Source organism: Capsicum annuum, chromosome 11, assembly GCF_002878395.1.
Source record: "Capsicum annuum cultivar UCD-10X-F1 chromosome 11, UCD10Xv1.1, whole genome shotgun sequence".
In the NCBI taxonomy this organism is placed as follows: domain Eukaryota; kingdom Viridiplantae; phylum Streptophyta; class Magnoliopsida; order Solanales; family Solanaceae; genus Capsicum; species Capsicum annuum.
In genome coordinates, this window is record NC_061121.1 from 90058801 (window position 1) to 90130889 (window position 72089).

General features: G+C 34.6%; 1 long non-coding RNA gene across 1 annotated transcript; it reads left to right on the top strand.

Annotated features, from left to right (window-relative positions):
- Positions 1-35817: 35817 nt before the first annotated feature.
- On the top strand, positions 35818-49672 carry LOC107847998. The gene is made up of 3 exons (XR_001667732.2): positions 35818-35959; positions 36051-36306; positions 49134-49672. It is a non-coding gene; the product is annotated as an uncharacterized LOC107847998 (long non-coding RNA).
- Positions 49673-72089: the final 22417 nt, after the last annotated feature.

Sequence of the window (72089 nt, forward strand, 5' to 3'; positions counted from 1 at the left end):
ATGCCACGCTATCAAAATATTGATTTGCACATTGATATAACAATAATGGTACATATATTGTATTTTTATTCTTCAGGTCCAAAAATCAAATAAAAATCCAATGTGGGGCCTACTTGTGCATTCGCACTTTTCAAACTATCAATAAGTCTCTCTATGTTCAAGGATCATTTACCTTCAAGAATGGGTAAATTCCAAGCTCAAACAATACCAAACTTAACCCATTAAGAAACTAGGGATTTATGACTAAATTGGAGAATAATCTTAAGAATTAGATGGACATTTACAAGGATTGTGATGAAGAAATGATTATTTCAATCTCGCCAACACCCCACGATCACCTAGAGATTAATTTCCTAATTTTCCATACTTTCTAAGGCTTAATGGCTCTTGAGACTTGTGAGAAATAGGAGAAAATTAGGTAAGGGCTGACCTAAATGCTCTCTCAGGTACCGTTTAAGTGGTCTCTTGTTCACTGAAGAAACATAATACCACTAAAACGATCCTTGTCCATGGGTCACCCTCCACTAAAACGGTCAACGTATCACTTAAACGACATCGACTTTAGCAGTAAAGGTTCTGCTAAAGAGACTAAGGTAGGACCAGCCTTGGCTACTAGAACAACCATTTAGACACTAAAGCAACCTATGCTAAAGTGACCAAAGGTATGCTTCAGCCGATGCACCATCTAAACTTTTTTTTTTTCAATTTTTTCCACCGGCCCCTCAAGATTCATTTGGAATCCCTTGAACACAACCAAACTATGCTACCCTATCAAAATTAACATTTCTGACTCAATGGTGCTATCAAAATATTTAGCTAGAGTTGCTTTAACAAAATATGGGCCCGACACTCAATGGGCACTTTTACCAAATTCTTCCCAATAGCCCAAATTGAGTGCAGAAGCATTGGGACTCAAACCAAAGATCCCAATAGCACTTTTATTCCATGGATATGAGTCTTGACCTTACATTGCATTACCAATGGTATATGCAGTGGTGTGTCATTTGGTGTCTAATCCTAAGGACTTCTCCTTTGGTATTTGTGTCAGGATGGGTCTCATTTATGATCTAGGTTTCATGACTATGGTGTCGTGTCTCTTTTGGGGGTCTTTACTTGAGGGGCATAAGTAGTTCCTGTGCTTTAGTTCCTCCATGACCCTTTTTATGTTGGGGTGATAGTGGCTCAGGGAATATGGGGATGTTTTTAAATATGAAAATTTAGAAGTTCTTAAGTGGGGGAGATTCTAGAGTGACTTCTAGAACTAAGGTTCTGGAAAGGAGTGGATGGTGAAAACCTTCATGAAAATGATAGAGGGTGCTAGATCTTGGGAAGGATAGATCATACCATGGTTATAAAAGTGGTATACTTGAATGATGCAGTTAGTAGATATACTAATAGTCATGTTGGCTGCTTAAGAGGTTTGGAAGACATGTTGTATGGATTGTTTTATGGCATAGTTGTATTGTGCTCTGAATTTTCAATTATATGTTGGTGATTTTGGCTATAATAGTTGGTTATAGTTTTCCTATGTCACGTACTTGTGATTTTCATATGATAATGGCAATGGAGTAAAGTAATCTTCGAGATAGATATAAGAAATATAGCCCAGTGGCTTAAGTTAACTCCATTTATCTTTAAATAGGCTTGAACATGGAAGTGGTGGTGCATAGCTAGACTCAAGTACTTATAGTTGCGTGTCTCGAAGCTATAAGTTCAATTGGAATTGCTCTCTAGCATTGGCATGGCACTTTTTAAGGCGTTGTATGGTAGGAGGTGTCGATCTCATATTAGGCAATATAAAGTTGGTGAGGGTAAGTTGCTTCGCCCTGATCTAGTTCGCCAATCCTTAAAGAAGGTGAAAGTGATTTATGAGAGATTGAAAACCACTCAACGTTACCAAAAGTTCTATGCGAATATGAGACAAAGAGATTTAGAGTTTAGTATTGGCGATAAGGTATTCTTAACGGTGTCTCCCATGAAGAGAGTGATAAGATTTGGTAAAAAGGAGAAGCTTAGTCCTTGTTATGTTGGTCCCTATTTGATTTTGAAAGGATTGGCAATGTTTCCTATGAGATAGAGTTTCCTTCCATATTAAACTCCATTTCCCCAGTTTTCCATGTCTCTATGTTACGAAGATGTGTGGGTGACTTTTTCTTGGTTGTTCCTTTGGAGGATGTTTGCATTGCAGACTCTTTATCCTATGAGCATATCCTTATGAGGATCTTAGATCGGTAAGTTTTCTGGTTTCAAATGAAAGAAGTGTCTTCAGAGAAGGTTCTATGAAGGAACCAATAGTCTGAGGAAGCTACTTGGGATGCAGAGGAGGACATGAAGTCCAAGTATCTGCATTTTTTTCTCATACCAAAAACTCATGATCGAGGTATCTGTTAATCTTCTTGATTTAATGTATGTCTTTGATAGACAATGGTTTCAATTCCCTAAGCTTCAAATTGATCAAGTGTTTTTGATAAATAATGGATTTGATTCCCAAAGACAATGAAATGAAAAGTTGATTGATGATTATCATGATAAATGTTATATCCTTGTGGTATGCCTTGTCCTAACTTTTTTAGAGATTGTATTGATGTGTGATAATGTGTTAAATTGTGTTTATGCTTTCTTTACCCATCATTTGCGGACAAATGATCCTAGTAGGGGATAATTGAAACACCTAGGCTTGGAACCATGAGAAAAATTTCCTTAATTGATATCACTGGTCTAGGTACAACTAAGGGCATGATTCATATCCCTTGGATATGAGTTGTATCCTCCTTCCCCACCCCTCTCATACCCTAGGAAGTGTGGTAAGGTTTAGTCACTAACCTAGGTACAAGTAAGCCACCCTTCAATCGTACCTAAGTGTAGAAATTGTACATAACCCAACTGTATAGAGTGTGTCTTGATCAAAAAGTGAACTATTTTTGGTATGAGTGAAGTGTATGAGTTAGGGCATAAGTCGTACCCTTTGGATAGGACTTAATAGTGGGTAGTCATACCCTAACCAGTATGAATTACCTAGGAGAATCCTAGGGTACAAGTTAGGGTATGGTTCCCTTAAGTAAGTCGTACCCAAGGACGAGCTCATTTTCCAGCTTTTAGTTGAGGACCTTATGGTCATTTACCATACTAAAATCCCTAAGTCCCCTTACTATATAAATGTTTGTAGCCTCCTAAACTTCTATTTTGATGGATCAAACATCCAAAATACTCTCGCTAACTCATTTGTGAAGAATTGGAGGCTAGGGTTTCAAGGGGGTGCATCTAGGAGCAAGGTTAAGTCAAGATTCTTGGTGAACAAGTTGTATAAGGCATGTATCTGTCCCCCTTATTAAATAACTCAAAAACCATGTATTTCATACTTTGATTAGTAAGTGTACATGGTGGTTTTGAAATCAAATGAAAGAGGTTCTTGTTATCAATGTTGAATAATGTTTGTTCTTGCTTGAGCTTGGGATTATACATTTTATTACTGATGGCTTGCATGTGTGGGTAATTTTTGTATGTGGTATAACATATGGGTCTTCAATAACCTTAATAATGATGAATTCCACCAAGAATTTGGTCTTGATAAAGGTATGCACATAAGGTGTGTGAAAATGTCTAAATAAATTATCTAGTCACATGTTAATGGTGTGTTGAACTAGGGTATTGGTCTAATGAATATGAATGAGATAAGAAATTATTCCAATGCATGTGAGTACTTAGTAAATGATTGGTAAATAACTTATTGACCATGTATTGGGTCATAATGAATGTGAATGCTTGTTAAATAGTTGGTAAGAACCTTATTAATCATGTAATGGATTAACTTATGACTTTAGATAGTGTGATATCCCAATAAGTATGAATGGTTGATCAATTTTATTGTAATGATATTGTTAACCCTATAATTAGTTAAATTATGACCATGTTGGTTGATGGCTTAGAAAGGGGTTCATTTCCTAAAATATGAACTTGAATTGTGTGTGGAACTAAAGTGTGGTATAGAAAGGCTAATAAAGATTGAATGGCTTGTGGTTTGAGTACCTCTCCTAATGAATGGCTTGTGGCTTGAGTACCTCTCCCAATGAATGGCAAGTGTTTCGAGTACCTCTCCCAATGAAATGATTAGTGGTTTGACTCCCTAACCCAATGAAATGACTAGTTGTTCGAGTCCCTAGTCCAATGAATGGCATGTAGTTTGATTCGCTCGCCCAATAAATGTATTATGGTTTGAGTCCTTTCCCAATGAAATGACTAGTGGTTCGAGTCCCTAGTCCAATAAATGGTTTGCGGTTTAAGTCCCTTGCCTAATGAATTTGATTGAATTGGTTGAGTTGGTTTGAGGTACGGATCCCCTTGAATAATGTAACAGAGATGTTTAAAGTTCAAGAATTGGTAAGGTAAAAGGTTGAAAGTTCTTCACTCCATGTCTCACGAATAAATGCTTTAAGAATGATTGTTATGACTCTTTCCATGACTTGATATGCTATATATAGACATGTGTATGTATCTCTTCATATATGCCTATGCTAATGTAAATATGATTTCTTATGATGGTTTGATTTGGGTTGAACTAATGCGTTATTTTATCCTTATCCTCCAGATACTTTCTAGTGCTCCAACTGCTAACCCTCTCCATACATTATGTCCCCACGCCACATAGGTTTCAGAGCTTTTTTTTATTTTTCTACGCAGGGACCAAGTGTTTTGGTGGATCATGTATTGACATCGAAGTGGTGAGATTCCATTATCCAAAAGGTATACATTTCATAATCTTTTACTTTAAGCCATAGACTTTATTTATTTTGACTTAGTGTTGTCTATTGTCAGGGGTATGTCCTGACATGTTTTAGACATCGGATTTGTAGAGGTTTTGTCGATGACTTTGTCTTGGATATATTGGCTAGATTGTTGTCATTAATAAAATGTTTGATATTGTCTAAGAATTGACTATTAGCAGTATTAGTGGTGAGTTCAGATGACATTAAAGTGGTATTCGAGTTTCAGTATTTTGAGTTACAATGATTTCAGTGATGATTTGTGCATTCATGCTTGTGTTCTCATTCAGTATTCTCATGATTATTCAGTTAAGTAATTGTTCGTGCATAATCCCTTGTATTTAGCCTTACCTCATCTTCATACTCGATACATTCTTGTACTAATGTATTTGCGCTAACGAGATCCAGAGTACCCTTAGCAGCTCAATCCCAGTCAACAGCAGTAGACGTAACAGTGAGTCCTCTTCAGTCGAAGATGATCCTTATTTTACTATTGCATCAAATTTAGTTATTTTCAGTAGACGGATTTATTTGGGGACATGTCCCATCAACTACACTGTTCAGATAGTTTAGAGGCTTTTCGGACATATGTATAAGTGTTCAGTTTTTTGTTTTGAGTATTTTTTTGATGTTTTTGAACCTTATGGATAGTTTTTGCATTTATTATTTATAATATGCAGTACTCAGTACAAATATCTGTAGAGGATTAGCTTGTGGTCCTTCGGGATCATGAGCACCGTGTGACATTTTGGTTCCAGAAAATCGGGTCGTTACAATAGTTGAGGTAAAGAAAACTTGCATTACTATCTTCATTTGGTGATGACATTCTCAATCCAAAAGATGAAGCACTACTTTCAAGCTTATATCATTCATCTTATATATAGGGTAAATCCCATTAAGTGTGTAATGTCAAAACCAACCTTTTTTGACCTACTTTCCATGTGCTATCTTTAATTTCAATAGTTTAAGATCTTGCAAATTCCTAAAAATGTCTTAAAGGGACAAGCATTAGCAGACTTCTTGGCATACCACCTGATACCTAATGATTTGAAACTGATCGATATACTTGTTGATGAAAATAAAATGGTTATTAAAGTTAGACCTTCATGGAGAATGTTCTTTGATGGTGTCACACATCAAGGTGGAGTTGGTTTTAGTGTGATGTTTGTCACTCCACAAAAAGAGGTCATCCCATACTCTTTTACCCTAACAAACTATTGTTCCAACAATGTTACTGAATATCAAGTATTAATACTCAAACTTAAAATGACCATCGACATGAAGCAACTGCAATTGCAAGTCTTTGGTGACTCTCAATTGGTGATCAAGTATCTGTTGAGAGATTATGAAGTCAAAAAGCCAAAGCAACACATATATCATGATTATACTCGAAAGTTAATAGTATGGCTTAGAGAAGAGGCCCTCCAACATGTGCCAAGAAAGAAAAATAGGAGCTGATGTATTGGCTACTTTAGCTTTGAACCTAACTTTTCCAGATCAAACACGAGTTACCATCCACCAAGAGTGGGTAATACCTCCATTAGATGAGAATTAATTTACAAAAAACAAGTTTGACCATTGCATTACTGTGCCTAATTGCATGAAAGAATATTGGAGATAACCAGTTATTGACTACTTATGTTTTGGAATACTTCTACAAGATCCAAGGAGAAAGACTAATATCCGTCGTGTGCATCTCACTTTCTTTGCTACAAGGACACGCTACACAGAATCTCATTTAAGGGGTTACTCTTATGATGTTTAGGAGAGAAAGAACAATTTAGGCTTTGAAAGAAGCACACTCGAGAGTTTGTGGATATCATTAGTCTGGTCCAAAGCTATATTTTCACATACAAAGAATGAGGTATTATTGGCCAACGATGGTGAAAGATTACTTGGACTATGCTAGAAGATGCAAGGCTTGTCAATTTCATGCAAATATCATACATCAGCCTCCTAAAGTATCACAACATCTTGGCCATTCAACATTTGGGGATTGGATGTTGTCAGACCACTGCCAAAATCTTCTGGTGGACACTTGTATATCTTGGCCGCGATATATTACTTCTCAAAAGGGGCTGAAGTTGTTGATCTTAAAGAAGAAAAGAGAAAGAATATGAAAAACTTTATGTGAGTGAATATAATCTACCACTTTGTAATCCTCGGTACATAATAATTGACAGTAGCAGACCATTTGATGATAACAAGCTAATGAATAAAATTTGTGATCTCTTTGGTTTCAAGCAGTATAAATCATCTACGTATCCAATGGTCTATCCAAAGCATTCAATAAGACTTTATGCAATATATTGAAAAATATTGTATCAAGATCCAATCGAGACTGTAATAAATGAATAGAAGAAGATTTATGGGCATAGAGGATGACTTATCGCTCACTGATGCAAGAAATGTCATACTTACTTAATTTTGGAGTTGAAGCAGTCCTACCACTTAAGTGTCAAATACGTTCTTTAAGACTAACTATTCAAGAAGGGCTCACCAAAGAAGAAAATGCTAAGTTGCATTTTGTTGAGTTAGAAGCTCTTGATGGAAAGAGGATAGGGGCTCAGGAAAATCTTAAATTTTATCAAGACCGTCAATCTCATTCTTTCAAATAAAGGATTCATTTGAGGTGCTTTTAAGTTGGAGATCAAGTCCTTGTAGTAAGAATTCCCATTATCACTACCCATAAGTTTGGGGGAAAATTTACCTTAAAGTGGGATGGGCCATATTCGTACAACAGGCATATTCAAATGATCCTTTTAAGCTTGTGATGCAGATGGCACAAAAATTATTCCTATTAATGCCGAGTTCTTAAAGAAGTACTATACTTAAAAAAAGATGATGCTTCTTAAGGAATGATCATAAACTACATTCCTGCTCTTGGCCTGCAATAGTATAAATTGTGTATGGCTAAAAAAATCTGCTAGGTTAAAAACCTTGAAAGATGCGGCCTAGGAAAAAGTTAAAATGCAAAAATATATATGAAAAAAATGCTCACCCAAAACTATGTTGTGACTGGATCCTCTTCACTAAGGTACGTAGGCACTTAGAATTTCATTCTAAGGTCAGTTGTATGATTGTTAAAAAAATACATGTTCCCCCTTTATCTATCACATGAAGGTAAAAAGTCTAAAAGCACGCATTTCATCAAACTTCATATTTTCACCAAGTATTTATGACTAAATAGGGACAAACCCCTATGGAAAATGAGTTTCTTCAGCAAGATTTGAAGCCCCCAAATTCACCGAACCTGCAGGTTAAATCTTAAAACCTGTTAAAACTATGAGGTTGAAGTAAAAAATCTACCAAGTATGCGAGATGGTCTCAAATATATCAAGTCTGCAGGTTAAAGTCTTCGAGTCCTCCTAAGTTTGTAAGTGAAAGCCTTCAAATCTGCTTTATTGAAGCCTACAAGTTCACAGAGTTTGAAAGTTAAAATCTTCAGATGGCTTATGTCTATAAGTTGAAGTCTTCAAATCCCCCAAACCATCTTGAGTTTACCTTTATTAGGGAAAGTATAAGTATATATCCCTTTGAGCCATAAAATTACATTTACCTTTCTTAGATAGGGGATGAGATCCATCCCTTTGTGCCATAAGATTGCCATTAGAATTACCTTTTATTAGGGTGAAAATGAGTATCCATCCCTTTGATCCATAAGACACCTTTACCTTTATTGGGGTAGGGATGAGCATCCATCTCTTTGTGCCATAAGATTACTTTTAAAATTACCTTTTCTTAGGGAGGGAAATAATGTGCCATTGTTTTGTGGCACTTTTAATGCTTACAATTGGAAAATATGCATGTACTAGGGTCCTTTTTATTATATGTGATATGCTTTGAGTTTGTTTTATAGAAAAATAAGGTTGGAAGTGAGTAGAACAAATAAAGAAAGAAAAAAATCTCCAAAAAGTAAAGTCTCTACTTAAACAATGAGTCATTAAGTGATGCAATAACTTGTAGTCCAAGTCGTTGGTGACCAATGAAGAAATATTAGAAGAAGAACAAAGTTGATGCTGGCTATGACTCATAGGATCTGACTATGAGTAGTAGGTAAGATTGTTCTGAGGAAAATTGTTACAAAGTCCTGAAAATATACAAGTTTGATCCTAGTGGAGGCGATGTTGGTGATGAGTCGTAGGATCTGACTCTGACTTATAGTGAAGGTCGTTCTGAGCATTTAGAGAAAAGACCTGAAAGCTAAAATATTACTAAAGAGATAGAGAGCCTGGCTGATTACTGTAGGGATATATGACGAGTCGTAACCAAAGAACAAAGAAGATAGAATATAGAGATGACAATAAGTAATTGTTAGTCTAGACGACTCGTTGTTTGAGGCGTTACCACTGTCGACCTTATTTTCCTATTTAGTTTTGGTTAGGATTGTTAGGGTTTTAATGTATTGTATAAATACTCTTTGGATGTTTTGGTATTAGTTTACGCACTCTTTATACTCACAACACTATATTGATTCTTAGAAACACTTTTAATCTTGGAATCCATTGTTATTGATTTTTATGATTGTATGTTAATTTGATTCTCTGGTTTTCATTCGTAATATATTGTAAGATTATTTGTATGCTTTTTTCTATGAATTTAATGGATGCTCTTGCAAAAATGAGCAACCAAACCACATAACTAACGTTGTGGGAACCCTGATGGGATAATGAAGTAAAAGAAGTGCAAAGTCACTTTTGATTGATGGTCTTGCATGTATTGTGATTTTCTTCCATTTGATTGCTTTCTTAACAACTACAAATGTTAATAGCTTGCCTGTATTCGCTACTAACTCCAAAAGAGAGGTTGAGATTAGGAAAAAAGATCACAACAGTAATTTGAAATTATCAACCTTGACCTTATTGAGACCCAAAAGGTAATAGTTAATCTGGAATCCAAGACAAGGGTTGGTAAGGCGACACTCTAAGAGTCAAAAAGTGATAGGTTAAATTCACCAAAGTCATTAACAAGATGGTTGGTGATAAATATATTGTTAAATTTTGTATGCAAGGCATCGAGAGAGTTCAGCGAGCACGTTAATTCTGCAGAATTAGGAAGTAAGGGGAAACACAGTCCTAGAATTTATCTCATATTGATTTCAACCTAAAGAAATAAAGATTTTTTACTACTGTTACTATTTCTCAAAATCCCCTCATTTACTTTTCTACACTTTTCAACTACTTGAGATAGAGCTCAAACACCCCCAGTTTTTCCATACTTGTCAGTGTTTGATGATCTGAAGGATGATTTGGGGTATGTTGAGCCTATTGAGATAGGAGATATCACTCCTTATAAGTTTCCCCAAGGGAAGACGTTTGATATTATGAGTGTTATGATTAGTTGCTTAATCTGGAGGGTTTATTTATTTGTTTGTTGACTGATGACACAAGCATTTACATCATGAATTTCATTGGGATTTTCACTTCAAAATTTACCTGGGGTGAGTCAAAAAGATTTGAAACTCAGGTTATTCCCATTCTCTCTTACAGGAGAAGCAACATCATGATAGGGGAACTACCTCGAGAGTACATCACTACTTAGAATAAGTTGAATAAATAGTTCTTAGACAAATTCTTCTCGCCTTCTAGAATTCTATAGTTGAAGGCCGAGATTTAAAATTTTAGGCAACTACAATCTGAGGCATTGTACGACACATGGTTGAGGCTCAAGAAGAAGTTGATGACTGTGCCCAATCACAGAGTTTTGGGGAGGAATTTGATTGGGATATTCAATAAACCCCTGAATGTGAACACCAAAGTTGTTGTTGATATTATTACTAGTTGGGCTTTCATGAGCCATCATTGAGAGCTAGGCACAAAAATTTTAGACCGAGTCTCTAATACTAATTAAGGGTGGCATACTTGGGAGGCAAAAAAAGAAGATGATACTTATGCAATTAGTGCTTCCGGTGAGAAAGAGACATAGATGATACAGTGGCTCAAGAGGTTGCACAGCTAAGGACAGAGATTGGGTTACTTACCAAATAGTTTGTAACTATGAATGTTGAGAAAGTGAATCCAATGGGTGCGCAAAATAAGTTGGCTAGACATGATTAGTCTGACACTGAGGAGGACGTTAAGTATTTGGATAGATAGATGATGGGTTTTTTAGATAAGGAATAGGTTACAATCAGAACTCTTGGAACTTAAGGTAAGGGAATCAAGGTTCTAACTATTATGAAGATAGGTATAAGGATCAGAGTAGAGAGAGAGATGGTGATCGAAGGAAAAAGAATGACTATAAGGAAAAGAGTGGTGCGTATTTTTAGCCAGGAAACCGTGATAAAGATTTGCGGATGGAAGCGTTACTTGCAAATTTGGTTAAGCATTCATAGAATCAATAGAGTTACCTTAAGAAGATTAAGGCAGATATTTCAAGACTTAGCAAAAAATATAAAATCTAATGCTACTGCAATTAAGCAGCTAGAGCACCAACTTAGTAAGATGTCAGCTACATTGAATCAATGTTAACTCGGCACTCTTCTAAGTAACACCGTTCAAAATCTTAAGAATGACAGTTATTGTTTTGCCATCACCACTCAGAGTGGTAAGGATACTATTGATCCTCATATGCCGGTAGTTGATGAGGTAAGGAATGATATTATTGATCTTGATGATACACCCGATGCGGAAATTGTAAAGTTAGTGACTGATGCTAAGACATCAAAGAAATTAATGGGTGCTAAGAAAAGAGCTGAAACTAATAACACACCCTCACATACTATTCTCACTTAAAAGTTATAAAATAAAACACCAAGAAACACTAGTCCGCTAGAACCTCATAAAAATAATAATCGATCATAATCATATGGTATATCATATTGTAATCCAATAGAACATCCTCCTTCTACGCATTACTACCATTTACCCATATATACACCTAAATTGCTTCCACAGCTCTATAAGTTTCAACTAAACTCTTCTTTTTTAACAACCACGGGGGAAGACTAAATTAACAATCTCAACCACCAATTACTTTCATTAATAACTTATACTTTTCTAACTCTATGTAATAAAATCAAGAACCTTTTTCCTACTCCAAACATATTCTAAGTCACCTTAATAAATAAATCTTTCTCTATCGTCCACCATGAAATCTAAACCATATTCACTACCCCTTTAGGTAACACCTAAAGATGCATCCCCTCAATCCTTTCTTAATAGCATGTATAGATCCCTCATTATACTCTTAACCAGTCACTATCTCTAACTTTCTTGTCACTACACTTCTAAATTCATACTTCAAACTCTAAGTTGTTCTACTACTTATGAATTATAACATACGAAATAACAATATCTCTTAAGGAAAACCATATTCAACAATCTAGGTACATAACCTCTCCTCTCATAAGTGTTATCTGTAATGATGGGCTAAAGAAAAAACTTGATTATGTATCATATCCTATCTTAACCACATAACTCATATGGAAGAGGACATAAGATTTCAAATTAAAGTACTTTAAACACACTAGTGGGCTCCACGAAAGCCCTTTGTGCAACTTCTGAAGTTACTGATAGTAAATCTAAGAGCATCATCTTGGGAGGAATTAGAACTTACTAATCATGTTATCTCAAGAGTAAGTCATAGATGGAGAATTATGGAGTAACACAAAAATTGGTAGAAGTTTATGAGAGAACAACTTTATGGCACGATCAAGATCATGAAGAAAGGAAACATTTCTTAAATGTCTTGTAGCCTCTCAAAGAAATGTAAAGATGTCTCCATACTATTCTGCAAGACTCTACATGACAGGACTTCATAGACACCCTAGGAAACTTGAAATTTATGCTCTAATACCAAGTTTTTAATGACCCAAGACTACCCCCTAGATGTCACACGGTGCTTAGAATCACAAGTGATCCCAAGCTAACCCATGATACTGGCATAACTTATAAGCACTGAAATAAATGGATAAAATTATAAGTAATAAGTGGAAGAGATGTCTTTGTTGAGTATGTTCAATACAAAACTATTTAGAATATTTACACTTTGGTTATACAAAATGAAACTAAAAGTAAATATATCAACCCTAAATGACCGTTTATGAAGCCTCTACTAATACTGACTATAGGTATCTGGTACATGGCCCTCATCAATACCTAATCAATACAACTGAATAAATAAATGATACTAGAATTCTAGTTCACTCAAATCCTCGAATCAAAAAAAACTCATCACCTGTTGGCTGAAGCTGCGAACTGTCTGATTATGATGTGTAGGTTATAACTGGTACCTATATTATGAGACAATGTAGAACACAGACATATATGTGGGTCTGTACTTTTGGAATGTACTAAGTATGTAGGGTTGAATGCATAAGTAAAACAATAATTGAATATGTAAGTAAACTTTCAAATGATGCATGCTAAGTATAAATGACTCACTTTGAGATTGAATATAATAAAGGACTGAAATATCATAAAACATGAATAATAATTCATGTGAGTGAACTTAGTGAGCCATTACACTTAGTATCTAAAGTCTTTACTTTTATTCTTTCTTATGGGGGATTCTTCTAACCGACATAAATCATGTGAGCTACCATGGAGTCCAACTTCTTACCCATGTTGGGGAGAGCTATTCTATACTTGCCATCAAAATAGAACCTTATCTTAAGTGATCACTGAACTTCATCCATATTGGAAAAAAGCCTAACCTATGGTGGCTCATAGTTCTAGGAATTTAGGATACTCTCATCTGCATTCCCTTCTCGGTGCTAAATACTACCCCCAGAACACTTATATGTTCATAATTTAAGAAATGCACCTTAAAATAGCATAAGGGTTTATAGAATAAAAACCAGTTATGTTTCTCTTTTCGTTAAATCATAATTAAGATGAATAGTTGTGGATTTCATATCTTATCTTTAGATCAAAGGATCAATCTTTCTTGAATTATTCTATAATGTATGTGAATAAAGTTTCAAAGGCTTAAACTTTCTTGTAAACTTAATGCTTGTACTTGGGACTTGGAGTTCAGGCTTTAATTCATAGGATTTCATAAGAAAACACCATGCTCAATAATCACCTCGAAATCTTTCAACAATATCCAGTCAAGATAGTGAAATTCAAATCATAATACAATTCTTGCAAGTCAAAACATGAATATATGTAAACCTTGATGAACTTAAAGTTTTCAATCACGTGGTAGTATCATACTTCAAGAATATGGCTATTTGGGTATGAACCCTAATTCAAAATAAGTAAATTTAATATCGAAACCATGCACTTTGGGCACAAGGATGAAAGATAACCTTGTTCATAAACACTACAAACCTGGACTTTTTGACTTCCTTGAAGGGAACTTAGATTTGGAAACATAAGAGATGATTCTGAAAAAGAAACCCTAGCCTTATTGTTCTTGAGAGAGAAGAGAAGAAATAATATGTTAAGTGATTAAAGATGGGGAAAATAATTCCTTATTATGTTTCTAAGTCGTGGGTTGGGAGTTTAAAGAGGAAAAAGGACCAAATAATCCCTTAGGAACCTTTTGGAAATCGTTTGGAAGCCATCCCCTTGTCGTAGGTCACAACTTGTAAGTTCTGGGTACGGGTCGTGTCTTGAGTTGTCTCCAGAAACCCAAATTTTGACCCCTACTACCATGATGTGAATTCTTCTGACAACTCATAGGGTCTGCTTACGAGTCATCATCAGTGAGTCATAACCACTAGCAACTTTAACAGTCCTTCAGTATTTTGACCATAACTTTTCACCCCGATATTGGATTAAGGTGAAATTAGTATCACTGGAAATCTAATTCAATTATATATATATATATATATATATATATATTGTGGGTCTTTAGATCAAAATTTATTAGTATAACAAAATTTATTCTCGTTTGAAGATGACTATAGTTATATGCATCCCAAGAATTTAATCGCTAAGGAATGTTTTGACTTGTCTATAAGCTAAGAGCTATTTAAGGACTTAATATATGTCTACGTAACTTATAAAGCTATGAAAACATGAGGCTTAATTCTTTGATCCTTTACTAGTCAGGATATGAGTTATATCTCACGACTCATACCAAGTCATATGACTTGTAGCCACCACTCATAAGCTGGACAGAAACTTAGAGAACCTACTCGGATTATCTTACGACTCCCATTTGTAGGACTCATAACATCAAGTAATAACTCCTAGGGTTGAGTTGTCAAGTGACCAGAAATATTTAGCTTTTCCACTGGGCTGTTTACAATATAATTATAAAAGTCATAAGGAGTCTTTGCAACTTGAGGGTGTGAGTCATAAGTTCCATAGTAGCTTGAGAGTATGGGGTATAACAATATCTCCCCTTGGGATCATTCGTCCCCGGATGATACTGACTTAGCTGAAATACTCGAGAAAGGCTAAGATGATGCACCAAACACTTACAAATTGAATCATGGATTAATATTTGAATCTAAAACTGATGCATGATGCATGGACTGGGCTGAATTCGTAATTTTCATGGATGCGAATATTTTACCTCATGGAATAGCCATACTTATAAAACACTGGATAGTAAGACTAGATGGAAATATGAAAAACCATAGGAGCTTATATGTTTGATTGTTAAACTGAATTTCTAGCTATATAGACTAAATCAGACTTAAAGTATATACTCAAATAGAGTATTTCTTCAACACTCTTTGCAAGAATTTCTAATAACATTAGGGAACAAGTAATTTTTTGGGGGAGGCATGATTTGAATAAGATATCTAAATAAAGAATCACGACATGGATACAACTCTATAACATGGAATATAGGATTATAAAACATAAGCTAGAGTGGAATTTCTAAGCCTTCGGCAATGCAACTACTAATTTCAAGCTTAACCACACTTCTAAACATTCTCTCAACTATACTTTTCCCTTTAAATACTATGCTCATTTGATACAACTTATAATTCTCATATGGGTACACATAACCATTCCCACCAAAGTCTAAGTTAAACTACATACCTTCACCATTTTCAAACCTAACTCAAAATCACAATGTACTATACATAACACCACAACACTAGTCTAAACCATGAATTCAATACCCCATGCGCATTTCACTTATCTAATCTCAAGAATAATTCTTCTTACCACTTCCATAACTAAATTCAACCTCTTACTAGGAATTCATTAGCGTGTAATGCACCCATCCACTTATATACCAACATGACACTCAATCATATCATTATAACCATATATGAACTTCTAGGAAAACAACCTACCTAGGAATTTTTTTTTTACCTTCTCTAATATCTTCTGTCAATAATAACTCCCATGCACTATCCCCAATAAAACACGCATAGAATTCTCAACTAACCATGACATATATTAAAAGATCTGCCTCAATCAGTCTTTAAACTTAGAGCCTTAGATAAAACAAGCATACAACAATCTTTCCCCAACAAGAAACATTTACTCTATCCTATCTAAACAATTGTTCATCACCACTATCATCTCCCCCTTAAGTTAAAGCTAACCTTCTAAGCTTATGGATCTATTTCATATCCCTAGGACTGAGCCATAATTTATTGACTCTAATGTTCTATAGATAAATTCTCAACTCACACGAATGAACTATATTTAAAACATACTAACTTCATTGTTGGTCAATCCCTTCGTATATACCATCCTTAACTTTCTCTATCTTCAATGATCATCGTCATAGACTTACACTCTCCCCCTCAAACATACATGCCTCATTAAACACATAATTTGTATCATATTTCTAAACTTATATTTTTTCCTAAACCACGAGAATCAAAATGATACCAAAAGACTAAATATCATCTATACTTAACTTTGCTATTAAAACACCATATACTATATAACTAGCATTTTTCTCATTTAGCAACTCAAGGGTACTACAAACCACACACAACACTTAATAATCTTAGAAAATAATACAACCTCCATATCATATTTGGTAACCTCTAATCATACCCACAACATCATACTTAATAGCGAATAAATGAACTTAAACTTTTGCATACACTATTCTAGCCCACTAGATCACTTCTATATAACTAGCATCACTAATCAAGCAATCATTATTTCCACTTTGATGATCATCTACTGTTCAAACTTAGTGTCTAGTGCTAGACATAATTAATAACACACCCTCACATACTATTCTCTCTTGAAAGCTATAAAATAAAACACCAAGAAATACTAGCCTGCTAGAACCTCATAATAACAATAATCGATCATAATCATATGATATATCTTATTATAATCCATTATCATGTCCTCATTCTTCACATTACTACCATTTACCCATCTATACACCTAAATTACATTCATAGCTTTATAACTTTCAACTAAACTTTTTTTTTCATAACCACAAGGAAAGACTAAATTAACAATACTCAATCACCAAATACATTCATTAATAACTTATACTTTTCTAACTCTACATAATACAATCAAGAACCTCTTTCTTACTTCAAGCATACTCTAAGTCACCTTAATAAATAACTCCTTATTTATGTTTCACCATGAAATCTACACTACATTCACTACCCCATTAGGTAACACCCAAAGATGAATCGCCTTAATCCTTACTTAATAGCATGCATAGATCCCTCACTATACTCTTAATATGTCGTTGTCTCTAACTTTCTTGTTATCACACTTCTAAATTCATACTTCCAACTCTAAGGTGTTCTACTACTTATGAATTATAACACACTAAATAACATGTCTTAAGTAAAACTATATTCAACAATCTGGGTACATAACCTCGCCTCTCATGAGTGTTATCTGTAACAAAAGGATAAAGAAAAAATTAGATTACATAGCATATCCTATATTAACCGCATAACTTATATGGAAGAGGACCTAAGCTTTTGAATTAAAGGACTTTAAACACACTAGCAGGCTCCTCTAAAGACCTTTGTGTGACTTCTGAAGTTATCAATAGTAAATCTGAGAGCATCATGAGGAGATGGAACTTACTAATCATGTTATCTTAAGAAAAAGTCATAGATAGAGAATTACGGAGTAACACATGAATATACAGAAGTTTCTGAGAGAATAACTTTATAGCATGATCTAGAGTATGAAGAAGGAAAATATTTCTTAAATACCTTGTAGTCTCTCAAGAAAAGTACAGACTTCTTCGTACTATTCCACAAGACTCTACTAGACACGGCTTCATAGACACCCTAGGAAACTTGAACTCTGTGCTCTAATACCAAATTTGTAACAACTCGAGACTAACCCCTAGATTCCACATGGTGCTTAGAACCACAACTGACCCAAGTTAACCCATGATACTGGCATAACTCATACACATTGAAATAAATACATAAAACTGGAAGTAATAAGAGGAAGAGATGTCTTTAATAAATATGTTCAATATAAAATTATTTAGAATACTTATGCTTTGGTTATACAAAACAAAAATCAAGGTAAATACATCAACTCTGAATGATCGTCTATGAAACCTCTACTAATACTGACTATAGATAGCAGGGACATGACCCTCGGCTATCCTAAATCAATATGACTGAACAAAACAAATGCTACTAGAACACTAGTTGACTCGATTTCTCCCATAAAAAGAACTCATACCTGCTGGCTGGAAGCTGTGAACTATCTGATTATGATGTGTAGGCTAAAACTGGTACTTATAATTAAGACTATGTAGCTTATAGAGATATATGTGGGTTAGTACTTCTGGAATATAATGAGTATGTGGGGGTGAAGGCATAAGTAAAGCAATAACTGAATATATAAGTAAACTTCCAAATGATGTATGCTAAGCATAAATGACTCACCTTGAGCTTGAATAAAATAAAGGACTACAAAATCATAAAACATGAATAATAATGCATGTGAGAGAACTTAGTAAGCCATAACACTTAGTTTCTAAAGTCTTTACTTTTATTTTTTCTTATGGGGGATTCTTCTAACCTACATAAACCATGTGAGCTACCATGGAGTCCAATGTCTTGCCTACATTCGGGGGAGATGTTCTACCCTTTCCATCAGAATAGAACTTTATCTTAAGTGATCATTGATCTTTATCCATATTGGAAAAAAACTTAACCTACAGTGGCTCATAGTTCTAGCAATTTAGGATACGCTAATCCGCATTTTCTTCTCGATGCTAAATACTACCCCAGAATACTTATATGCTCATACTTTAAGAAATCTACCTTAAAATAGCATAAGGGTTTATAGAATGAAAACCAATTATGCTTCATTTTTTCTTTAAATCATAATAAAGATGAATATTTACGGATTTCATATCTTATCTTTAGATCAAAATATCAACATTTCTTGAATCATGCTATAATGTACGTGAATGGAGTTTCAAAGGCTTAAACTTTCTTGTAAAATTAATGCTTCTACTTGGGACTTGAAATTCATGCTTTAATTCATAGAATTTCATAATAAAATATAATTCTCAATAATCACCTTGAAATCTTTCAATAATATCCAGTCAAGATAATGAAATTCAAATCATAATACAATTCTTGAAAGTCAAAACATGAATATGTAAACTTTGATGCACTTAAAACTTTCAATCACATGGTAGTATCATACTTCAAGAATATGGCATTTGGGTATGAACCCTAATTCAAAATAAGTAAATTTAATCTCAAAACCATTCACTTTGGGCTCAAGGATGAAATTATAACCTTGTTCATAAACCCCAGATACCAGGACTTTTTGACTTCCTTGAAGGGAACTTAGACGTTGGATCTTGAGAGATAATGTTGAAGAAGTAACCCTACCCTTGTTATTCTTGAGTCAAAGGAGAAGAAATAATGTGTTCGGTGATTGAGGATGGGGGGAAATAACGCCTTCTTATGTTTTTAATTCATGGGTTGGGAGTTTAAAGAGGAATAAAGACCAAAAAATCCCTTAGGAACCTTCTGGAAATCATTTAAAAACTGTCCCGACGTCTTAGGTCATGACTCGTAAGTTATGGGTATGAGTCATGTCTCAAGTTGTCACCATGATCTCAGATTCTAACCCCTACTACCGTGGTGACAAATTCTCCTGACAACTCGTAGGGTCTTCTTACGAGTTATTATCAGTGAGTCGTAACAACTGCAACTTTAATAGTACTTCAGTATTTTGACCATAACTTTTCACCCGGATATTAGATTAAGGTGAAATTGGTATCGTTGGAAAGTGAATTCAATTATATATTTATTGGTGGGTCTTGAGATCAAATGTTATTAGTATAACAAAATTTATTCTCATTTGAAGATGTCTATAGTTATATACATCCCAAGAATTTAATCGTTGGGGAATGTTTTGACTTGTCTATAAGCTAGAAGCTATTTGAAGAATTAATATATGTCCACGTAATTTATAAAGATATTAAAACATAAGTCTTGATTCTTGGATCTTTACTGGCCAGGATACGAGTCATATCTTATGACTTGTAGCCACCACTCGTAAGTTGGATAGAAACTTATATAACCAACCATGCTGATCTTATGACTCCCCTTTGTACGACTCGTAACATCAAGTAACGACTCCTAGGGTCGAGTCATCAAATGACCATAAATATTTAGCTTTCCCACTAGGCTATTTACGACTGGATTATATAACTCGTAAGGAGTCTTTACGACTTGAAGGTGTGATTCGTAAGTTTCATAATAGCTTAAGAGTATGGGGTATAACAATTATTCACTAAGGCGATTATACCACACACGTCCTGATTAAAATTGACATTGGATCTTAAGAGAATTCTCATGCAACAACGGTTTTCTTGTATTTTAAAGTTTTATTTCTCTTATTTTTTATATAAAGACCCATTTATAGACAAGTGGTTTTACACCATCAAGGGTTTAGACTACATGTCCAAAAACCTCACATTTAGTTAGTAAGTTCAACTCTGATTGAATTTTCTCTTGCCATTTTGTCCAGTCACTTCTTCAACAGAAAGAAATTCAAAATCCTCATAGTTTTTTATAATGTTAAGTGAGACATTATATGTAAAAATAGTATCCACCATGATTTTTGATTGATTTAAATTTATTCCATCACAATTAAAACTCATCAAAAGTTCATTATTCACATGAATCTCGGATTCACTGATTTCTTCAGCAATATCAAAATTAATCAGATATTAAGTCTCTCATGAGATTTATTTTTATCATTTTTCATGCTTTTTTTTAGAATTTACCCTTAAAACTCAGTGGCCTACCACACTTCAGGTGTGTTTGGGATTTAGAATATATGACACTAGTAGATGGTCCTTTTAGGACATCAATTCATACATGCACATTCACTGTCATGCTATGTGACTTAGTTATCCTTTTTCAAATCAGTAAATGTATCTAGCATTTGATTTATTATTTTCTGCAAGTGAATGATCTTCTGAATCTCATTTAAGAAAATAATTTTATTTCTTTTGAAAACTCTTTAAGAATTGCAATAATATTCATTAATGTGTTTCTAGTACATCAACCTTGATAGATCTAATTCGTATAATGATTATAAACAAGTTTTTCAAAAACTTTTATGTACTTCAGGCATTTTGAATCATTCAGCAATATTCATATAAGTTTTTCAAGTGACAAAATCAAGTATTAAATGTGTGACATCTTCTGGTGTCTGGACTGCAAATCAAATAAACTTTATCCTTATCAAGATGCATCCTTCCATGTCACTTGAAAAATATTTCTACATTAACATGCTTTAATAAACATAGAATTCATATCCTCATAATCTTTTAAAATCTTATGCCATATTTTATTATAGATATTATCGACGATATATTATTTTGAATCGGTTCACAATGCAACATAAATTATTGAGATCTATTCACTTTATTATTTTTAGGTATCCGAACCTCATATGATATTTCATGAAGTTGTATGTCATTTTTCTTCAAGAGCACATTGCCTCTTTATTGTAATCATTTTCTTTTTAAGAATTATTTTATTTAGAGTCGATTGATCAATTTCCAAGCATGTTGTAGACTCTGCCCTTCAGGATCACACTGTAGGAGCATCTGCAGCTAAATATGAAATCAATTTTGGACTAGAAAATGCTTCTAGCATTTGACTTGAATTATCTATTAAATGAGGATCATAGTAACGATAATTCACAACATATTTTTTCGTTGTTTATTATCTCCCCTTTAAGCTAGAAAATTAATGTATACTCCAACAATCTAACCTACTTTGAAGAATCTATCTTTGTGCATCATGGTACATTCATTAATTATATATGGAACATCAAAAAGTTATTAGATGGAAAATATATTATTCCTGGACCTAAATCTTTTGAGGGGAAATAATTTATCATAATTGATTGGTTGAATGCATAAAAGTGTATTGTATGTAGTATATCAGATTTCAAACCAACACGTGATGTTTTGTTATGATAAACAATGATTTAACTATTTATCAGAGGTAGTCAATGCCAAATCACCTTGAATATAACTAGCATTATCAATATTAATTGTCTTGATTACACAATCAGAAGAATTTGCTCTTAACTCAATTTAATTGAGCATACAACTTATGAATGTCAAACTGCAGGTTGACAATAAACATACATGTGACCATCTTATGGATTCATCATATCACATAACAGGTGAACGAGCCCCTATCCACCTTTTATACTTTTCATAATTTTGGAAATTCAGTCCTAACATTAACTGATTCAATCAACTTATTATGAGAACAAGCAATAATTCTTGAAGAATCTTCTAATTCTTCAGTATATGTCTAATACTCAAAATGCACATCTTCGGGACAATAAAATTATTCATACCAACAGATAAAATTATTTAAACTAGTAACTTCAAGTTTACCATGGCATGTACTATTTACTTGAGTAAACTTCAAAGTTTTATCGACTCGAGAGTAATTTACAAGATTTTACTATTGAAGAATCTTACTACTTTGGGAGAGAATCTCATAGCATCTATTACTTCAGACTAAATTTCTGATTTACCACTTCAAGAGTAAATTTTAGAGTTCTACTATATCAAGAGTAGAACACAAATATTTAGGACATTTTTCCTCAATGATTTTACCACTTCACGAGGTGGTCATGATATCATCACAATCAAAAAAATATTCATATTTACAATCTATACTAAATACTGTCACATTCACCCCATGAAATGAATCTGTCGTTCTAACATTTATTTAAAGTTTCCATTCTTCGGGAATGAAACATAATTATTTGAATGTATCTTTAATCATTTGTCATCATTTGGACTTATCTCAAATTTTTAAACTTTAATATTCTTGAATTATTTGAAAGTTTCCATCGTAGAATGAAACCTAAAAACATAATTATTTGAATTATTTGAAAGTTTCTATCATGGAATGAATATTTGAACGGACCTTAAGCCTATCAAACTATGATAACTCAGAACCTCTTTCAAGATATTGCTACTTCAGGAGCAAATCGAGGCATACATATGATATAGAGAGAATCTTTCTCAAAAATATCTTTCAAAGTATACCAGATTTCAAAACAATTGTTAGTTTAGAAGCTATGAAGCACCATAAAATTTAATTTCTCATACACTTTGCTAGAGTTAGAAACCAAAGAAAAAATAATTCAAATATTGCATACCTGAGTTACTGTAAACTTACAGCAAAAACAACATACCCAGTGTATTCCCACAAAGTGAAGTATGGCAAGGGTAAAGTATATGCAGTCCATACCACTACCTCAAATAAAGTATAGTGGCTGTTTTTTATAGACCCCTGGCTCAGGACAGAGAACAAATATAAAAAACAAAAACATAAAATCAAACAACAACAAGTGGTGGCACACCGCTAGATAATAAAGAAAACAAGACACCCATAAAGTAATATTATAAACTTGATATACGAAATAATATACATCACCAAAACACCATGAATAAGAGGTTACAAAACACTATAGGCACAGAGACAAATAGAGCATTCTTTTCTACTATTACAAATGTACTCCTACCTCTAGCCTTCTACCCTAATCCGCATCCTCCACACCTTCCTATCGAGGGTCATGTATTTCGTAAGTTTTAACTGTCCTATGTCCTATCTAATCATCTCCCTCCAATATTTTCTTAGCCTATCTCTACCCCATCTAAAACTATTTGTAGTCATCCTCTCACACAGCTGAAATGGAGCATTTGTGTCCCTCCTTATCACATGCCCAAACCAATGCAACCTCACTTCTCACATTTTGTCCTATACTAAAGACACTCCCACCTTCTGTCAAATAAACTCATTTCTAACCTTATCTCTCCTGGTAAATCTACACATCTACCATAATATCCTCATCTCTGCCATCTTCAACTTTTGGATGTGGAAATTCTTAACTGGCCAACACTCCACTCCATACAACATAGTCGATTGGACTACGACTCTATAGAACTTACCTTTAAGCTTTAGAGGCACCTTCTTATCATACAAGACTCCAGAGATGAGCCTCCATTTTAACCATGCTGCATCAATATGGTGTGTGTCATCCTCATCAATCTTACCATTCTCTTGAATAATATACCCAAGATACTTAAAACTCTCCCACTTCTAGATGGCCTGAGAATCCAACTCCACAAACACATCATCCTCATGTGGCAAATCACTAAACTTATATTCCAAGTACTCCGTTTTGGTCCTTCTCAACCTAAAACCTTTAGACTCAAGGGTCTGTCTTCGAACCTTTAACTTATCATTAACTCCACTCCAAGCCTTCTCAATCAGTATAATATCATCAGTAATAACATACACCAAGGAACCTCCTCTTGAATATGCCACATCAAAATATTCATCATTAAGGAAAATAAAAATGGGCTAAGAGTAGATCCCTAGTGCTAACCTATCAAAACAAGAAAGTGCTCTGAATCTTCTCCTTCTGTCCTCACCCGAGTCTTCGCACCCTCGTATTTATCCTAAATCGACCTAGTATATGCCATGGTCATCCCTCTAGCCTCCAAGTACCTTCAAAAAATTTTCCCAGAAACTTTGTCATATGCCTCTCAAGATCAATGAACACCATATGTAAGTTCTTCTTTCTCTCCTTAAACTTCTCTACTTATCTCCTCATGAGGTGAATGGCCTCATTAGTCGAGCGACCTGGCATGAAATCAAATTGATACTCAAAAATGATCACGATCCTTCTCAGCCTCAACTCTACCACCTTCTTTCAAACCTTCATGGTATAACTCGAGAACTTACCTTTAAAAATATTTGCTTGAAATGACAAATTATTTTATTAATAAGGTGTTATAAAATAAATACAAAATATTAAATTAAGAGTTATGAAAGACAAACATAACTAGAAAAAATGGAGCAATGTTGCTTTGCCTTTCACTATTTTTTTTTAATTATTTCTTGGTCTCTACTTATTACATGGAAAAATGATAATTTATAAGCCCAAAAGCTTTGGAGCCAAACCTTGTTACAGTATTACTAATTGGAGAGAAAATCTTTGTGGTTTATTGTAATCAACGTGCATTCACAAGCCCAAGAGTGACTAGGCAAGTTTGGTGGGTCATGAGCATCCACATCATTCACAATATTTTTCTTGTGGGAAAAAAATCAAAATATACATTTTTAGTTTGTATATTTAAGTCATAGCAATACTTCTTAATTACAGCTAAGAGCAACTTTTAAACCAAAAAAATGAATTAATAGTAATTTTAAATTAAAAAGATCCTTCAAAAATGTGATTTTTATTTTTGCTAAAAAAAAATACCCTTTAAAATATATGTCAGTAAATAAAGGATGTCAATCACCCCTAATTTCTTTCAAACGATTTTAAATCGACTTCTTCTCCAAAAATATTCTTCTTCTCAAAAAATATTCTTCTTCTCCAATAATAATGTTCTTCTTAATTCTACAATAAATAAGCAAAATATACTAGTTGAAACACAAAATATCTCAATTAAGGGTGGTATTTAAAGTGTTGGATTGGATTAAAATACTAACTAAAGTATTTTAATTGAAATTATTCAAAGAAAAAAAATGAAAAACAATTGATCGATTGTGTGAAAACATGTTGGGTGTAGTTTACATTCAATCGTGATATAACATGAAGGTAGATGAGATAGCACAGACATTTTTTTTATATATTCAGTCATAATCTCTCAAATAATTTTGGTATTTAAGGAGGGGGGTTCTATTAAAAATATTGACTTAAGTATTTTAATTGAAACTAAAATAACTCAAAAGAAAGTAAATTGAAAAATACTGATCAATTTTCTCATAATATGGATGATTATAATTTAAATTCAATCATGATACAACATGAACGAAACTGGGATGTCAGATGTAATTTCAATATTTTTCAATATTCAAATTCTTTCAATTCTATACATGAAATTATGTTGATTTGATTGTATTTTATTTGTTTTGTATTCATTTAAAAGGTAGATATACAAATTTCAAATTTGAAGGAACTATTTATTATTCAAAAACACAATACAATTGCTTGACCAACGTGATTGCATACTAGTATGTAAGTATGTTTAGATCAAGAAAAGGTAAATAGAATTTTTTTTCCATCAAGTATTCATTGTATATAATGTTGAGAGATATGACTATGAATGTAATATTGTGGTGTCGAATTCATAGTTGATGAAAGTAGTTTACATTCAACTAAGAAAATCGAGAGATAAAAGATCAATATTCAAATAATTACTTTGGTGATCAAAGCAATAATCATTCGAATTCAAATGTAGAAGATTTATCAATCTTACCATTAAACATGATGTGATTAGTTGTTCTTGTTTTTCCATTAAGATATACACTGATAGTATTATATTGTATGGAAGAGGTGTATAAATTAGTATTGTACGAAAAAGGTATATAAATAGATGTCTCATATGATGTGATTAGTTGTTTTGTATTGTATGAAAGCGGTATATAAAAAGATATATAAATTGATGTCTCATATGATCTAATTAGTTGTTTCATCTAACATAAAAAAAATATATAAAAGGTATATAAATTGATGTCCCATATGATTAATTTAATTTTTTTGTATTATATGAAAATAATATACTATCGTTGTTTAAAAAAGAATATTTCTCTTCTAACAATCCTTTACACTTTGCTTCACTAGTTCAACTTTCCCTTCACTTGCAATATGAAATTAGGGATTGAGCATAAGAGTAGAACCAGAACGGACAATAAATGTGAGAGTATGAAGTAAAGAAGAATTTCCACAATGAAAATAGTGCACAAGTCTGACATATTTTCTTCTACTTTTCAACAACAAATAGAGTCCACTAAGAGCCCATTTGGATAGACTGAAAAAAATAGCTTTTAAAAATCATCTTAAAGTGCTTCTAAAAGTGTTGAAACTTATTTTAAAAATAAGCAGTTACGTGTTTGGATAAAAGTGCTAAAGCTAAAAAGAATTGTAGATGTGTTTGGTATACAATTGTTGCTAAGCATTTTCTTTTAGTTAAAATGTCTGAAATGTCTTTATAATTGTTAACATTATATAAAGTTGATTGCTATTAGATTTTTATTCTTAAAATAATTTAAATTTAAACTAATTTATATTTCAATTCAATTTTAGTATAAACTACTTAATACATTTATTTTTTAAAAATATTTTCATGAATGAATAAGTTAGTTGTGCTCCATTTTTCTTCTTAAAATTGAACAAAAGAGATCCAAAAAAGAGCAAAATTTGTTGTTTGAGCTATATGGATTCATTTTTCTTTGTAAATTTTGCCACACTAATTAACCCATTTTTATTTTACAAGATTTTTTTTTCCTGAAAATTAAACCAAAAACACTCAAAAAAGAGCAAAAATTATTGTTTCAGCTAAATTGGTTTATTATTTTTCATTTTTCTTTAAGAAAATTGAACAAAAGTCGCCCAAAAAGAAACTGAATTGCTAACGACCCATTAAAATTTGTTGTTTCAGTCAAATAAACTACCAAACAAAATAATTCTTCTCAATTCCTCATAAACCCCACAAGCATCAAATTACTAGCAACCCATTACAAAAGAAATAAAGACATAAAATGAAAAGTAAAATGCAAACTTGAACAGAGAAACACAAAAATAGAGAGAAAACACAAAAGTGGTAGAAGAGAACAAATGTTTTAGGATAAACACGAGGGTAATTTTGCAATATGTGAAAATTATAAGGGACAAAGATATCTTTTACTTGATCAACCTCGAATGACTTGTAAGCCCAAAATAAAAATGTAGGGATTGACGTACTTTTGACTTTTAACTTAAAAAAGTAATTTTTGACCTTTTCAAGCAATTTTTGAAGTTGTAAAACACTTCCAAAAGTAAAAAATGGCTTAAAAGCTATTTTAACTAGCTTTTAAGCTCATCCAAACACTCTATAAATAGCTTAACTTATCTGTATGAAACCAATTTGTATACATATTCCACACATAAAAAAGGTGCACGCAAAAGTAATCAATTTATATACACAATAAAAAATTTCACAAAATATGGTGAAAAATTGACGAGAAAACTCCAAAACTGAAAATTACAAAAAAGACAAAAAAAATACATTAGAGATTGTACAAGAATGAATGCTTTTTCATTGAAATATTATCTAGGTAGAAGAAATAATTTGAGGATTTATTTCCTTTTAAAATTGCATATGATGAGAAGTGGGAAACATGTAATTCAATAGGTGAGTTTTTTTGTCATTTTTTTTCTCTACTAATAAATATTCTAAAAGTAAATTAAGAAAGAAATGAAAGAGAAAATTAACATGGTAAAAAACAAAAAAAATGAGTGCATTTTATCAAAATTGCTGTGAAAATAAATCATAAATAAAAATCACTTCGCTCATAAAATTAATTAAGATTCACTTGAATGTATTCTTGTAAAAAGATGAGAGATGGAATAAAAAGAACATTGATTGAGTAAAAAGAGGAGAGATGGAGAGATGGAGTTAAAAAAAAATGAAGATATGGAGTAATGGAAGAGATAATCAAAAGATTTGATTTCTCTTTACTTTAGAATTAGAAATGTGTATTATCGATTTAGATATCTTTTTGTCCACATTTTACTCTCTCAATAAATATCCTACACATTAATTTAGGAGATATTCTAACTGTTATATATCTAATAAATCAATTTAAAATAAAGAACTATCATAAAAAAAATTGAAACCTGTGATAACTTGTAATTAATTTCATGATTCAATAATATACTAAAGTATTTTTACAACTTGTAATAAACAGTCTAATAAGTAGATAATTTTCACTTTTCTTATTTCTTGGCCTTTTCTTCTTTCTCTCCCATACATCTTATTTTTTTCTTTTTTACACTCCCCTACTCATTTTTAATTATTCACTATTTTAAAGATAGATGATTAATTTTATTTGTCATTGTAACATATTAAAAGACAACTATTTTTTTGTTATAAACTAATAAAGAATAAAGAAGAAGAGTAGAGAGAGAAGAGAGAGCAATTGTTATTTCTCTTGAGGGATGAGATCATAAAATTCTTGAGAATTATTTACAATGAATAAAATCTCTATATTTATAGGGGAAATTTACTTCTAGTTTCTCACTAAAAGACAAATACTCTAAATCCTGATAGATATCGACTAGATCTTCATATATCTTGATAGATATTCACTATAATGTAAATACATTTATAACACTCCCCCTTGAATGTCTAGTTGATAGATAATGTGCCTCGTTAAAACCTTACTAGAAAAAATTTAATGGGTAAAAAAATTTAGTGAAGGAAAAAGAGTACACATCTCTAACAATGCGCATATAGGTTGCCTCATTAAAAACCTTATAAGGAAAATCCAGGACAAAACCTTGAATGGAAAAAAGAGTACAGCGCGTATTTGCTCCCCCTTATATTAGGAAAACTAACATACATCCTCCAACTTCTTTGGGGAATCCATCTTTGTGCATCATGGTATATTCATTAATCATATACTGCACATCAACTATTAGATGGAATGGTTGGTTTCTGAACTTGAACCAATTGAGAGGGAAGAAATAATCATATTTTATTGGTCTTATGCATACAAGTACTATTGTATGCAACATATCATATTTCAGACCAACACATGAAGTTTTGTTCTCAATAGCAGTGGTTTAGCTATTTCGAAGGCATTCAATTCCAAACCACCATCATCAAGATGAATTGTCTTGATTACACAATCTGAAAATTATGCTCTTAACATAATTTTATTGAGCAAGCAACTTTATGAATGTCAAACTGCAGGTTGACAATAAACCTACAAGTGATCATCTTATATCGATGCATCTTAATCGATCACATGACTTGATGAATGGGCCCATATTCACCTTTTATGCTTTTCAGATTTGAGGGATCCAATCTCAATATTAGTTGGTCCAACTAATTTATCATGAGAACAAGCGATATAAACAATTCTTGAAGAATCTTCTAGTTCCTTAATACATGTCATTTATTCCATTTTGATGTCTCCTAATAGGAGCATAAATATACCTTGTTAACAAATTGACTGAAAAGCCTATATCAGGCCTTGTAGTATTTGCAAGAGACATTAATGTTGTGCACCAAATGCACTAAGATATGATACTTCATATTTTTCATTTCAGCAAATAATTTATTGCTTTCGAAAACTCTCCAAGAGTTTCAATAATATTCAAATCATCAATTTATCCCTTATAAGGATAAACAAATTTCCCAAAAACTTTATATGCTTCGGGCATTTTAAATCCTTTAAGGATTTTCATATAGATTTTTGTCAAGTGACAATATCAAGTGTGACATCTTCAAGTGTCTAGACTACAAATCAAATAAGTGTTATGCTTATCAAAATGCATCATTTCATGTCACTTGATAAATGTTTCTACGTCAGCATGCTTAAATAAATGGAGGATTCATATCCTCATAATCTTTTGCAATATTTCACCAATATTGTATCAAAGATATAAAATAATATATCATCGATGTGGTGCATTGAGATTCAAACTCAACGTCCTATCCATATATAGGCATTTTAGGCTATAAATCAATGGGCCTTGGACCCAACATTATATCATTATAGTGCATTAACATATCGAGACTCAAATTTGATGTCTTAACCACATCAAATAATTATAAGCACAAATAAAATCCAATCATAACTATGACTTAGAAAATATTGCTAATAATAAAAATTTATCGGTAAATCAATTACAGTAAAATCACTACATTGTTTAAGACTAGCAGCTACCAACCTTGGCTTCCTGCTGGGTACACGAACACAATCTTCAAAGATAAGATTAATTAGTACAAATATTGCCAATATATAAACATGAGAATTAGGACAAACCACCAAAATAATAATTCTAAAATTGTTAAAGAAATTCAACACTGCAAACTTACTTGACACCTTGTATAACTATTAAACCTACAAATCCCATGTACAAGTGTGAAAATATAACTATTATTAGAACGAAAAAATAACTGAGAGCAAATATATAATTCTTTTCATAATAGTATATGGCACCCACTTAATTTCTTTTGCTTCATTCAATAATATAGAATTAATAGAATCTTGAAACACCCTAAACAATATTAGAGAATAGAATAAAACTTACCTTGAGTTTTATCATGTCAAAAGAAAGATTCCCTGCTGCTAATTTGCAATGGTAATTTGTTCTTAAATCTAATCTCAGTTGGTTAGAGTATCATGTTGATAACGTGTTATAAACTAATAAAGAATAAAGAAGAAGAGTAGAGAGAGAAGAGGGAGCAATTGTTATTTCTTTTGAGGGATGAGATCATAAAATTCTTGAGGATTATTTACAATGAATAAAACCCCTTAATTTATAGGAGAAATTTACTTCTAGTTTCTCACTAAAAGATAGATACTCCAAATCCTGATAGATATCGACTCGATCTTGATAGACATTCACTATAATGTAAATACATTTATAACATTTTTCATATTTTATACCTGACATTAATTACTTATTCTTAAATTTTTTCGAAGACCTAATATAATACTAAACATCAATTAAAATGAAAACTATCTATCTATCTACCTATATATATATATATATATATATATATATCACATGCCGGGAAAAGGAACAAGGCTTAGCATGAACTTTAAAACCTTATCCTAGACTGTGTTGCTTGACCATCCTAAATGGTCCCCAGTGTGTGTTTAACATGAAGCTTAGTTGTTGACCAAAGGATAGGCTAGGTCGAAAGTCATTGTAATTAATCTTTCAATAAAACTATAAAGATTTTACCCATTGGCTCTTTTGAGCTCCTAACAAGTGTATGATTCATAATCACCCAAAACCTCAATCAAGCATCCCTATTTCATAGTAAAATTCTAATATCAATTATTATTTCCTAAAGGACGTGCAAAGTCTGAACAATAAAAATAAGGGGAGAAAGTACCTTTTATTTATTGACTTTTCTTTTAGTTTTGTTCACCTCTACTTTAATTTGATTTTAACTTGGAAATTCTTATGTTTTTAATTGTTTCCGCAGATTGTTCCTTCTTTTTCTCCAATGCATATAATTATTTTTATTCTTCTTCCTCTCTTTTTTACCTTCTCTATTCATATTTTTGTTTAGTTTTCAACTTCTTTTCTATATATTTTTTTGTTCATTTTTTTCCTATTAATTATCGGATCGATTCTTTTTTGAATCTCTATATGGGTAATCTTCTCAACGTCAAAAGTGTGTTTCGAGTTGACTCACACATGGTCACTTTTTTTTTCTTTAAGAGTTCGACTTCTTGAAGAAATAGCATCATAAGTTTTCAAAAGATAAATGCAAAAAAATAGGTATTGGTAAGGGAAACACCTCATTTTTATGTTGAGATAATTTTGCTCTTATATTTTATGACAGGTAGCAACTTTATGTTGAAGAAAGATCAACATCTAAAGAACCAAAATCCTAGATCCGCCACTGTTTAATCATCGCCTTGCTTTTTATGTGTTGTTGACTATCAACTCCAATGAAAAATGAAATCAATATCAACTCCCTTTGCACAAAAATTCTTTGATTTATAAACATACAAGGAGAAAAGTTTGCTTTCATTGGAGCGTGGCTTCTTGCACCGTGGTCAATAGGTCAGGACCTGATACATTTTGTAAACTTTTTTATAATGGATTGTTTCTATAAAGGATCAGATTAATAACTTATACCATGCTTATATCCTCCGTGATACTTACCATCTAGTTACTCTAAAGAAGAAGAAAAAGAAGAAGAAGAAGAAGAAGAAGAAGAAGAAGAAGAAGAAGAAGAAACAAAAATTGTAACATGTGGTTGATTAGGCATAGATTAACACCAAGGTCAAAAAATATTTTTTATTGTAGAAAAACTACATGTGAAAAACTTTATACTTCATCTAACTAGGTTTTACTTTTCACATATAAGAATCGAAATCATTCAACTGATTTTCCTCACACATTGCAGTAGTAAATGATCAGAAATCTAACCTTTAATAGTGGCTCAAAATTGAGAAATTTCTCTGTGTTTGCACAAATAGTAGCAACATAATCATAAACTATCTACAAAGCTTAAGTTCTCCAATTAATCAAAAAAATACTGTTGTCTATATATACTCCTAAGTCCTAATGCTTATATTTGTGTTGCTTGCTTGTAGAAGCAACATTAGTTTTACTATCAGCACCTTCTTCCTCTTCAAGATCAATTTCTTCTTCTATTGTAACTTGATCACCACCTCTTTCTTCTATTATTTTAACTTGATCACTACATTCTTCTTTTATGTTGATCACCTTCTTCATTTATTTCAACTTACCACCTACTTCTTTTATTTTAACTTGATCACCTACTTCTTATCACAAGAACATTAATCTACTCTTCGTCATCCATTCTAACAGGCCATAGCTGAATTCTACTGCCTATTTTGATATGATTGTGGATACGAATTATAGTCCATTTCCCATTCAACACATAACATACTCTCATTGAGTTTTCTTTCTTCATCTTCTATCTTCTCAACTCTAGTTCACACGAACTTTCTTACACTTCACTCGATCTTTCCTTAAGTTCTTCTTGTCACCATTATTACACATACTACTACAGAGATACTCTTCTTCTTCATCTCTTAGAAATTTCTCCATGATTTTTATATTGGTATTGATAAGCGATTATGACATTCACTAGTATCTGTTTTGTATATTCCTTTTTCAATTATCAATTTTACCTCGTTTACTTGTTTTCTCAATTGATTGATCCGATTCTTGACATTTTCGGGCATTGGAATGTGCTCTAATTTAGATTGTATCCTCTTGAAATTACTCTGCAATACATTTTTTTTCTTGATCATATCTTTTTCTCTTTAAACCCGAAGAGCTCCCTTGAATTCTTTTTCTTTTTGCTTCCTCCATAGGTCTCTTAAACTTCTTGTCTCTCCTCAATCTCTCTTGGCGAGACAAAATCTCTTTGTCTTCATCATTATTCAACCCACCCTCTTTCTTGTCTAACGCGGCTTTAACGGACAATGTCACATGATCAGTAGTATCGTTACTATTCTAAGAAGTGTAACTGATAAAGAAATGGATCTTGGGCCTAACTCAATATGATAAAAAAATGGACCATATGCCTAACTCAACCTCAAAAGCTAGCTCATGAGGAGAGGATTATCCAAGACCATATAAAGAGACCAAGAACCCTTTAACCCACCAATGTAGGACTCCAACACCCCCTCGCAGGCCCAGGACTGGATATCTGGAGCATGGACAGTATAAGACGGGGGGGGGGGGGGCAACATCGGAAACAATGAACTAGGTGGGAATTGCTCTGATACCATGATAAAGAAATGAACCTTGGGCCTAACTCAACCTCAAAAGCTAGCTCATAAGGGGAGGATTGTCCAAGACCATATAAGGAGACCAAGGACCCTTTAACCCGCCGATGTAGGACTCCAACAGTAACCAGTCATACTTACATCAAAACCCATTACCCGTTTCTTCAACTTTCTTCTCTCTGCGTTATTCACATTACTGATCTCATCAATATTAACAATAGTAGTATCCGTCTTCAAATTTATCCTTGTAGGGCTTTTAGAGAATTCCACCAGTCTTGAAGGTGATTGTTCTTCAACTTGGGACATGGAAATTTTCTTGGCATTTTTTGTTACTTTGTCATAAATTTCAATAGCACGTGGAAATTTTCTTGGCATTTTTTGTTACTTTGTCATAAATTTCAATAGCACGTTCACAAACAGCACCCAACATGTGTAGAGGGGACCAATTAGGATCAACTTCAATATCTTGGACGTCTTCTGCTGTCATCAGCCTTATCTTTCAACACTTAAAATTACAAATTGGACTAACAATATTTGTGTATGTAAGGGGAAAATAGAGAAATCTTGATATACAAGGTACAGGGAAGAGCCGGACCACAAGAATACAACAATAACAACATACCCAGTGTATTCCCATATAGTGAGGTCTTGGGAGAGTAGAGTATACACAGACTATACCACTACCTCAGGTGAAGTAGAGAGGCTATTTCTGATAGACCCCGACTTAGAACCGATAATAGCATAACAAACACAAAAGATGAGTGCAAAATAAACTAACACCACTAGAAATAAGATAATACTACCACCACAAGATAAAAATAAGAAATATCTAACCTAAATCATATACATCACACAGCACCATGCATAAAAACTACAGACACAAAAGAACGTTTCCTTATTATTACGGACACCCACCCCCTAACCCTCTATCCTAATTTGTGTCCTCCTTAATATACCCATAATAATGGTAAGGAATTAGTAGAAATTATAGAGAAAATAATGGTGAAAATAGGAATTTTATTGATCAATAATGGAGAATTGATTACAACATTGATGAATTCCTAAGCTTCTGATTATCACCTGTAATGAAGAATTGAGAGATTGGGTTAGAGAGAGAAAGAAGAGAGAGAATTAATGAGGAGAGAGAAGGGAGTTGTAACAAAATTACCAAAATTCACTATTGTTATTAGTTCTTGAACAGATATTTATTATTGCGGCTGCTACTTTCTTTGGGCTTGCTTTTACTAATGGGCTAAATGACTTGGCCCATTTAATTGCATAATATCTGATGATCCGGTCCAGTAGCCCTTTTATCCACTAGCTTCTTAACTATATTTACACCCCATTTTATGATACATGTGGCCTTCCATACCAAAACTCTTACTCGTCATTGTTAGAATCATATCACTTTCCCAAAATAGTAACAATCCCCACCACTTCAAATAGACCTTGTCCTCAAGGTCTTGCTTGAGGCACAAACTCGGGAAATTGATTCTTGATGTAGCCCCAATCCTCTCAGGTAGCCTCATCCACACTAAGATTATCCCAGTGAATTAAGACTTGAAATTTGACACCATTATTGACTTTAACCATTTTTCTTTGCAATATAGCTAGAGGTTGCATCAGTGGTGACCATCACTGTCGCTCGAGGAAAGCTGCATCTGAGAATGAATTGTAGGTCGAACACGTTGTTTGAGCTGAGATACATGGAATATGGGGTAGATTTGAGACCCCTCTGGTAGATCCAGATGATAAGCAACTGACCCCCACCCTCTACAAAATAGTGTAAGGACCATAGTATTTGGCAGCGAGCTTTACATTTCATCGCACATTAATGGACGACTGGCAGTATGGATACAATTTGAGGTACACCTAATCTCCAATCTCTAGTGTTCTTTCTGGTCTGAGACTATTCGCGTAGAATTTCATACGTGACTGAGCTTGAAGCAAGTTATCTTTAAGAGACTATAGAATATGTTGTCTTTGGGCCAAGTTTACCCCAACAACACTGTCACCCAAGTATGATAATAAACCCATGGATAGTTGGGGAGGAGGGTACCCATATAAGGCTTCAAAAAGTGACATTTTTAGTGATGTGTGGTAGTTTTAATTGTACCACCATTTCTCGAGATGTAACCATTTAGACCACTGTTTAGGATTCTCTAAGACTATAGCATGCAGATATGATTCCATATACCTATTAGGTCATTCAGTCTGTCCGTCTGTCTGTGGATGGTAGGCTGAACTCAATGTAAGTTTAGTTCCTATCATTTTGAATAAATATTGCCAAAAATGACTGGTGAAGAATGGATCCCTATTAGAAGTGATGGTTTTTAGCAACCCATGAAGCTTGTAAACCTATCGTAGGAATAACTCCGCCACATCTTTGGCAGTGAAGGGATGCTTAAGGGCTAAAAAGTAACCATATTTGGTGATTCGGTATACCACAACTAACACTGCATTCTTATGACCTGAATTAGGTAACCCCTCCACAAAGTCCATGGATATATCTTGTCAAGCCAACTCGAGAATGGAAAGAGGTTCCAATAACCCCGGTGTGTGTACATTTTTAGATTTAATCCGCTGACAAACATCACATTCACTGACCCATCTAAAAATCTCATTCTTCATGTTAGGCCAATAGAATGCAAGTTGCGCCCACTTAAAGGTTTGTTGCTGTCCAGAATATCCTCCCAAGGTGAATTGGTGCATCATTGATATTACGGCTTTTGGCGTAATATTTTAGGCCTTTTTGTTTTGAGAATTGTGTGTTTCCAAACAACTATTATCGTATTTAACATGGTGTTTTAGTATTTTTAGGATAAGAACTAAGTATGAAGAATAACTTGGATAAAATGGATAAACCAAAGGAAACATGATCAACGATGGCTCGTCGACCTTGCGATGAACCATCGGCCAAACACCATCCCAAGGATATAGAATCCAGGAACACTGGAAGTCATCCGATGGTCTAGGTGACAGATTGTCGACCTTTCGATGAACTATCAGCCTAAACCGTCACCAGAAAATATAATGCAGTACCACTAGAAATCATATGATGGTCCAGGCAATGGACCATCTGTATTTCGATGAACTGTCGACCTAACCATATCCCAGAAGTAGAACATAGAATCACTGGAGCTCCAGTGATGGTCTATATGAAGGACCTTCGCCTCAGTGATGAACCGTCACTCGACCCATCGAGCATGAAGCGGCAACTCTGAGTTTGAATTTTAAAATCCGTGTTCTAAAAACATATAAATACCAAGTATTAGGGTTTATTCCAGATCTTTTGTCAGTAGTTTCATACTTTCTTCTCTATTGAGAGTTGTGTAACACTTTTCCTGGAGATTGAAAGCTAGAAATTAAGATCTGATTATTATTCTCTATTTGTTTTCATTGAAAGATGAGAAGAACAATATTATAAATTTTGTAAGTACTCTCTTAAAGTTATTTATGAACATCAATATATCTTTGATATCTTAGATGGAGATGAGTAGCTAAACTCCCATAACTAGGGTTATGGGAGCCTTGATGTAGAGAACTATTTGGGGTTGTAAATCCATTTGATTTCTATTATCTATCTAAATTACATGAATCTTTCTTCATTTTAATGACATCTCTTGGTTTCAAACTTGAGAAGTGATCCCATGAACACCACTTGTTTGACATAAAAGTGGATGTTGGGAAAAGAGGTAATTCACATGAAATCCATAGGTTTACCCTTTGGGTTACGGGTTGATTCCCTAACGGGATTAACCCTCATAAGAGTTCTATTGAGTGATACATGGATTCTTTAAGTTTAAAGGAAAAAAAGGGTAAAACACCCATCAGGTTGAGAAACAAGTGGGTAATTCTTAGATTTCAATACTTTTTGCAATTGAAAGTATAAGTTAGAATTCAAGCACAAGTTCACAACCCTAACTATTTGAACATCTTGGTGAGCATAACTCTAGTTAACTCATTTTCATTGAAATTACACTTGCATTAACTCTCATTAGTTGGACCGTTGTGGGATACAAAAATGAAACAGCATTATTAACACATCAAAACCCCCTTTTACTCTAGAACCTTAGATCAATAGTCTAATAACAGTCACTTTCGTAAGAAAGTTGTAATTTGGGCGTATCAAATTTTGGCGTCGTTCTTGGAGAATACGGTTATCAATTAAGTTTGTGCTTGTTTATTGACCTTTGGTCAATTTTCCCATATTTTACTTTTGTTTGTTATTTTTTTTTGTGCAAATGAGTTATTATGTATGCCAAGTACAAAGAGATCTGGTGCACCATTATTACCAATACATCCGAAACCATAGTGAATTGGAAGAATGGCAGATCCCCATGATGCTGAAAGGCTAGCCGCTCTGGCTAGAGTTTAATTAAATCAGCAGAATGACGGCCAACAGAAATGTCATCCTAATCCTGATGATGATGATTTAGGGGATGACGACTTGTTAGATCCTATTAACCCAAGGCGTACAGAAAATATGGTTGCACCAGTGAATCAGAATATGAATAAAAATCGCCCCTTTAGGGCAAGGCAAGAGCGTCAACCAGTGCAGTTTAATCTAAATGATGACAAAGATGGAATGGATGGAGTGGGTGTAACTAGAGCTATCATTCCTCCACCTCTAGCATCAGGAGCTAAATTCAATATTACCAGTACAATAATTCAACTCCTTCATCTTAAGGGGTTGTTCGGTGGTTTTCTTAGAGATGATCCAAACATGCATTTGGTGAATTTTGTCACCATTTGCAAGTCTTTTGATAATCTAGGAGTGGGTCAGAATGATATCCACCTACGTTTGTTTTCATTATCTCTATTTGGAGAGGTGACACTATGGCTAAATGAACTGACTCCCGACTCTATAACCAACTGAAGAAAGTTGAAAGAGGCTTTCCTAGAAAAGTTCTTTCCACTATCTAGAAGAGGTACAGCTGAGGGATGAAATCAGTAACTTTCGATAGCTTCCCACTGAAGCTCTTTATGAGACCTGGGGGAGGTTTATAAAAAAGCTGGTGCAATGCCCAAACCATAACATAATGGATATTTATTTGATGGAGACTCTTTATCGAGATTTGAACTCTATTATGAAGCCAGTCGTCGATAATACTGCATAAGGGTCATTTTTTGACCTTACTTTTCCAGAGGCCTCGGAGATACTTGATAGGATGACCAAACAAAGTAGAGCTTGGCATACTAGGGATTCTGTCATAGCAAGCCCTACTATTTTTGGTAGTATAACTATGAAGCAATGCAAGAAGGAGGAAGAATGTGACCAGGATATGGCACATTAAAAACACAGATGGATTTGCTGACGAAGAATCTATTGTCTAGAAAAATTGAGAAGGTAAAAGTTGTTGCATCCCAGGGAAGAGCTAATTTTGATTCGGAAGAATAGGCAAACTATCTAAATAATCAGGGGGTTTCCAAGGAAATAGCCAAGGAAATCAAGGTTGGAACTATTACGATATAGCTGGTTACAAGGATAGATATCAAGAGAAATGGAAGAGCAAAAATGATAAGAGTGGACTGTATGTACCTTCTGGAAGAAGAGATAATGCTGCAACTAGCTCTAGAAAGATGTTCGTGGAGGACATGATGGAGAAATTATTAAAGAGAGTTGAGACTACCAACTCTGGGTTGAATACTATGAAGAGTGATTTGTCTTTCATAAGTCAGTTGGTAAACTCACACTCTACTTCTATCAAATAGTTAGAGCAGCAAATGAGCCAACTCTCAGTAGCATTGAATTAGGGAAAGAGTGGAACTTTCCCAAGTAATACAGTTTAGAATCCTCAAAATGATGGCTCCTGCATGGCAATGACCATACGGGGTGGTAAGGTTTTACCAGGCCCATTTATGGGAAAAGCTGTGATACCTGAGGATATTGAGCATGAAAACACTTATCCAGTGGAGTCTGAGAAACTGGATGAAGTTATTGATAATAAACCATCTAACTGTCAGTAGGTTGATGAGTTGGAGAAGAGCAAGGGAAAGGAGACTGAAGTGGTGGTGACTACACTCCCAAATACACCTCCTCCATTTCTCTATTGGTTGAAAAAAAGGTCGACGATGCAAAGTTTGGCAAGTTTATTGCAATGCTTAAGTAGTTGACAATCAACTTTCCATTGGGGGGGCATTGAAGCAAATTCCTAGATACGCAAAGTTCATAAAAGACCTTGTTATGAAGAAGTGGACAGTTAGCTATGAGACGGTGGACAATCTCCATTATTAGGGTGTGATTTCTACAAGGTCGTTGGTGCAGAAGAAGGCAGACCTGGAATAATTTACTATCTCATGCACTATTAGGGCTCTTGAGTTCGCAAAAGCTCTATGTTATTTGGGAGCTAGTATAAATTTGATGTCGCTTGCTGTGTATAAAAAACTGGGTTTAGGGGATCCTATTCCCATAAACATGAGATTAGTTATGGAAGACAGGTTTATGAAGCGGCCCATGGGGATTTTATATGATGCATTAGTAAAGGTGGCCAGTTTCATATTTCCAGTTAATTTTTTCATTCTCGATTATGAGGTGGACTTCGAAGTGTCCATAATCTTGGGTAGACCTTTCCTCGCAACCGGGAGTCTACTTATTGATCTAAAGGCAAATGAGCTACTATTCAGGCTCAATGAAGAAGTAGTTTGATTAGATGTATGCTAGTCTATGAAATAACATAAAGCTATGAGTGTATTTTCTATTATGGATGTTTATTATGAGGAGGAGCAGGAAGTACCTATAGAAGAAAAATTTATTATGGAGACTTTATCCACTTTATTAATGAATTTTGATCAAGACAGCATTGAAGATTATGAGAAGACTGTGTGTGCCTTGACAGGCATGGGGTCTTATTCTTATGCACCTAAGAAGATGGATTTGTACTTGAAAAATCATCCCAGTCCACCAGCCAAGCCGTTTATTGAAGAGCCACCCACTTTGGAGCTGAAAAAATTGTTTGGTCATTTGAGGTATATGTTCCTGGGCAGCGGGAATACACTACTTATTATTATTACAGCTGACTTATGTGAACAATAGGTGGAAGCCCTCATCCCTGTTCTTAAAAGATATTAGAGGGTTATTGGTTGGATGATTGCAGACATTATCAATATTTCTCCTAGTATATACACACAGAAAATCCAACTAGAGGAGATTTAAGCTATGTTTGGTAAATCTAAGTAGGGCCTTTCAGCGGTGTGAAGAGTTCAATCTTGTGCTTAATTAGGAGAAATGCCACTTCTTGGTGGAGGAGGGCATCATTCTCGGACAGAAAATTTCAGGAAAGGGGATTGAAGTTGATTGAGCCAAAGTTGAGGTTATATAGAATCTTTCACCTCCTATTTCAGTGAAGGGGGTGGATAGTTTCCATGGTCATTCTGGCTTCTATAGGAGGTTTATAAAGGACTTCTCAAAGATTGCATACCCCCTTTGCAAACTCTTGGAGAAGGAAGTCAAATTCTCCTTTGATGATGATTATTTGAAGGTATTTGAATGTCTTAAAGGGAAGCTGGTTGATGCTACTATCATTGTTACACTGGATTGGTCAAAACTGTTTGAGATCATGTGTGATGCAAGTGGTGTTGCCCTTGGAGCTATGCTGGGACAAAAGAAGGAAAAATTGTTTCATCGATTCTACTATGCCAGCAAAGCACTGAATGAAGCTCAAAAGAACTACACCATCACAAAATAGAAACTTCTTATAGTTTTCTATGCCTTCGAGAAGTTCTGGGCTCATTTTCTAGGAACCAAGGTGGTGGTCTACAGTGACCACGCAGCCTTGATATATTTAATAGCGAAAAAGGATGCAAAGCCAAGGTTGATTATATGGGTGCTGCTGCTTCAAGAGTTTGAATTTGAAGTCAAAGATTAGAAGGGTTGCAAAAATCAACTTGTGAACCACCTGTCTAGGCTTGAAGGTGAGCAAACAGCTAGAGATGAATTTGAGATCAATGATGCATTTTCGGATAAGGGAATCCTTGCTGTTGTTATGGAGAAAATACCTTGGTATGCTGATTTTACAAATTATGTGATGAGCGAGGTGATCCCAGAGAATCTTTCCTTTCATCAAAGGAAAAAGGTTTCTCCATGATGTGACCCATTACTTCTGGGATGAGCCATATCTTTTTTAGCGATGTGTGGATGATATTATTAGAAGGTGTGTCCCAGAAGTAGATATGTTGAGTATATTGGAAGTGATTCATGCTTCCTCGATAGGAGGTCAGCAAACAAGTGATCAGACTGCAAGGAAAGTTCTTCAGAGCTGCTATTTTTGGCCCTCTTTGTTCAAAGATGCCTACAAGTTCGTGAAGAGGTTTAACCAATGCGAAAGGCAAGGGTCCATCTCAAATCACCATGAGATGCCAATGTTTAAAATATTGGAGGCAGAATTATTTGATGTTTGGGGCATTGATTTCATGGGGACCTTCACGAGCTTATTTGAGATGAAGTACATATTAGTTACTGTTGACTATGTGTCAAAATAGGTCGAGGCTGTGGATCTGACGGATAATGAAGGAAAGCAGGTTGTTGCATTCATAAAGAGAAATATCTTCTCTCGCTTTGGGGTACCACGTACCATCATAAGCGATGGAGGATCATACTTTTTCAACAATGTATTCAGAGCCTCCTTGGAAAAATATAGAGTCAAACATCATAAGGTGGCTACCCCATACCACCCACAGACCAATGGGCAGGTGAAAATCTCTAATCGGGAAATCAAAGCTCTCCTTTCCAAGACTATAAATGCTAGCAGGAAAGATTGGCCTAGGAAGCTGGATGATGTTGGTCTAGGAAATTGGATGATGCCTTATAGGCATATAAACAGCTTTCAAGACACCAATTGGCATGTCACCATACCAATTAGTTTATGGCAAGGCGTTTTATTTATCGATTGAACAAGAGCATAAAACACTGTGGGTACTTAAGTGGCTTGATCGAAATTGGAATAAGGCAGTGAACATAAGACTGGGGCAGCTGGATGAGATGGATGAGTTCCATCGTGGAGATTATGAAAAGGTTGACTTGTACAAAGAAAGAACGAAGAAGTACCATTCCTGTAAAATTGAAAGGCAGGATTTCTAGAGGGTTGACCTGCTGTTTCTGTTCAACTCCAGACTCAAACTTTTCCCAGGTAAGCTCAAATCCAAATGGTCCAGCCCATTTAAAGTGAGTCAAGTCTACTCATCTGGAGTAGTGGAGCTTGAAAATAAACACGAAAGTGTCTTTAGGGTAAATAGGCAGCGTGGGAAACTCTATATCGATCCAAAGGACTCGATAAGGGGTATTCATAATGTCTATCCCGATAAAGTCTGAGTAATCGAGATAACTAAGTCATGATAGGATGATAAATCAGGCACTAGTGGGAGGCAACCTACGGTGTGTTGTTGTATAGTATGAGTTGAAGTTATTTTGGTGTTTGTTTTATTGTTTGGTACAAGCTAAAGGGTTTGTGTAAGTGTACAGATCTGAAAGGGCAAGAACACAGAAGCTGAGAAAGTTTGGGGTGACCAACGGGTAACTCGTCGGATCATCGGTGACTCGACAGATCGTAGTGGTAACCGTCACAACAAAGTCTGAAAACCAACCTACTGGAAGAGTAGTGATGGGTTGACCGATGGACCGTTGCACATGTGATGGACCATCGCTTCAACCATTGTAGTATGCCTCCTGGTAAGTGCACTGGAAAGGGATGACGGGATTGATCGATGGAACATCAGACATTCGATGGATCGACGCTTGAACCGTCGCATGAAACCCTATTTCAGTGGGTCAGGTCGAATTAATTTAAATGGATGAATTTTTCATTCTTATCCAATTCAAATGAGTTTAAATGATAATTTGAAGTGGTTAAGTAACTCCCAAACTATTCAACGCACCTAAGCCCTTTCGTTCTCTCTTATAGCTCTCTATCTCCCCTTTCCCAGCTATTTAAAGTTCATTTCTCCTTCTTCTTTGTTCCTCACAAACTAGCTAAGTTCTTTTCACTAAAACAAATAATCATCTTTTGTTTGAAATTCATTGTGCAAAGTCAGAGAAGTGACCTAATACAGTAATAGCTAATTATGAATTTCCTTTCACTCCCTATTTTTGTTCAACATGATGAGAAATAACATAGGTGAATACAATTAAGTGAACCAATTCTCTTCTACTTTTGGTAATGTGTGGTAATGATTTGAGTTGAAACTTAGCATACACTATCTTGGGGGAAGTCTGAGTAACCCATGAACCAAAAATGGAAAAATATGGTGATGTATTATCAATAATTATGCCATAAAAATCATCCTTAAATGAAGTGTATGCAAGGTGTCTGACAAAATGCCAAAATGAGGCTTGAATTAGAAAAATGCAGGCGATGGATTGAGCGACGGACCATCGGACGCCCGACGATCCGTCACCTGAATCCTCCATAACTTTCTCAGAAATGTGATTACTAGAAAGACTCCGACTATTGGGGTCAACGGACCGTCGCTCTATCCGTCGTTGGTTGGAAAACTTTCTTTTTTCTGATTCAAGTCTGTGGACTGATAACTGTTGCACTTTCAGGTACTCTGGCTAACAAATTACCACCAACCAGAGGCAGGGGTAAAGGCCAACAAGCCAGGCAAGGGCCATCATAAAGTTCGAACGCACCAGCATGCAATACTCGATGAAATCATTAGGTGATTTCTTTATTCTCCTAGTTTGAAGAGGAGGGTGAAAGAAGCAGAAGCAGCTCAAGTTCCATTCTGGTTGAGAAAGGGGTTGAAACATCTAACCCCATCCAAGAAAAGATTCCTGAACAGGACCTGAACATGGTTCAACGCAAGGACCCACAACTGCGGGAGGGTATGAGATAGAAAATCAAAGGGGCTCGGGAGCATTTCTACAAAGGGCTAGCACCAACAGACAGGTTGGACGCAAAGAGACCTATTTTTTAGGAGTATCAAATTGTGACAACAACCTTGCATGCGTACCCAGAACTTAAGCGTCGATTCAACAAATATGAGTTGGCATGGATGAGCAGGACACTCGGATCCTATCAACCAAACTTGGTTTATACTGGTATGTACAATCTCGTATATTCGCCTATTCTCCATGATTATTTTGATTTATTGTCAAAAAGGCAAAGAAATAATTCATCATTCCACTACATTCAATTCAAGAACTCGAGAATCAACTAATGACCTGTTCAGGTATCTCGACTGAAATCCCTGTAAATAGTATTTTCTATCAAAATAGTATTCTTGCTTATTTCGATGAGTTTTTCACCATTTATTTGGCGTTGTTCGAGAAGAACCTTTCACCAGGCGCGTCAGTAGCTGACATGAACAAGTTGGATACAGTTCCTGTTCGTGGAGTTAATATAGATATCTCAGAGCGCACATTGAATAGATTTTTGTTTGGTCCTGAATACCAGATACCGAGTGCAATCCCAGAATTAGAACATTGACTGTTCATAGCAAAGACACAAAGGTCATGGCTATCCAGAGTATTGACAGATGAAGAAGAGCCTGTGTGGTTGTATAACCCACACGAATAGCTATCTAAGTCGTCCCTGAGCTTTAGGGCCAAGTTCTGGTGGGTAATTATGAGTTGAGGTTGATACCAGTAGGAGGTAACGACCGCTTAGAGATCACTAAAGTTGTAATCATTGTTACATTGATCGAGGTATTAACAATAGATTTCGGCCACCTTATTGCTGATGAGTTATTCTTTCAAGCTCACAAGACCATGACTACGCTTCCATTTCCATATCTTATCACTTAGTTATGTAAGCAAGAAAATGTTCCTTTGATTAGTGGACTTGATAATGAGATTCGGGCAGTGCATAGGCAGGATATTGAAAATACAAGGGATGAATCAAAGTTCAATATGTGAGTCACGAGGCCCGCAACTCAGCAAACTTAGTCAGTGCTAATTCCTAAACCATCTAAGGTTCTTTTAGGTATGCCATTACCTCTTGCTGCGTACATACCTCCTACTACCTCTAAAAGTTCAGCTTCGATGCCTATGGGTGGGACTGCAGATTCTGCATCACTTCCACCCTAATATTCAAAATACAGGCTAAACCAAAAGAACTTTACAAAGGTAGTCTGGGTGCAGAAAAGGGTTGAAAGGCAGTTATCTATATGGGGGCAGATTTCAAACCTTTTATTGAAAAAATTATAGAGGAAGCGATACGTCCTTTCAAGAATAGTCATCTAAGAATGGACAACATGGAGGAGAGAATCAACAAGCCCTTGGGTGCTATGTCCATTCTATATTTTGCAAAATTGATTAAGGAGGTTAGACAAATCTAAGCAGGTGTATACAGGATGAATCAGCAATAACAGCAGGCCATATTTGATCCAGTCCAAGTTGTAAGTAATAAAGACGAAGGTTTTGTTGATTTATTGGGGAGAAAGATCAAAGATAAGGGTAAGAAGGTAGCTAAGACTGATGAAAAAGCTACATGAAAAGCTGATAAAAGAAAAAGACTCGAAGCCATGTCACGAAGGAGAGAGAGCAACATGAGATAAAGAAAGAATAAAATCAAGGAAATATGAGGATCGAAGAAGAAAAAAAGTAGAGGAATAAGTAGACAGAGTGTCTACCAGTTCGGCCCCAGTTAGGAGGCAAGTTGTAGATCCGGCCAGAAATGTTATACCTCCAATTCCGGAGGAAGAGATTGTGAGCACTCCCACCACCATGGGGTTCAAAATTTCACCTAGTGAGGACACTATATCCTCACCGCACTTCAGAGATGCCTCAGATAAATAAGAGGCACTACAAGTATGTCCCCTCCTTTTACTTAAATTATATGCATTGAGGACAAAGCATTATTTTTTGTGGAGGTGAAATGTTCTTGTACCATGGAGGGTTGTGCTACCGATATTATTAACCTTACCATGTGCTATCTAGGATAATCGACATATCTAGGTTTAATTTTAGATTTGCATTTTACTTGATTTTAAGTCTTGTTATGTTGATGATGTTGGTCCATGAAATAAAAGTGTTGTTTGTGTTAGTACCTTGTTGTAAATATGGATGATGAATGATGTTGGCATCAAGCTATGACTATTGCCATTTGACTGCTTACTTTTGTCTCCTAGGATATGTTATCAACGGTTAGTGAATCCATAGTTGGCATTAGTCTGTAAATTTGCATGGCATGTGATGCATATCATAAGCACAGTAAAATGAGTGTGACTCAGTTACCACTGTGTGTGTGATTATTTTGTATTAGTTCTTACATAGTATAGTACCTAGAACTTGCCTGGTTCAATTGATGTTGTTCTGTATTTGATGGGTTGAGAAGTGATGACAAGCCACCTTGTGTTTTTAGTCCACTTAGCCAAAAATTAATCCCACCAAAAATAATTTTCCATGTTTGAACCTTTCTATGAGCCTTTGTAAATTTTTATTCATCACCAAGTATTCTAGTTAACTCTCTTTCAGTTGTTGATTCCTAGCTCTGGCCCTAGCCTAGTAATAGGCAATGTGTACCTAAACTTAGGCAAAACACCTAAGTTGAGGGTGGCTATTGTGGGGTTGTTAACTTCTTAATAGATAGTTGGTCTTCTGGTTTAATTGATGTTGTTCTGTAGTTGATGGGATAAGAAGTGATTGCAGGCCACCTTGTGTTTTTAGTCCACTTAGCCAAAAATTAATCCCACCAAAAATAATTTTCCATGTTTGAACCTTTCTTTTAGCCTTTGTAAATTTTTCTTCATCGCCAAGTATTCTAGTTAACTCTCTTTCAGCTGTTGATTCCTAGCTATGGCCCTAGCCTAGTAATAAGCAATGTGCACCTAAACTTAGGCAAAACACCTAAGTTGAGGGTGTCTATTGTGGGGTTGTTAACTGCTTAATAGATAGTTAACCTAGAATTTGAATTAGAGCATTTGGCCCTGGTCTAGTTAAGACAATGTGCACCTTAACTTATGGCATCAACCTAAGTTGAGGGTGGTTGGTGCTTGTTTGTATATATATATATATATATATATATATATATATATATATATATATATATATATATAAAATAAATAAAAAGGAGGTGTTTACTGTGGTAAAGCATAAATGAATGAGAAAAAGGTAAGTAAGCTAGCAATGCAATAGCCTTGGTAAGAATAATTTGAAGTCAAAGAGAGTTAAAGCCTAGTTCTTAGTCACTTTTACCCAATATTCCTTCCTGACCTAGTCGGATACCTCATTACTAACCTAGAAAAGACCTGCTTGATCTTGGAACTAGGCTATAAGGGAGACGTTGGATGATAAAGGCAAGACTATGGGTACATGTGCTATATTAGTAACTTCTTTGATGAGTGAGAGGGTTTTGATTTGTATCCACAAAATATTCTGAGTGGTGGATCTCCTTGACTGTGAGAGAAACCTGAGTTACACTTAATTTGGCTAATTTCTATAGATTCTTGTATCCATGTTTATGTAGATGAATTGAATTGGAAACAATGACGATTATAGACTCTGACACATTAAACCATATGATTTGGATGACAAGTGAATGGTTGTGTGAAAAACTGTTCAGTAGCAAATGCCTGTCATTATGTTGCTCATATTTATAATTTGGTGCTGAGTTGCTTGAAGACAAGCAATTGCCATAAGTTAAGGGCGTTGATGTTACGGCTTTTGGTGTAACATTTTAGGCCTTTTTCTTAGGAGAATTATGTGTTTTCAAGCAACGATTGTCGTATTTAACATGGTGTTTTAGTGTTTTCAGGATAAGAACTGAGTATGAAGAACAACTTAGATAAACTGGACAAAACAAAGAAAACATGATCAGCTACGGCTCAGGCGATGTCCCATCAACCTTGTGACGAACCGTCAGCCAAAAACTGTCACCAGGAAACAGAATGCAGGAACACTAGAATTCATGTGATGGTCCAGGCGACGGACCATCGACCTTGAAATGAACCGTCAGCCTAAACCGTCTCCAGGAAATAGAATGCAGTACCACTGGAAGCCATGCGATGGTCCAGGCGATGGACCATTGGTATTGTGATGAACCGCCACCCTACCCATTGCCCAGAAGAAAAACATAGACTCACTAGAGCTCTAGCAATGTTCTATGAAACAAATCGTTGCCTTAGCGATGAATTATCGTTCGAACATTCGAGCATGAAGCGGCAACTCCGAGTTTGAATTTTAAAATCTGAGTTCTAGAAACATATAAATACCAAGTATTAGGGTTTATTCCAGATTTTTTGTCAGTAGTTTCATACTTTCTTCTCAATTGAGAGTTGTGTAGCACTTTTCCTTGAGATTGGAAGCTAGAAATTAAGATATGATTATTATTCTCTATTTGTTTTCATTGAAGATTGAGAAGAACAATATTGTAACTTTTGTAAGTACTCTCTTTAAGTTATTTATGAACATCAATATATCTTTGATATCTTATATGAAGATGAGTAGCTAAACTCCCATAACTAGGGTTATGGGAGCCTTGATGTAGAGAACGATTTGGAGTTGTGAATCCATTTGATTTCTATCATCTATCTAAATTTCATGAATCTCTCTTCATTTTAATGACATCTCTTGGTTGCAAACTTAAGAAGTGAGCCCATGAATACCATTTGTCTAACAAAAAAGTGGATGTTAGGAAAAGAGGTGATTCACATGAAATCCATAGGTTTACCCTTTGGGTAACGAGTTAATGCCCTAACGAGATTAACCCTCATGAGATTTTTATTGAGTGATACATGGATCCTTTAAATTCGAAGGGAAAAGGGGGTAAAACACCCATCAGGTTGAGAAACAAGTGGGTAATTCTTAGATTTCAATACTTCTTGCAATTGAAAGTATAAGTTAGAATTCAAGCACAAGTTCACAACCCTAAATTTTTGAACATTTTGGTGAGCATAACTCTATTTAACTCATTTTCATTGAAATTACACTTGCATTAACTCTCATTAGCTGGACCACTGTGTGATACAAAAATAAAAGAGCATTGTTAACACATCAAAACCCTCTTTTACTGAGGAACCTTAGATCAACAGTCTAATAACAATCACAATACTTAGTGAATACAGTATTCCCTATGGGATTCGACACCCAACCCATTTGGGTTCTATATTTGACAGCGACTGCTTACACTTTCTTAAGAAAGTTATAATTTGGGTGTATCAATCATTTCTAGAATTTTGTGTTTGAGATTGGAACCTTTTTCCATATAGATTTTCCTTTGAAACCTAATAATGCCCTGATGCAAAGTATAGTCAATCAACCCAGTAGAATCTACTGTTAATTCACCAAAAAGTTGAAAAGCAATGGGATCTTCTTCATAGATGTGCGCTACTTCTTGTAACCAAGTTGCTTGTGCTATAGTCATATCCATGAGCGCATAGTCTTCCTCTTGTCTCCTAGAGAGTGCATCAGTCACTCGATTGTCCACTCTTTTTTTGTATTAAACCTCAAAACCCCATAAGTTTTGTCAAACCTTTTTATTGCAATGTCATTGTAACCTTTTGTTCAAGTAGATGCTTAAGACTTTGATGATTAGTCTTGAAAATAAAATAGCCCCCTTATAGGTAATGTCTCTACCTTTCCACGGCAGAAAGTAAGGCCAAGTACTCCTTCTCATAAGTAGAAAGTCCCCTGTTCTTTAAGGCTAGAGCCTTGCTAAAATATTCAATGGGCCTACCCCCCTGCATCAAAATAGCACCCATCCCCATTGAACAAGCATCTATCTCAATAGTAAAAGGCTTAGTAAAATCAGCCGGTGCTAACACAAGCACAGTTGTCGTAGCAGTTTTCAACATCTAAAAGGTAGATTCTGCATCTTCTGTCCATAAGAATGAATTCTTTTTAAGCAAATTTGTCAAAGGTCTACTAATAGCTCCATAATTTTTTTAAAAACTTCTATAATACTGGGTAAGCCCAAGAAAACCTATAAGAGTCCGGACAGACTTGGGAGTGGGCCAAGCGACCATAGCCATAATTTTGGTAGGGTCTGTAGACACCCCTTTACCTGAAATGATGTGACCCAAGTACTCTACTTTTTGCAGTCCAAAGGAGCACTTGGATAGCTTAACATAGAGCTGGTCTTTCTGGAGAATCCCCAAAACTGCTCTCAAGTGCGACACATGAATATCAATCAAGGAACTATAAACCAATATATCATCAAAGAAAACTAGCACTAATTTTCTCAAGAATGGGTGAAAAACATGATTCATGAGGCTTTGGAATATGGCCGGCGCATTGGTCAATCCAAAGGGCATCACCATAAATTTGTAGTGCCCTAAATATATCCGAAAAGCTACTTTTTAAATGTCTGAACTTTCCATTCATATTTGATGGTAACCATCCCGTAAATCAATTTTAGAATAGATGCATGATCTGTGTAACTCATCCATTAAATCTTCCACCAAGTGAATTGGGAATTTATCTTTAATGGTCATCTTATTTTACTCTCTATAGTCAATGCAAAATCTCCAACTTATATCTTTTTTCTTGACTAGTAGGACAGGGGAAGAAAATAGGGAATGACTAGGTTGTATTATGCCATTTGCTAACATCTCACTGGCTTTCTTTTCTATTTCATTTGTTTAAAAGTATTTGTACCTATATGGTCTAATGCTTACTGGTGTTGCATCAAGTTTAAGCGGAATGGAATGATCATGGGCTCTTCTTGGTGGCAAGGCTTTGGGTTCTGCAAATACCCCTGAAAATTCATTCAACATTGCATTAATCTTCTCAGGTATTATACTTGATGACTCCTCTGTTCTGGCTGACACCGTGAAGAGATGTGCCCATAACACTTGTCTTTTTTAGTAGCTGCTTCACTCCAGTAGATGACATACTCCGCAATGTGCCTTCCTCAGTCACGCCCTTGAGCTCTACTCTTTTCCCTTTAACCCCTACTTGAATTTTATTTTCCACCAAATCAAATAATACAGGGTTATGTTTCTTCATCCACTCCATGCCCAAAACTACATCACAACCCCCAATGTCTAAAATCCTCAGTTTATATTCCCACTCCAGACCTTGTATCTTTCATTTGAATTCCTAACATAAATTATAGCTCGTGACATGTCCACCATTGGCCACAGTAACCCTCAAGGGAATATCAACTTGGATTTTACAGCCTACTTGAGTTGCGGTGTCACTAGCCACAAAGTTATGTATGATTCCACTATCCACCAGTATGACCAACCTCCTTTTGCCATAAAATCCTATCACCTTGATAATAGTACTGGTAGTAGTACCCGATAATGCATTAAGACTTGTTGCTTCTAATAACTCTGGTTGCTCTTCCTCTTGTAACTCAGGCCCGTCAGTAAAGTTTTCTCCTGATGAACAGGGAAATATTTTTCCCCACATTTATAGCTTTCTCCTCTAGCCCTTTGAGCCTCAAACAATGTATTATCCAACCCAAAACTTTTGGTTCCTGCAGAAGCAAATGGTGTAGCTCCTTTACTTCCTGTCAACTTACTTTTTCGATTAATGGTTTCTATTAATTTTTTCCTGATGTCTTGCTTTCTCCACTACCTGGCTCAAGGAAAAGGGATCAAGCATTTTAACAGTATGCTTAATCTCATCCTTAAGCCCTTCAATAAAGAATCCTAAGAAGAATTCTTCTGGAATGGAGGGATGCTTCATCAACACCCATGCCTTCAAGTCCTCAAAATTTTCCAGGTAATCATTTACAGTAATTCTTTGTTCTACCCTCTTAAATTCTCCCAGCAATTAAGATTGCCATTATCTGAGTGTTCGAACCTTCTACAAATTTCTTCAACAAATTCCTGCCACCTAACTATACCCCGACTCAAGTGATAAGAGAATACCAAGATTTCGCTCGTCCATTGAGGTGAATAACTGTCATTTCCAATTTCTGTTGAGGATCGTTCACATGGTTGTAATTGAAGTAGCGTTCACACTTTCTCAACCAAGACCGCGGATCGCCTTCGTCAAAATAAGGGAACTCACCTCATGAAGCAAATTGGTTTGGTTGAACCCTACCAGCTGTTGCCTCTAGAAAATTTGTCATTCTCACCCTTGCGTTCGAAATTTCTCCATGTGGACCTTCCCTGGGAGCACTGCCCAGAATTTCATCACCCCGGACAAGAGTTTATCCATCAAAACATCCAGTTCCCTGCCCAACTCATCAATCTTTGTATCATTTGATTCCAATTTCTTATTCGTCTCTGTCATGTAATTTTGCAACTGATTTTCCAATTTGTTAACATTATCCTCCATGGCTTTAGACCTTCTTTTCGTAACCGTCATTGTTGTTGCCAAGATCGATCTTTGATACCAAGTTGTAATATACCCGTAATAGTGGTAAGGAATTAGTAGCAATTATAGTGAAAATAGAAATTTTATTGATTAACAATGGAGAATTGATTACAACATTGATGAATTCCTAAGCTCCTGATTATCACCTGTAATGGAGAATTGAGAGATTGGGTTAGAGAGAGAATTAATGAGGAAGGAGGGAGTTGTAACAGAATTACCAGAATTCACTACTATTATAAGTTCTTGAACAGATATTGATTATTGCGGCAGCTACTTTCTTTGGGCTTGCTTCTACTAATGGGCTAAATGACTTGGCCCATTTAATTGCATAATACCTGATGATCCGGTCCAGTCACCCTTTTATTCACTAGCTTCTTAACTACATTTACACCACAATTTATGATACACGTGGCCTTCCATAACAAAACTCTTACTCTTCACTGTTAGAATCATTTCACTTTCCCAAAAGAGTAACACCTCCACACCTTCCTATCAAGGGTCATGTCCTCCGTAAGTTGTAACTGCTCCATATCATGCCTAATCACCTCTCTCCAATATTTCTTTGATCTACCTCTATCCCACCTAAAATCATCCATAGCTAGTGTCTCACACCTCCGCACTAAAGTATCCGAGTTCCTTCTCATCACGTGTCCGAACCAACATAACCTCACTTCTCATATCTTATCCTCTACCGACGCAACTCCCACCTTTTCCCAAATAATTTCATTCCTCATCCTATCTTTCCTGGTATGTCCACACATCCATCGCAACATTCGCATCTCCGCCACCTTCAACTTTTGGATGTGGGAGTTCTTAACTAGCCAACATTTCGCTCCATACAACATAGCCGGCCAGACCATAAGAATCTATAGAGAAAATTATTTCTTAAATAGATTTGTGAAATCCTATTCCAAGTTTAACCCACACTACAACTCCAAATTATACAAGGAAAGAGTTAAACGAATTACCAAAATAAATAAATAAATTAAATTTACGCAGTCCTATCCTAGACTCATAATATAATATTTCTTTTTTTTTTTTTGGTTAACATAATATAATTTTCACTCTATTTGCAAATTGAGAAAATTACACCCCTCATATGATATGATTTTCTGTTGTTAATATTCATTCATTTTTCTTTTACAAAAAACAAAAATTAATCACGTATATATTGGAAATCCTACAGTCACTAGAACTTTCATTATTTAAGTGGGTTTAGATATTTGGTTTTGAAATACATGGGATGTAATTACAGTTAAATAAATTGAAAGTACGTTGAACTATAAAAGGTTAAAGACATAAGTAAAATTAGATCTTAGCGACCCGTCTTAATTATATGGTGGTTCTATAACCCCTTATTTTTTTTTGTATTTCTTTGCTCTTTATGTGCTAACATAAAGTCATAATTCAATTCAATTAGTTGTAGTGATATACACCATGTGTTGCCGTGTGAATATATGTATTTTTTAATCTCTTAAAAAAATGTCTTCTTATTTTCTTTGTCTGTTTTTTAAATAAATTAATATACTTAATTTTTACTATTATTATTTTTCTTGTATTTAATTTTTTTTTCAAATACGCGCAAACTTTTTAACTTTTCTTTGTCTTCTTGTTTTCTTGGCCTTGTACTTAAGTTTTCTTAAATACATGTAATTGTTTTATTATATCATTTTTTTCTTGTTTTCTCCAATTGCTTTTATTTATTCTTTTTATTTTCGTTGTCTTCCCTATAGATTTGATTTCACATTTTTTATTCTAAATATCTTGTATTTAAAATAAGTTAATTTCATATGGATACCAGAAAAAAGTGAAGGATATCAAATGAAAAAAAAATTAAAACGTTAAAAATAAAGGACACTATTTAAAATGTTATAATTACTTTTTAAAAAAAATACACGTATCTTTTTCAAATTAATTAAAAGTGAAAAGAAAATGAAAGTTTAAGAGTGAGCTAGGAAAAAAAATTCACAAAGAAAGAAAGAAAATAATAAAATACATATGTTTTAAAGTTAATAATTATGTGTATTAAGTAATTATAAAATGTTCAACTAAAAAACGGATATGTGTTCAATATTGATCAAATTTTTCTTATATTTTTTGCATCAATTGCTTTCAAGAGAGTGAGCATAGTCACATCAACACCAAATCGATATTTATTACACTTTTAATATAGTTTAGACGATAATGAGACCCCGCATGGTTAAGATGGGTTGTTGAAAAATCTCTTAATGTAAATCAATGTGACAAGAATAGGGTGTAGAAAAATATATACAATAACAATAATATACCAATGTAATTACATGTATTTTGGTGGAACCTGGGAAGAGTAGGATATATGCAAGTCTTGCCCCTATTTTTGTGGGGTAAATAGGTTGATTTTGATAAATTCTCGGCTAAAAAAAAAGAGTCATCGAAGTAGACATAGTAAAAAAGATAAACAAATTCAATTTTTTTTTTAAGATCTTATTTGAGCTACGTATCCCTCATAGATCAATGTGGTAAGAAGAGCAACAGGTTTAATAAGCTATCATAAGATTTTTAAAAATTCTTTGAAAAAATGTTTAACCGTGAATAGAGCACAAGATACCAAAATTAATAATATGTACCAAGTATTGGAAATAGGCTAAATGATACTGTTGCATTTTGTACACGGAAAATGTGTTTATTCATTATTTATTTAAAATTTTAGAGTTAATACACATGAATGTTTAATTTTATTTTTTTGTAAAAAAAAAAAATATATATTTCACTTTAATTGATATCAAGTTTCTTCATGTGCCTCAAATCTAACAGACTAATGTAAGATTTCTGTTATATAGGAGTTTAAGTAATTGAATTTTAAGTAGAAGAGTGACCATCAATCAAATATTTATTGAATCTTTTAGCATGTGAGATGACATTCCTGAATGAAGTCTATTTGAACCAAGTTATACTTCTCAGATTAGGCTAGACCTCTTTACTTACGAGGAGCGCCCTGAATGTACTAGCGATTGATACATAGGAGAATGATTGCCCGAATTTTTTGGGTTATTTTTAAAAATAAATCCAAATTAGGGTGGCTTTTAAATTTTAGCCCTAAATAAAAAGGCTTTGTTAAAATAGCCTTTACTTTTGGCGGGTATGGGGGTGTGGGAGTGTAGGGGAGATGTAGATGGTATGTGGGATAGGGCGGCTAGGTGCATCAAGAAGACTGCCAGGGAAGTGTTGGGTGTGTCTAGGGGCTGGGCCGGTCACCATCGGGGGGACTGATGATGGAATGAAGAAGTTAAGAAGAAAATGGAGACTAAGAAAGCGGCGTATGCTAAATTGGTTAAGAGTAAGGATGACGAAGAGAAACGGGTAAATAGGGAGGAGTACAAGTTAGCGAGGAAGAAGGCTAAGCTAGTAGTTATGGCTGCTAAGATGGCAGCGTTTGAGAGCTTGTATGCGGGGTTAGAGGAGAAAGGAGGGGAAAAAAGGTTGTTTAGGCTGGCTAAGGCAAGGGAGAGGAAGGGTCGTGACCTCAACCAGGTGAAGTATATTAAGGCGGAGAATGGTAGAGTGTTGGTGAAGGATACTCACATTAAGAAAAGATGTCAGTCGTATTTTCATAGGCTCTTGAATGATGAAGGGGGTAGAGTAATTGTGTTAGGGAAGCTGGAGCAATCAGAAGAGTATCGTGATTTTATGTATTGTAGATGTTTTAAGGTGGAGGAGGTCAGAGAGACCGTTCACAAGATGCGAAGGGGTAGGGCGACGGGGACTGATGAGATTCCCTTGGATTTTTGAAAGTTTGCTGGTGAGGTTGGTTTGAGGTGGTTGACTGATTTATTTAACAGTATTTTCATGTCGGCGAAAATGCCCGAGGACTGGCGATGGAGTACTGTGATATCTCCGTATAAAAATAAGGGTGACATTCAGAGTTGCAACAACTATAGGGGTATTAAGTTATTGAGTCACACTCTGAAGATTTAGGAGAGAGTGTTCGAGTTGAGGTTGAGAAGGGTAGTGTCTATTTTAGAGAATCAGTTTGGATTTATGCCCGGGCGCTCGACGACAGAGGCAATTTACCTAGTACAGAGACTGGTGGAATAGTACAAGGAAAGGAAGAAGGACCTGCACATGGTGTTTATCGACTTGGAGAAAGTGTATGACAAAGTCCCTATGAAAGTCCTTTGGAGATGTTTGGAGGTGAGTGGAGTTCCGGTGGCATATATCAGAGCAATCAAGGACATGTATGATGGAGCTAAGACCCAGGTGAGGACCGCGGGAGGTGATTCAGAACATTTCCCTGTCTTGACAGGGTTGCATCAGGTATCTACTCTTAGCCCGTTTTTGTTTCCTTTGGTGACGGATGTGTTGACGCAGCATATCCAAGGAGAGGTGTCCTGGTGTATGCTTTTTGCAGATGATGTGGTATTGATTGATGAGACACAAGGGGGTGAATGATAAATTAGAGGTGTGGAGACAGACCCTTGAGTCTAAAGAGTTCAAGTTGAGTAGGATCAAGACCGAATATTTGAAATGTAAGTTTAATGGCTCGAGGATGAAGACGGGGTGGTAGTAAGGTTGGATTCTCAGGCAATTTGTAAAAGGGATAGTTTTAAGTATCTTCGGTCTATGATTCAGGGGAATGGTGAGATTAATGAGGATATCTCTCACCATATTGGGGAAGGATTGATGAAGTGAAAATTCACCTCAGGGGTGTTGTGTGATAAGAAGGTGCCCCTAAAGCTTAAAGGCAAATTCTAAAGGGTGGCAGTTCATCCAGCCATGTTGTATGGCGCGGAGTGTTGGCTTATAAAGAACTCTCACAACCAAAAAGTAAAGGTGGCAGAAATAAGAATGTTGTGTTGGATGTGTGGACTTACTAAGGGTGATAGAGTTCGGAATGGGATTATTCGGAAGAAGGTGGGAGTGGCTTCTATGGAGGATAAGATGCAAGAAGAAAGATTGAGATGGTTTGGGCATATGATGGGGAGAGGAACAGATGTACCAGTTCGTAGGTGTGAGAGGCTTACTTTGGATGTCTTTAGGAAAGGTAGAGGTAGGCCAAAGAAATACTGGAGAGAGATGATTAGGCGGGACATAGAGCAGTTACAGCTTACTGAGGATATAACCCTAGACAGAAAGATCTAGAGGACGCGTATTAGGTTAGAAGGCTAGCGGCAAGTTGGATAGGTAAGGTAGGGCTTTACTTGGTGGGTGTATTAAGCCTGTTTTGCTACCTTGTTGCATGCTATATTACGATTGCTTACTCTTCTTTGTTTACTATTCCTCTATTCACTATTCTTTTGTAATTAGTGTATTTATGTATTGTCATCTTTTTGTTTGGAGTTGATCACTATTCCCTGTCTTGAGCCGAGGGTCAATCAGAAACAGCCTTGCTACTTCTTCGGAGGTAGTAGTATGGACTGCGTACATCTTACCCTCCCCAGACCTCACTATGTGGGAATAAACTGGGTTTGTTGTTGTTGTTGTTAAAATAGCCTTTACTTGTTAAGTCATATTTTTTTGGATGAAAATACCCTCCTCCAAAATATTTGTTGTTAAATCTCTTTCTTTCTCTCTTTCTTCCAAATTCCAGAATCGACTTTAGTCGTAAGGTTTCTTCAGATATGAATTTTATCATCAAAATTCATTATGGTAATTTTAGCTTATTGATGCATTGTGGTAATTTTAGCCCATTGTATAATTAGCATATTGATTTGATTTTTGGGGAGGTGAACGTAAGTTAAAGTTGGCATATGCTATTATTGTAGTAACATATTTACCATTGAGGAATTACGTTAGACAGGTTATGGGGAATTTGTTATTGCGGTTATAATTATGTTTAAGTAGTTGCAGGGGGTTGGTCTTGGACAGGTTATGGCCAAACGTATAAGGTCAAGGTGGTACAAAAATAAGTTTGATTGTTTCTATAGCTCGAACACAAACTACAAAGCTACCTTTCTTGCAAGCTTCTCTAGTTGTCTCAGTTTGTTGAACAGCCTTGCATTTCTCTTATGCCAAACTACATATATAAATTCAGTATATACCAGCTTTCATACTTGGGCTATGTGTCTCTTGCCTTTAATTCCCTGCTTAATCCAATCATGCATTGCAATTCATGTAGGAGATAGTGGTTGAGTACTATTTAGCCAGCAAAGCAACCTCTTCCATATTGCATTTGTATAGTTACATTCCATGAACAGATGATCTCTTGTTTTGTTAACTTGCTTGCACAAAATACACCCAAGGTCAATATGAATATTCCACTTCATTAATCTATCAGTGGTCACACAATGCTTCACCCATCCAATAAATTTGTAAGGAAAACCCACGTCAATCAGGATCTGCTTCAAATAGGGTCAATCTACAGTATCATAAGCCTTTTGTATATCGACTTTTAATATACATCTAACTGAGATATTCTTTCCACTATGAGCTTTAACCAATTCATGAACAATCATAATATTGACAACTCATTTTCTATCTCGGATGAATCCAGCCTATGTTTTAGAGATTAAAGAACACTAACTTGTTGATTCTAAGAGAGAGCACCTTAGCTATTAGCTTGTATAACATAGAGAAACAGGCAATGGATTTAAACTCTCTAATGGTAGTAGGATTTGGAACTTTAGGTAACAAGGTTATTATTGTACAGTTCACTGCATTATACAACTTTTCAGTGTTAAAAAAAATCCTTCATTTTTGAATACGCATCATATTTAATCCTTTATCTTTTGTTAACTGCAGTAGTATTGGTTAGGACACACTCCATTAAAAATTGGTAAAAAGTAATGATTTCACGCTTAATATCCTTAGGATCAGCCAATTTAACACTATTTAAAGAAATAAGCTCCACTGTCTGCTTCTTGTTACTTTTTTTCTTTCATAACTGCACTAAAATACATGGAGTTTGAATCACCTAGCTTATACACAAAGCCCTAATTTTTTATTGTAACATGCTCTCTTTAATATTGCTCTACTTCTTAAGAATAGTCAGTACATCATTCTCTTTCAAGGCCATACTATCAGAGTATTGAGTTGATAAACTATGCTGTTTCACTTGCAACCTATCTCTAAAATAAACAACCCTCTCAGAATCACCCCTATAGTGTGTGTTATTCAGTAGATTTAAGTGCGATTTTAGCATCTTCAGATTCTGCCATACATTTCAAGTTATGCCCCATGGGCAAGAGTTGACACTGCCTTAGTCTGTAATGATTTGGTAGATGTAACGCCCCGAAAATCTAGTCCCGAGACACCACACGGTACTAAGGGTCACAAGTGACCCCAAGCTAACCCTTTCATAGGTATAACTCAAAAGAAGCTGATTTAAAACATAATTCTGAGAGAATGAAGCTAAAAATATCTCAATACAGAATCTGTTCAATACAATATTGGAATTACAAGATGACAATTCTACTAACACATATACATATACAAGATGGAGATTGAATACATCAACCACTACTACTGTCTATGAAGCCTCTACTAGTATTGCCTGTACATAAATGGGTCATGACTCCCAACCATCCCACTTAATATGACCGACAGAAGAAGATACAGTATCTCTGAACTGAAACAACCAACACAAAACCTTGAACTATAAGGACTCCTTTACCTACTGACCAGATGTTGCAACTGAATAGAATAGTAGATGGGGGTCAGCACAAAGAGAATGTACTGAGTATGTGGGGGTGCATGCAACACTTTAAATAAATCATCAAGTTCATGAAAACATGCATATAGACAATCATGACTCACTTGGCTTGAATTATATCAAATCATACTCTTCATACTTTCATAATAAATAGTTTAAATGGTAAAATCTCATAAACCATGTAAATCATCAAAAATCATAAATTATGATAAATCATCATAAATTATCATATCATCAAAATTCATCATAGGTAATCATAATTCATCATAATATCTCAACTCTTTAACTAGTGACTCGGTAATTCAAGAAACATAATTTTTATGGACAGGGGAGTTTTCTATAACTGATAACCCCACGTGAGCTACATGGAATACTAATGTTTGAAACCCCCGTTGGCGGGAGCGTCATACTCTTTGCCAGGGAGTACGACCTTAAAACTGCAATAATCATAATCGGGCTCTCAGGCCAATAATATCATCATCAAACAATCCTACAATGGCACATAGGTTTGGAGAAATACCAAATTTCTCTCTCGGTGCTAAGTACTACTCCCCGACAAGCTCAGAACACGTTAGGAAATCCACCATCATCCTCACAAGGGTCTATCATAAAGACCAAAACAAATATCTCAATTTATAATTCATCAACAATTTGTGGATTCCTAACCCCAAATTCGACTTAAAACATTTTAATCTTTTTCAACATCAACTAGGTATCAATGCATTGAACCATAACCGACTTGACATTTGAACAAGGATATAAAGACTCAATACGTAATATTTTCAACAATTCAACTCATCAAAATCATTCAGAAAAAAAACACCAAAATTCATCTCAACATCTATATCAAAATCAATCTTTCTCATAGTCAAAATCATCTCGACTCTACGAGTTCAAGGTCAATGTACTCAAATAATTATTCTTTCAATTCGACAATTAAATCATGACAACAGCTTTTGAAAAGCACTTGAGACCTTCAATTCATAATAAGAATACATATCCCATAGTACAACTCAAATCACAACTTTTATCTCGAAAGTCTTTAGAAATATCAATTCATTGTAGTAGTATGCAATTCATTGCATAAATTCTCAATTTAAGAAGTAGAGTAATGAAGTAATATGTATATCCATATTGGAAAAAAATTCAAAGTCTTATAAATCCTTCATAAAGTAATTTTAGTGTATACCCATTTTTGAATATCATGAAATTTCAATAATAGAACTCATGCTTTTTAAATGTCAAAATATAACAATTTATCAAGTCATGACAACATCAATGTTTTTGAGAAAATATCAAGACTCATGGTAACATCTCAAACGTTATATCTCAATATGCTCAATGATTTAATTTCGTCATAAAGAAGCTTTAAGCTTATCATAAATCTCAAAATCATTCCAAAATACCATTTCAACATATATCTCGAAATCATTGAAAATAAAAATATGAAATTTACAATTATAGATATCAAGACATCTCATGTCTCAAATATATATTCAATAATTCAAATCGTCATTAGAAGCATAAAGCCTGACACATATCTCAAAATATTATTCCAAAATACCATCTCAACATACGTCCCAAAATCATTCAAAATACCACCTCGTGGTAAAAGTGTGTAATTCACAATGATAATTATTAAATCATATCATGAAAACATTGAGATAACCATATAAATCAAAGTTTATTCATTCAACCATCATAATCTCATAATTGAATTATTTAGACATAATCTCACTTGCAAAATCATGTAAAATCATAATAAAATTAAAGCTTTGGGCACAAGAATGGAAGATTGCTCTTGTTCAAAATCCCACATACCTTGAAATTAAATTCTTGATTACGGAATCCTATTCGTACAAATAACGGGCTCTCCTCGAAGGTCTTGAAATGAGGAGTTCGTTTATCGGATTAATTTTGGATTTCTACGGTGAAATTGAAAGATATTTGAAGGTGAAATTTGGCTAGGGTTTCATTATCCCAAATGTTTCATGGAGAAAATGAATTTTGAAGGTTCAATTATGGATTAAATGGATAAATTTTCGTCGAAGAAGGGGGTGTGAAATGACCAAATTGCCCTTAAAAATAAATAATGTCAAATCTGTCCTTTGGTGGACTGTTTTGATAGGCTTAAGTAGATCGACCATAACGTTTTACTCTGACCGCTAAATTGGATGAAACCAATTTCATTAGAAAGAGGAACCTTAGATATTTCCGTTGATATATAGTATCTCACCCAGATTATTATGTACATGGAGTTATGATCGTTTGAAGTTGACCCTGAAATTTGCCTGGCTGCAGTAATTTCTAATTTCCTGCACGTTTTACTGTTCACAGTTCGATCAAAATGGTCGTAGTTCGATCGGAATGGTAGTAACTCATCGCTCGAGTTTCCGTTTTTGATGATCTACATATCATTGGAAACATTTTTTGATACTCTACGCAATGGTAGGTCAACATCTTCGAAATACTACACAGAAAATTTATGAATCGCTCTAAAGCGTAGAACTCGATACGTTTCTCATGAAATCTTTACGAAGAAAATTTTACGGGGTATTACATTATATCCTCTTGGAAACATTCGTCCTCAAATGTCGCTTGATAGGATAAAAGCACTGATCAACTGACCTTCTTAAGGGACGCGAACATCTGAGACATATCGGCATGATTGGAATTACAGTTTCCTAGTCCCATACTGAACACGCATATCTGACGCATAAATATCTAGCTGAACTGACTCTGGAATGTATGAATGTGTATGCAACAATAGCCAATTCAAGGCTCGTAATGAGAACTTGAGCATGAACTAGATGTGCTTAAAACACGAAAGCTTTAAGAAGTCATGGGGTATCTCCCCCTTGGGACTCTATGTTCCACTACAACACTTATTTCACAGGGTGACTAAGACTATGCACGGGGCACCTATGAATTAGCTCATATTCATGACGCACGAACAGAGGTATACTCGTAACTACTGAGATTCTCCATATGAAAATGAGTTCATTCCTAAGATCCTTGGATAACATGATGAAATGATAAATGAGAAGGTACACTATAAGATTCTGATTGACTGAGCTGGAATACTTGGAAAATAAAGATCGTTTAGTAGAAGTTTACGAATTGAAGCATAACTAGCTTCCAGAATCTGAAACATGTACACCACAATCCCTCAAGATAACCACTTAAAACTTCAACTAACCACAATATACATGAAAGTTTAATCTCAATCTTACTTCACATTACCACTTAGCTCAAAATAAGCATACACCATCTAGAGATTCAACGCTTACAGCTCAACTTCGGAATTTCAATCTTAGAGTCTAACGCTCAACTCAAATTTTTCTCATCCTTAACGGACCACACTGCCTCTGTCATCGCTTATTAAAATCATACTTCTAAACTTATATTTCTAAACCATAAGAATCAAAATCACATCTAAGAAGCTCAACCATTACAGTCATACACTAATCCTCAAAATTAAAGCAGTTCCATAATATCTTGGGTGAACTTTCTTATCATAAACACAACATCAAACTTAATCACGAATCAACCAAACTTAGGCTCTTATATCCACTATTCAAGCCTACTAGGTCACTTCCTAACAACTAATATCATTAATCAAGAAATCGTCACAGTCACCTTCACGATCACCAATCATTTAAACTTAAATTTTAGCACACAATATAACTTAAAACTTTTCGCACGAAATTTCCACTTAGAAACTATAAAACAATCCTCAACAAATGCTAGCCTATTTAAACTTCATAACAATAATAATTGGTCATAATCATATAGCTTATCTTATTCACAATCCATTAACACATCCTTCTTTCACCCGTCACTAATATCTATCCTTCATACACAACTTAACTTAGTTCATAGCTCTTTACGTCTTAACTTAACTTTCTCTTGTAACCCAGCAACGGCATAATTTAACAACAGTCACCCACCGAGTACTTTCATTACTAACCTATACTCTCTGGCATACAAATATCGTCAACACCCATTTCATACCTCTAACAAACTACATCACTAAATTGACACACAAGGATATATCACTCCCTATTAACCCCAAATATATGCAAAAATGAATTCTGCCATACTTATGCTCAACAAATTACACTTACCATCTTTCTTACTACTACACCTCCAAATCCCATATTTTCAGCCAGCATAAGGAATAAGATGAACTACAAGTTGCTAGTGGATCGAAATAGGCCGCACACTGCTCCACTAAGCTTTGAATATGAGTTTTGAAAAAAATATTGAGGTGAATAACAAAACAGTTGTGCCAGTGAATCGAAAGAGCTCCACATGGCTTCACTAGACTTTTATTTTTTTCAACAACAAGATGATAGCAAGATTACGGGAGATAGGAACTTGGCATACCATATTCAATGATCAAGAAGTATGCATCCACTCAGTCTTAGCTGAACAAGTCATAAAGAAGAAGACATAACATGAAACTTCAGGAACCTATAACACACTGGGAGGCTCTTCTGAAGCCACTTTTACGAGACTTCTGAAATATTTTGCTAATCAGTCTGAAAACATTATCAGGAAAAGAACCGGGACATGCTGCTCATACTATCTCAAGAATAGCACATAGATAGAAAAGTACAAACTGTCACTTATAGATCCTGAAAAGAAATTTGTTAGCTTATCTGGTTTAAATTTATTGCATGATTCAAGACTTGAAAGAACAGCAACCTTTTCTAAATGCCTTATAGCCTCTCAAAGAAAAGTACAGACGTCTCCGTACCGTTCCGCAAGACTCTACTAGACACGGCATCATAGACACCCTAGGACACTTGAACTTTATGCTCTGATACCAAGACTATAACGCCTCAAAAATAGAGTCCTGAGACACCACACAATACGTAAGGTCACAAGTGACCCCAAGCTAACCCTTTCATAGGTATAACTCAAAAGCAGCTGATTTAAAATATAATTCTGAGAGAATGAAGCTAAAAATATCTCAATACAGAATCTGTTCAATACAATATTGGAATTACAAGATGACAATTCTACTAACACATATACATATACAAGAAGGAGACTGAATACATCAACCACTACTACTATCTATGAAGCCTCTACTAGTATTGCCTGTACATAAACGGGTCATGACTCCCAACCATCCCACTTAATATGGCCGATAGAAGAAGATACAGTGTCTCTGAACTGAAACAACCAACATAAGACCTTGAACTATAAGGACTCCTTTACCTGCTGACTAGATGTTGCAACTGAATAGAATAGTAGATGGGGGTCAGCACAAAGAGAATGTACTGAGTATGTGGGGGTGCATGCAACACTTTAAATAAATCATCAAGTTCATGAAAACATGCATATAGACAATCATGACTCACTTGGCTTGAATTATATCAAATCATACTCTTCATACTTTCATAATAAATAGTTCAAATGGTAAAATCTCATAATCCATGTAAATCATCAAAAATCATAAATTATGATAAATCATCATAAATTATCATATCGTCAAAATTCATCATAGGTAATCATAATTCATCATAATATCTCAACTCTTTGACTAGTGACTCGGTAATTCAAGAAACATGACTTTTATGGATAGGGGAGTTTTCTATAACCAATAACCCCACGTGAGCTACATGGAATACTAATGTTTGAAACCCCCGTTGGCGGGAGCGTCATACTCTTTGCCAGGGAGTACGACCTTAAAACTGCAATAATCATAATCAGGCTCTCTGGCCAATAATATCATCATCAAACAACCCTACGGTGGCACATAGGTTTGGAGAAATACCAAATTTCTCTCTTGGTGCTAAGTACTAGTCCCCGACAAGCTCAGAACGCGTTAGGAAATCTATTGTCATCATCACAAGGGTCTATCATAAAGACTAAAACAAATATCTCAATTTATAATTCATCAACAATTTGTGGATTCCTAACCCCAACTTCGACTTAAAACATTTTAATCTTTTTCAACATCAACAAGGTATCAATGCATTGAACCATAACCGATTTGACATTTGGACAAGGATATGAAGACTCAATACGTAATATTTTCAACAATTCAACTCATCAAAATCATTCGGAAAAAAACACCAAAATTCATCTCAACATCTATATCAAAATCAATTTTTCTCATAGTCAAAATCATCTCGACTCTACGAGGTCAAGGTCAATGTACTCAAATAATTATTCTTTCAATTCGATAATTAAATCATGACAACAACTTTTGAAAAGCACTTGAGACCTTCAATTCATAATAAGAATACATATCCCGTAGTACAACTCAAATCACAACTTTTATCTCGAAAGCCTTTAGAAATATCAATTCATTGTAGTAGTATGCAATTCATAGCATAAATTCTCAATTTAAGAAGTTGAGTAATGAAGTAATCATGTATATCCATATTGAAAAAAAATTCAAAGTCTTATAAATCCTTCATAAAGTAATTTTAGTGTATACCCATTTTCGAATATCATGAAATTTCAATAATAGAACTCAAGCTTTTTAAATGTCAAAATATAACAATTTATCAAGTCATGACAACATCAATGTTTTTGAGAAAATATCAAAACTCATGGTAACATCTCAAACGTTATATCTCAATATGCTCAATGATTCAATTTCACCATAAAGAAGCTTTAAGCTTATCATAAATCTAAAAATCATTCCAAAATACCATTTCAACATATATCTCGAAATCATTGAAAATAAAAATATGAAATTTACAATTATAGATATCAAGACATCTCATGTCTCAAATATTTATTCAATAATTCAAATCGTCATTAGAAGCATAAAGTCTGACACATATCTCAAAATATTATTCCAAAATACCATCTCGACATACGTCCCAAAATTATTCAAAATATCACCTCATGGTAAAAGTGTGTAATTCGCAATGATAATTATTAAATCATATCATGAAAATATTGAGATAACCATATGAATCAAATTTTATTCATTCAACCATCATAATCTCGTAATCGAATTATTTAGACATAATCTCACTTGCAAAATCATGTAAAACCATAATAAAATTAAAGCTTTGGGCACAAGAATGGAAGATTGCTCTTGTTCAAAATCCCACATACCTTGAAATTAAATTCTTGATTACGGAATCCTATTCGTACAAATAATGGGTGCTCCTCGAAGGTCTTGAAATGAGGAGTTCGTTTATCGGATTAATTTTGGATTTCTACGGTGAAATTGAAAGATATTTGAAGGTGAAATTTGGCTAGGGTTTCATTATCTCAAATGTTTCATGGAGAAAATAAATTTTGAAGGTTCAATTATGGATTAAATGGACAAATTTTTGTCCAAGAGGGGGGTGTGAAATGACCAAATTGCCCTTAAAAAATAAATAATGTCAAATTTGTCCTTTGGTGGACTGTTTTGATAGGCTTAAGTAGATCGACCATAACGTTTTACTCCGACCGCTAAATTGGATGAAACCAATTTCATTAGAAAGAGGACCCTTAGATATTTCCGTTGATATATAGTATCTCACCCAGATTATTATGTACAAGGAGTTATGGTCGTTTGAAGTTGACCCTGAAATTCACCTAGCTGCAGTAATTTCTAATTTCCTGCACATTTTACTGTTCACAGTTCGATCGAAATGGTCGTAGTTCGATCGGAATGGTCGTAACTCATCGCTCGAGTGTCCGTTTTTGATGATCTACATATCGTTGGAAATCTTATTCGATACTCTACGCAATGGTAGGTCAACGTCTTAGAAATACTACACAAAAAAATTATGGATCGCTCTAAAGTGTAAAACTCAATACGTTTCTCACGAAATCTTTACAAAGAAAATTTTCTGGGGTATTACAGCAGATGACCTATAACTCTTTTCCCAGAGGAAAAGAATGAGACAGTTATGCCTCATGAAAAAGAGTTGACACTGCCATAGTCTGTAATGATTTAGCAGATAACCTATAACTCTTGCTTTAGAGTGAAGACTTTGATAGTTATGCCCCATGGGGAATAGCTGACTATGCCTTACTCTTTAATGATTTTACTTGTTAAAGATATCTATTCTAAATTAAATTGTTACTAATCTTTAGTTGTTTTATTTTTCACAAGGGTTGTGCTTGGAATGGATGAAAAAAAAATAAGTATTGACCAATACAATATGGGACAATCAATTAAAAATATCGATAGAAATAATGAGTTAATAGTTATTGAACTAATATTGGAGGCTGAAATAGCTGAAGAAATGGGGTAGCCATCCAAGATTAAGAGGGTACGACAAAAAAAAAGGAAACTTGATGTCGAGAGTACTCTCTTGAGAATGCCTCTTTGAATGAGATAAATATCAATTCGATCTTTATTAAAAAACAAAATATGATGACGTGTATGTCAAACATTGCAATTACATACAACATCCAATTTAAGGTTACCAAATCAAGCACAACAAGATATTCACTGTGATGTTTGGACGACAACTGAGTGTGGTGGTTTTATGCCTCAAAGATTGTCGATTCTTTACTCTTTCAGGTTACTACATATGAGAAGGCTTACAGTTTCTTGGGTAATTTCATAACGTCCGATCACAAGAATGCGACATCAAAGGTCAAGAACTTGTGCGTGACTCTAGTAACGTAATCACACCAAACTTCGTGGTACATAAAATGAGAAGGAAATACGGAATAATCATATCCTACAACAAAGGATGGCGAGCAATATAGCATGCCTATACGGTGATAAGAGGAACCAAAGAAGAGAACTACAAAAGGTTGTCATTGTATCTTCACATGATTAAAGAAAACAACCCAAGAACGTACACAATCATAAAGAGGGACGATGAAATTAGGTACAATTGTTATACTGTTGAAATTAAAAACTTTTGTCTAAGAGGCAAAAGTCTATTCTTTAATTGCACTAATTAGATTATTAACATATATGCAAATCTTGCCTCATGGGCAAGATTTAGTTTAGAAAATTGTTGTACAAATGTTATACTGTTGAAATTGAAAATTTTTGCCCAAAAGGCAAAATTTTATTCTTTAATTGCACTGATTATTAACATATATGCAACTTTTGCCTTATGGCCGGGCAAGACTTAATTTAGAAAATTGTTGAAATTGAAAACTCTTTCCCAAGAGGAAAGTTTTATCCTTTATTTTGCACTGATTAGATTATTAACATATATGCAACTCTTGCCTCGTAGGCAAGACTTAGTTTAGAAAATTGTTGAAATTGAAAACTTTTGCCCAAGAGGCAAAAGTTTATTCTTTAATTGCACTGATTAGATTATTAACATATATGCAACTCTTGTCTCATGGGCAATACTTAGTTTAGAAAATTGTTCAAATTGAAAACTTTTCCCCAAGAGGCAAAAGTTTTTCCTTTATTTGCACTATTATATTATTAACATATATGGAACTCTTGCCTCATGGGCAAGACTTAGTTTAGAAAATTATTGAACAAATGCTATACTGTTGAAATTGAAAAGAGGTGAAAATTTATTCTTTAATTGCACTTATTAGATTATTAACATATATGCAACTGTTGCCTCATGGGCAAGACTTGGTTTAGAAAATTGTTGAAATTAAAAACTTTGTCCAAGTGGCAAAAGTTTATTCTATAATTGCACTGATTAGATTATTAACATATATGCAACTCTTGCCTCATGGGCAAGACTTAGTTTAGAAAATTATTGAAATTGAAAACTTTTGTCTATTCTTTAATTGCACTGATTAGATTATTAACATTGAAACTCTTGCCTCATGGGCAAGACCTAGTTTAGAAAATTATTGAAATTGAAAAATTTTGCCCAAGAGGTAAAAGTTTATTCTTTAATTGCACTGATTAAATTATTAACATATATGCAACTCTTGCCTCTTGGGCAAGACTTAGTTTAAAAATTGTTGAAATTGATAACTTTTACCCAAGAGACAAAAGTTTATCCTTTGTTTGCGCTGATTAGATTATTAACATATATGGAACTCTTGCCTCTTGGGCAAGACTTAATTTAAAAAATTGTTGAAATTGAAAACTTTTGCCCAAGAGGCAAAAGTTTCTTCTTTAATTGCACTGATTAGATTATTAACATATATGCAACTCTTGCCTCATGGGCAAGACTTAGTTTAGAAAATTATTGAAATTGAAAACTTTTGTCCAAGAGGCAAAAGTTTATCCTTTATTTGCACTGATTAGATTATTAATATAGATGGAACTCTTAACCTCATGGGCAAGACTTAGTTTAGAAAATTATTGTACAAATACTATATTGTTGAAGTTGAAAACTTTTATCCAGGAGGCAAAAGTTTATTCTTTAATCGCACTAATTAGATTATTAACATATATGCAACTCTTGCCTCATGGGAAAGACTTAGTTTAGAAAATTTTTTATACTCTGATTATAAACATCAAATGCAAATTGCTACTCATATTCTTTTGCTCAACACAGGTTTCAATATGCATTTTTTACTTATGGCGCTTCAATCATTGGATGGACCAACTGTGAACCGGTAATAATGGTAGATACAATATTTTTGAAGTCAAAATATCCTGATATCTTCATGATAGCAGTGTCAAAGGATGGAAACAACAAAATATTTCCTTTGGCTTTTGAAATTACAGACTCGGAAAATAATGAGTCTTATAATTGGTTCTTCAATCAGTTAAGAAATGCAATTAGGGTACGTGAACAATTGTCTATTATATCAGATCATCACCCAGCCATTGCAAATGTAATTGCAAATGTCTATCCAGAGTGTTGGCACGGGATATGCATCTATCACATGGAGAAGAATTTAAGAAAAAGATACTTCTCAGATGTGGTTCTATCACTCTTCTACAACGCAGCAACA